General features: G+C 40.2%; 3 protein-coding genes, 1 long non-coding RNA gene and 1 other non-coding gene across 5 annotated transcripts; 2 read left to right on the forward strand and 3 right to left on the reverse strand.

Moving 5' to 3' along the window:
* Nucleotides 1-246: 246 nt before the first annotated feature.
* Nucleotides 247-17,837, reverse strand: LOC134628459 (interleukin-2 receptor subunit beta-like). The gene is made up of 10 exons (XM_063475136.1): nt 17,776-17,837; nt 16,707-16,917; nt 16,492-16,603; nt 15,676-15,766; nt 15,322-15,409; nt 15,092-15,225; nt 8,263-8,485; nt 2,691-2,775; nt 2,517-2,589; nt 247-1,156 (listed from the first exon to the last, which is right to left on the reverse strand). The coding sequence occupies exons 2-10, from the start codon at nt 16,795-16,797 to the stop codon at nt 368-370; spliced, it is 1,686 nt and encodes a 561-aa protein (XP_063331206.1). The 5' UTR covers nt 16,798-16,917; nt 17,776-17,837; the 3' UTR covers nt 247-367.
* A 13,649-nt stretch (nt 17,838-31,486) lies between these two features.
* trnav-aac (transfer RNA valine (anticodon AAC)) lies at nt 31,487-31,559 on the forward strand. Its single transcript has one exon. It is a non-coding gene; the product is annotated as a tRNA-Val (tRNA).
* Nucleotides 31,560-34,716: 3,157 nt separating this feature from the next.
* LOC134628460 (uncharacterized) lies at nt 34,717-38,076 on the reverse strand. Its single transcript, XR_010573693.1, has 6 exons — nt 37,865-38,076; nt 37,635-37,746; nt 37,436-37,526; nt 36,265-36,352; nt 36,035-36,168; nt 34,717-35,901 (listed from the first exon to the last, which is right to left on the reverse strand). It is a non-coding gene; the product is annotated as an uncharacterized LOC134628460 (long non-coding RNA).
* A 21,646-nt stretch (nt 38,077-59,722) lies between these two features.
* On the reverse strand, nt 59,723-62,930 carry rps19bp1 (ribosomal protein S19 binding protein 1). Its single transcript, XM_063475138.1, has 4 exons — nt 62,761-62,930; nt 61,290-61,463; nt 60,937-61,034; nt 59,723-60,638 (listed from the first exon to the last, which is right to left on the reverse strand). The coding sequence occupies exons 1-4, from the start codon at nt 62,813-62,815 to the stop codon at nt 60,489-60,491; spliced, it is 477 nt and encodes a 158-aa protein (XP_063331208.1). The 5' UTR covers nt 62,816-62,930; the 3' UTR covers nt 59,723-60,488.
* A 637-nt stretch (nt 62,931-63,567) lies between these two features.
* LOC134628957 (3-mercaptopyruvate sulfurtransferase-like) lies at nt 63,568-69,111 on the forward strand. The gene is made up of 2 exons (XM_063475808.1): nt 63,568-64,721; nt 67,976-69,111. The coding sequence occupies exons 1-2, from the start codon at nt 64,142-64,144 to the stop codon at nt 68,272-68,274; spliced, it is 879 nt and encodes a 292-aa protein (XP_063331878.1). The 5' UTR covers nt 63,568-64,141; the 3' UTR covers nt 68,275-69,111.
* The last annotated feature ends 2,978 nt before the right edge of the window (nt 69,112-72,089 follow it).

Raw genomic sequence — 72,089 nt, forward strand, 5'->3', positions numbered from 1 at the left:
CACTAAAAACACAATATAAACGCAAACAGTTTTATTCATATAACCACATTATTATTAATTTCGGTTTAGTTTTTCATTAGATAATGCATTTCTTTTTTAACAGTAGAAATATCTGATGTAACAATTCACTTTTAAAAGCAAGGTTATAGTGCACAGTTCTGATATATGAAAGATAATTTTGCATAACTATGAAAATAAAAGAAAATGCATTTAAAATATAAAATACATTGAATATCACCACCACCATTACTAAACAGCGTGAAAGGGATAAAGATTTATGTGATGTTACACTTTCCTGAGAACTGATTGGTTGTCATACATGTGATACATGCTATTTTGTCCTGCTAGTTGAGCCTGCTGTCTGTTCTCAGCCCTCCTCCTGTTTCACTAGCATATATCCATCACCAGAGGGCTCCACCGACCTGCCTGCTGACAACAGAGCAAACCCCTGTGTCATGTGACCTGTCTCCTCTCCACTACTGCTAACACCTGAATCCAAGCTGGGAAGCTCCGGGCTGTCAGCCTGCTGTTTCTCCACTCGCTCATAATCAGAACAAACCGGAATAAACTTGCCAAACACACCTCTGCTGCTTCCAAACAGCCTCTGAAAATCTGCCTTTTGTTCATTCCCTCCCTCCTTCTCTTCCTCACCCTCAGGTTCCTCATCATGGCTATCAGTCATATTGATGCTATCTGCCTCCATGCTCTCTTCACTGACCTCTTCACTCTGGAGCCTAAATCGATCATTGTCGAGCCTCTCAGTTTTCTCGTAGTCTGAAATCACCTGCACTGGCTCACTGTTACTGCTGCCTTTGAGAAGCAACATTAACATCTCCTTTTCTTTCTCTCTCGCTTCATCGCTTTCCTGTTCTGTGCTTTTTCCTTCACCCTGAGCACCAACAGGGCCATAAGGCGTGTCAGCCGCACAGGGCTTCAGATTCCCAGCAGTGAGTGAGGAAATAGGAGGAGGGCTACAAAGCTCAGAGTAACTTGGGTTAGTGAAGCTGGAGCTGGTGGAGTCATAGCTGCCTTTGTTCAACACCATCTCCTCATCTGGCTTGTAGGCCACAGCAGCATCCACAGGTGAGGTTAATTCTACAGTGATCATTTCCACTGGTTTCAAGAAGGAATGAAAGTATCCACTGGGGAACCCACTCTGGAGGAGAGAAAGTCACAGGGCAGAAGAAGAGATTAGACAGATTTGAAATATATAAAACATTAAATCTGCACTTTAATGGAATTAAATAGGTAAGCATCAGGTGTTTGGGGTGCTTCACTCATTATTCTGTCCCTCGGGTTATTTCTAAGGTACGTTTTTTATAAGTTTGTTATATGATGGGTCATAATCATTCTTTCTGTAATTAATTGTAGCAACGTGTCAGTAAATATGTTTATTCCTGATCTTCTCTGGGCAAAGCCTGCCATCTAGTGGGTTAACAGGGAAGCAAATGTAAGAGCTCAAGCAGTGTTTTTTCTCCCAGCGCTCGACAGGAAAGGTCCATTTCTCTGTGTCTCTGTAAATTTCTGCATCTGTTGCTCTTGAAAAGGCATAATCTGTAAGTGTGGCAAAACGATTGGTTGTTCTCACTTATTAGTACCTTGTTCAGTAAAGTAAAGAGTTTCTTGTGTGTTTAGTGAGTTTGTTACATTACTAGCATAAGCTGGCTGTTGGTGCTTTGTTTAGCCTGCTAGCATGAAACATACCAGCATGTGGTATTAGCTGGATTTCTTGACATGCTATGCGGGTGTATTGTCGATGCTGAGATTGGGTAGTGACTGTTTACATAAGGCAACAATATTGAATGTAATCTTTGTGTATTTGTATGGAGAGTCAATACACTGTATTCTGTTTCTGTTATTACAGGTTTACAAAAGAAAAATAAGGATCAGTAAAGCTCTGAAGAATGCGACACGGTCTCCTGAGTGTTCACTGAAGCCATTTAATGTTTAGCTCTCTGCATAAGCCAGATAGACATTCAGCTGAGGGCAGAAGAGTCATACGTTACTGAATTTCAATTGCTTGGATCATAAAGGTCATAAGTCTGTGGCTGGATCAGTGAGCCAGGCAGACCTGGTTACACCTCCCACAGAGTTCACACCTATCTGCAATGCTCTGTCTTTTTATGGTACATGTTGTATTGGTCTGCTTTTTAAGTTGCGCTGAGCTTATTTTTTTGCTTTTAGACTCCTTAAACTCTCCGTAGCTCCCTGCTACTTTACAGAGTTTTTTTTACAATGAATATTTTTTGACATGGAAATTAGACCTTGATGCAGTCTACCTCTGTGGCTATACAGTGAGCCTTGTTCCCAGCAGGCAACAGGTTAACAGAGAAAAATATTGTGAAGTGACTGTTGTTGTTAAATGGTGCTGCATAAAACTGTATTGGACTGAAATCAAATCATGGTATAATAGACTTCCCCATGAACTTATCCAGCATCTGAGCACCTGAAGTGTCCACAGTAATATCTAATGCATGTGTTATAATAGAGGAAATATCTGCGGTTCATATGCTTACCTGGATTTCTCGCAGGAAGGATTTTCCTGGGTCCGGTATGGGTCGACCTTTGATTTTCTTTACCATGTAAACCCTAAAAAAATCAGAAAGTCAGAAAATGACTTGAGAATATCAAAATAGAAGAAATGATAATAATATTATATGCCATAGAAAGTTGTGTCTGTGTGCACGTACCGGGTGGTTTTGTGAGTGCTTAAGAGCAGGCCTGCCAGCAACACCACCAGACAGACTATTGTTACAGGCACAACAAACGTATTACCTGAAAAATACAGGACAGAATAGGTCACAGTGGCTCAGAAACATGAGAAAACCAGTTCGTACAGCCAAGTCCATGAGACACAGACAAGTTTGCTTCTGCAGGCCGATACAGTGAATTTGAATCAAGTGTATGGAATACAAAAATACAGACATTTTCACTTATGTCCTTGATTTAATTATTATTACTAATCCTTGAGTGCAAATCCTTTGTATGTGACTGTCTGAAGTCAGAAACCTTCAAAATGCAATTTCTTCCCTTTACTGCAGCCTCCTTCAGTTGCTGTTTGCTTCTGGGTCTTTCTTCTGTTTGTCTTCACTAAGTGAAAGGTATGCCACGTTGGGCTGGGGTCATGTGACTGATTTGGTCTTTTATGAACATCTCTGTTCCTTTTGCTGCATGTTTTAGGTCATTACAGGCCCATCCTGTGAGTTCGTAATATTTGACTGAATCAGAAAAGAAAGTATTGTTGTTGCTGTAGCTGCTCTGTAAGCATTCATCAGTAAAGACCAGCTAAACATTTCCATCAGCAGTCATGCATGCCAGTGCCATGAAGCTGCTGAGTTGTTGATGTGACAACCCTCTAATTGTTGTAGGACCTCTATGTTAAGTCTCTTTTGGTTTTTAGCCCATTCAAGGCCTTGCACTGGCACCTCATATGGACTGCACATTTTATGTTCCCATGAGCAGCTACTAAATGGAAACTGAACTCTTTGATCAACTCAAAGGAAACAGGCCAGATGTGGACATTGATACTTTTGAATCTGAGAATAAATTCAACTTCAACATTATGCACTCCATACTGTATATAAATGGCACTTGTTTTGCACATGTCCAACTGACAACCTCTGTATATTTTATTCTATTGTTTATTCTATTGAAATATATATATATATATATATATATATATATATATATATATATATATATATATATAGATAGATATAGATATATATATAGATGTAGACACACACACACGTAGATATACTATACAGTGGCTTGCAAAAGTATTCGGCCCCCTTGAACTTTTCCACATTTTGTAACATTACAGCCACAAACATGAATCAGTTTTATTGGGATTCCACGTGAAAGACCAATACAAAGTGGTGTACACGTGAGAAGTGGAACGAAAATCATACATGATTCCAAACATTTTTTACAAATAAATAACTGAAAAGTGGGGTGTGCGTTAGGGCTGGGCTATATCATACCGTTCACGGTAATACCGGTGTAATGTTGGGCAACGATAAGAAAATGAAATATCGCGATAGAATATGGGTAAAACGTGCATGCGCAGTGCCTTTGTTTACATACGCACATGGCGGCGACGCAGAATGAGAAGGGTGAAAGCGGATCGTTGAATGAAACAGATGAACCAGAATTGGTTTGTAAAAATGCTGCAACTTCAGTGGTGTGGAACTGGTTTAGCTTTCATCCGTCAGATACATAACAAAGCACTATTTTTGGTAGCGCATGCTAGCGGGCCGTCGTTATTACCGTGTTTTTTGGAATATACGGCACACCTAAAATCAATCCTTTGATTTTCTGAAAGTCGACAGTGGCCCTTATAATCTCGTGTGCCTTATGTATGAATTCTGGTTGTGTTTACTGACCTCTAAACGATTTTATGTACACGGCACTTGAAAATCTGTCAAATGTTTTAGTACGACTTTGCTAAGCTACGAACCCGCACCGCTTGATGGATTGTCGGAGCATTATGGCTATCGTAGGCAGGAGCCTCGCGGAGTGATACGTACTGTGCTTCAACATAATATTACCGTATTGTGTGTGTATAACCTCTTTTTAAGTTTAGTGGATATTATACATGGTTATGCTGAGGATATGTCGGCCAATTTCCACTGGAAATGCCTTTTGGTTAAACTGTCAGCAAGGAATTTGCACTGTTACATTTTTATATAACTTTAATGCACATAAAAAACAGCTGCTTGTTTAAGTGAAAATACATTGATGATATTTTTTTTTTTTTGCACTAATAAAGTTGAGTTGTAAAGTATTTTGTCTAGTGTCAATTATATCGTCAGCTATATCGTTATCGCGGATTTTCAAATGTATATCGTGATAAATATTTTTGGTCATATCGCCCTGCTCTAGTGTGCGTAATTATTCAGCCCCCTGAGTCAATACTTTGTAGAACCACCTTTTGCTGCAATTCCAGCTGCCAGTCTTTTAGGGTATGTCTCTACCAGCTTTGCACATCTAGAGACTGAAATCCTTGCCCATTCTTCTTTGCAAAATAGCTCCAGCTCAGTCAGATTAGATGGACAGCGTTTGTGAACAGCAGTTTTCAGATCTTGCCACAGATTCTCGATTGGATTTAGATCTGGACTTTGACTGGGCCATTCTAACACATGGATATGTTTTGTTTTAAACCATTCCATTGTTGCCCTGGCTTTATGTTTAGGGTTGTTGTCCTGCTGGAAGGTGAACCTCCGCCCCAGTCTCAAGTCTTTTGCAGACTCCAAGAGGTTTTCTTCCAAGATTGCCCTGTATTTGGCTCCATCCATCTTCCCATCAACTCTGACCAGCTTCCCTGTCCCTGCTGAAGAGAAGCACCCCAGAGCATGATGCTGCCACCACCATATTTGACAGTGGGGATGGTGTGTTCAGAGTGATGTGCAGTGTTAGTTTTCCGCCACACATAGCGTTTTGCATTTTGGCCAAAAAGTTCCATTTTAGTCTCATCTGACCAGAGCACCTTCTTCCACATGTTTGCTGTGTCCCCACATGGCTTGTGGCAAACTGCAAACGGGACTTCTTATGGTTTTCTGTTAACAATGGCTTTCTTCTTGCCGCTCTTCCATAAAGGCCAACTTTGTGCAGTGCACAACTAATAGTTGCCCTATGGACAGATTCCCCCACCTGAGCTGTAGATCTCTGCAGCTCGTCCAGAGTCACCATGGGCCTCTTGGCTGCATTTCTGATCAGCGCTCTCCTTGTTCGGCCTGTGAGTTTAGGTGGACGGCCTTGTCTTGGTAGGTTTACAGTTGTGCCATACTCCTTCCATTTCTGAATGATCGCTTGAACAGTGCTCCGTGGGATGTTCAAGGCTTGGGAAATCTTTTTGTAGCCTAAGCCTGCTTTAAATTTCTCAATAACTTTATTCCTGACCTGTCTGGTGTGTTCTTTGGACTTCATGGTGTTGTTGCTCCCAATATTCTCTTAGACAACCTGAGGCCGTCACAGAGCAGCTGTATTTGTACTAGTGATGGGTCGGTCGCGAACGAAATGGCTCTTAGAGCCGGATCTTTGACGTGAACAACCCGAGCCGTTGGTTGCTTTTTTTCTTTCTCTCACCCTCTCTCTCGCACTTTTTTCCGCTTTACTCCACTTGCGAGCCTTGTGCTTTGCGCTGGGCCGAAGGGGGAGGGGCGGCAGTTACACTCTAAGTAGCACAGGAACAGAGCGGGAGGGAAAGAGAGCCAGGGACAACAACGTCACATTAGAAAGGTATAGTAATCATCCACAACTATTTTCAGTTGCGGATGATAAAGGATTCAGAAAGTTTATTCATGCAGGCCCATATGACAGAGAATATGCATGTTTTTTTTGTTTTCATATTGTAATTTATATTTAATTGTGTTGTGGTTTGTGCTGTTTTTTTATGTTGTTTCATTTTAAATTTTTTTAAAAGGAAAAAGCTGAAAATTTAAATAGTTAAAAGTTGAACTGTGACTAGTTGGTTTTTGTATTATATGATTTATTTATTATATTTTATGTGGAGTGAATAAATAAAAGTATATTTATGGTGGCCCCTAGAGACAAAGCACGTACAAACTTCAAAACACGTACAAACCCTGAAGCACGTACAAACTCCAAAACACGTAAAAACTCCAAAACACGTACAAACTTCAAAACACGTAAAAACTTCAAAACACGTACGAACTCTGAAGCACGTACAAACCCTGAAGCACGTACAAACTCCAAAACACGTAAAAACTCCAAAACATGTACAAAACACAACAGAAGTGCTCCAGAATGCGAGGCGCAGTGTTGAGTTTTTGTTACCTAGTGGCTACACAAGCCAGCAAGTACCAACGACCGGATTTGGTGTGTGGTAGTAACAGGTAAATGAAGTTTTTTTTTTTTTTTAATTATTTGACTATATATGAGTGCTTGTGTATAAATACACAAACCATACACATATGCTTTCAATTGTGTAATTTAAGTGATCTAGGTAGCTCTGTTTTGGAAGTTCAGTTAACTCTAGGAATGTGTTTTGGAGTTTGTACGTGCTTTGTCTCTAGGGGCCACCGCATATATTTATATATAAATAAAACCACTTTTTTTTTTACATTAGTAATTCCTTTTGTGCATAATTTTATATTATTGTTAATAATAAATTAATTAAAGCAACAAAACAACCTGAAGAGCCGGCTCTTTTTAGGGAGGCGAGCCGAAAGAGCCGGTTCCCTAAAAAGAGCCGAAAATCCCATCACTAATTTGTACTGACATTAGATTACACACAGGTGCACTCTATTTAGTCATTAGCACTCATCAGGCAATGTCTATGGGCAACTGACTGCACTCAGACCAAAGGGGGCTGAATAATTACGCACACCCCACTTTGCAGTTATTTATTTGTAAAAAATGTTTGGAATCATGTATGATTTTCGTTCCACTTCTCACGTGTGCACCACTTTGTATTGGTCTTTCATGTGGAATTCCAATAAAATTGATTCATGTTTGTGGCTGTAATGTGACAAAATATGGAAAAGTTCAAGGGGGCCGAATACTTTTGCAAGCCACTGTATTTAGTATACACATTCAGTAATGTGCATATACTCTTATATTGTACATATATTTATTCATATAACTCTCAGATTTACCCATTCTTATATTTTGCTTGTTCTTATGTTATTGTATTTTTGCACACCTCTATTGCTTGTGAAGTTCGCACACAAGAATTTCACTCGCATGTTCTGTACCAGCGTACCTACACATGTGATGTGACAATAAAAGTTATTTGATTTGATTTGATTTGAATATAGTCGTAACTGGTTGATGTTTTATTGATAGTATTATTGTTGTCTGCCATTTTTCTTCTTCTTTGGCAGCTAACTAGTCTCACTCTGTTTGTTGTAGACAGACCACTCCTACCTCATAACAACCGGCTACTGTTTCTTTGTTTCTGAAATATTCCACTTTTTCTGGTGACAAAGTCCTATTGAATTTGAATTGAGAGCCAGCCCTCTCTCTCATCTCTCCCTTAGTGGTTTAGTGGCAGTTACCACTTGTTCACTTTTCCCTTGTATGTTGAAGGTTATGAGTGAAATTACAGCACTGAGCATTTTTCAGAATGACTTTTCCCCCTCTATGCTGTGTATTACACACCAACACACTTTAAACTTTAAACATTTTCCTGTATACATAATTATTCCATGCTGCAGTAATCATGCTCAGCATGAATGAAATGGAAAGGTTTTGACATTGGTATGTTATGTTAAACAAAACAGTTTGAGATAAATGTACCTGATGTTGGTTTTATTTTCCCTACTTGTGACTCCCATGATGCAGTGGGGCTCCAGTCACTCCAGGCTCCCTCGGGTTGAGGTTTAACAGACCGCACACGAACTCGTGCCTCGTACCTCTCGCCTTGCATCAGCAAATCTTGCTCCAGCTCTGCCTTGCACCCCGGCTGTATCTTGCATTCCTGCTTGCACTGAATGCCAGGTTTTTTGTGCACAGCGGGATCCTGACACACAGAAAGCAGTGCGGGGTTGAGGATGAATCTTGATTGGATTTCACACAGCCACAGGGTTATCATTTAAATGTGCACTTTCAAGATCACTTTACGTTTAAACTTGTTCACACTAGGGCTGCCACAAACGATTATTTTGATAGTCGACTAGTCACCGATTATTTTTGCGATTAGTCGACTAATCAGGTCATGCATCCATTGGACGTAAAACGTACAGCTTATTGCACCAGCATGCATCTGTTTTTATATAACTATCATTAGCTTACAGCTTTAAGTGTTTAAGGTATGTGCTAACTAAAAATAAAGACAAGATGATTGTAATAGAGTGAATTGTTGCCCCCCAGTGGTAAAATACAGAAGTGCCTGTTACAGGGCTAGTTCTTGGTTGACCAACTTATAACAAAAAGGGTACGTTTTATGCACCGCTAAGAAAACAACAAGTTAGTGTGTGATGTCTTGCTGTTCAATAAAAGCACGTATCCACGTCCTTCTGTTCTGATCTTTTCAAGACCCTAATCAAGAATATCACAACTGGCGACGAGGATTCTAAAGATTTCCACTGCGTGCCAGAAGCTGTAGAAGGGCTGTGTTCACATGTAAAGGAAAAACACACAAGACGTTTTTCTTCACGGCTGCAGCGGAACAGCTTTGGTGAGCTAACATGGCGATGCATGTGGGTCGTGTTGAAGAGTATAATGAATCGAAGGAAGATTTTGAGTCATATTTGGAGCGTTTGGAGCAATGGATGTTGGCAAATGATGTTTCCGATGAGAAGAAAGTGTGCACGTTTCTCTCTGTGATCGGAGCAGATACATACAGGCTGCTAAAGAATCTTGTGTCTCCGAGGGTACCGAGTACCATGGGATATGCAGCGCTGACCGCGGCGTTAAGTGCGCATTATAAGCCGACTCCAGTGGTGATAGCTGAGCGTTTTCGTTTTCAGAAACGTAACCAGAAAGAAGGGGAGGCAGTTTCTGACTATGTTGTCGCCCTGAGGCAGTTGTCAGCCACATGTGATTTTGGACAATATTTGGATGAGGCCCTGAGGGATCGTTTTGTTAGTGGGCTGCGTTCTGATGCTGTGCAGCGCAAGCTACTATCAGAAAAAGATCTTACATTTCCACGTGCATGTGAGATTGCCATATCCATGGAACTCGCTTCGAAAAATACGATGGAGTTCTCAGGACGCCAGGACCCTCACCACGTAAATGCCTTGTCAAATGCTCCCAATTTTTCCAACAAAGGATGGAGAGGACAGAACAGGCAAGAGGGCAATAACAAGCCAAAGAACTGGAAGGGACCTAAAAAAGACACAGGAGTGAAGCAACCATGTTATCGTTGTGGTGGAAAGCATTCGGCACGTGAGTGCAAATTTAAGAGTGAAAAGTGTCATGTTTGTGCAAAAATAGGACACATTGCACGTGCTTGCAGGAATAAAAAATTCAGTCAGCAAACTCAGTATTTGGAAACTGAGGATGAATGCTCAAGTAGGAATGATGAAGCTGAACTTTTTGGAGTATATTCAATGTACTCCATCACCTCCAGTGAGAAGGGATACACAGTGGATGTTGCGCTTGGAAACAAGAACACCACCATGCTGCTGGATACAGGATCAGCAGTGTCGGTGGTATCAGACAAGTATTATCAGATGCATCTCACTCATTTCCCTATAAAACCAGCCAGTGGGCTAAAGCTCAAGTCCTACTCAGGCCAACACATTGCTGTGCGTGGATGTATTATGTTACCAGTACAGTATGGGACTCAAAACATCACCTTACCACTGATCGTTGTTCAGGGAGACAGACCAGCTCTGATTGGACGAAACTGGTTAAAGAAACTGCAGCTGAACTGGAAACAGATTTTCACAGTACACAAGGTACTGGTGCAGAAAGAAGCAAAGCCAGGAGTACTAGAAGTGATTCAGCGCCATCAGGCAGTGTTTTCGGATGACCAAGGCTGCATCAAGGGATTTAAAGCTAGAATCCACACTAAACCAAACACTACACCAATTTTCTGTAAAGCTCGCCCAGTTCCTTATGCACTAAAAGAAGCTGTGGAAAAGGAGCTGGACAGATTGGAAAAGGTGAAGGTCATTTCAAAGGTTGAGAAAAGTGAGTGGGCATCCCCTATTGTTACTGTGCCAAAAGCAGACAAAACAATTAGGATATGTGGTGACTACAAAGTCAGTGTCAACCAGTGTGTTGAAGAGGAACGATATCCACTGCCTAATACGGAAGATTTGTTTGCTACTTTAGCTGGAGGAACATCCTTCAGTAAACTTGACCTTTCTCATGCCTATCAGCAGCTACAGTTAGATGAAGAATCAGAGAAGTATCTGGTCATCAACACACACAAAGGTCTCTATAAGTACAATCGCCTCAGCTATGGTGTTTCCAGTGCTCCAGCTCTTTTCCAGTCTGTGATGGATCAAATCCTTCAGGGGATGGAGCATGTGACCTGCTTTTTGGATGACATCCTCATCACTGCTTCATCTGAAAAGGAGCATTTGAAGAGGTTGGAGGAAGTGCTCACACGTCTGGAGAAGCATGGTGTCAGAGTGAAGCTTTCCAAGTGCCATTTTCTTCAGAGCAGTGTGGAGTACCTGGGACATCGTATTGACGGGGATGGACTGCATCCTTTAGAGGAAAAGGTAGCAGCCATAGCAAATGCACCAGAACCAACAAACGTCACTGAACTGAAGTCCTTTCTTGGTCTTCTGAATTACTACAGTCGATTTTTGGAAAATCCATCCACCATTCTTCAGCCTTTGCATAACCTGCTGAGAAAAGATGCTAAATGGATTTGGAGCATGGAATGTGCAAAAGCATTCAAAGATGCAAAAAGTCTACTGCTGCAGAACAAAGTGTTGGTGCATTACAGCACAAATCTGCCATTGAAGTTAGCCTGCGATGCGTCACCTTACGGGGTGGGCGCGGTCATCTCTCATGTCATGGAAAATGGAGAGGAAAGGCCTGTGGCATTCGCGTCAAGAACATTAACTGAAGCTGAGCGAAAGTATGCCCAGATAGAAAAAGAGGCCCTTGCCATAATTTTTGGAGTAAAGAAATTCCATAAATATCTGTATGGAAGGAAATTCACCCTCATAACAGATCATAAGCCACTGCTGGCTATACTAGGGCCAAAGTCAGCTGTCCCAACACTCGCTGCACTAAGAATGCAACGCTGGGCTCTTATTCTAATGGCATACAATTATGACATTGAATATAGAAGATCAGCTGAACATGCAAATGCAGATGCGTTGTCACGTTTACCTCGGAATACACCAGACAACACTGCAGAGGAAGGGAGTATCTTCTATTTCTCACACGTGGAAGAGCTACCAATAGTATCTAAAGACATTGAGAGAGCAACCATGAAGGATCCAATCCTCAGCAAGGTATGGAGCTACACCATGAATGGGTGGCCGAGTTATATGCAAGACGAATCACTTAAGCCTTACTTTACACGCAGACACGAGCTGTCAGCAGAACAAGGATGTGTTCTTTGGGGACAACGGGTCATCATTCCACCAGTTTACCAACAGAAAGTGCTGGAAGACCTGCATCATGAACATCCAGGTATCTGTCGTATGAAAGCACTAGCCCGCAGTTACCTGTGGTGGCCAGGCTGTGATGGTGATATACAAGAACTGGTTCAAAGCTGCCCAGTCTGTCAGGCTGTGCAGAAGTCACCACCCGTTGCACCACTCCATCCGTGGAAGTGGCCTGAGAGAGTTTGGCAACGGATTCACATTGATTTTGCTGAAAAAGGCAAGCAGTACTTTTTAGTTGTCATTGACAGTCATTCAAAATGGCTGGAAGTGTTCCCTATGCCATCCATTACCTCACACAACACCATTGAGGTTTTGAGAGGGTTATTTGCTTCTTATGGACTTCCAGAAGAGCTTGTTTCAGACAATGGACCTCAACTTGTGTCAAAGGAATTCAATCAGTTTTTGGAGTTAAATGGGATCAGACACACAGCTGTTCCTGCCTATCATCCTGCATCAAACGGGGCAGCAGAGAGGTCAGTACAAATCCTGAAACGATCCCTGATGAAGAATGTGCTTGAAGCAGATGGTAAGGCCACGTTGCCACTCAGTCATCGTTTGGCAAACTTCCTTATCATGTATCGCAGTACACCGCACACTGTGACGGGTCGTACACCAGCAGAGTTGTTCCTGAAACGTCAGATCCGGACTCGCTTCAGCCTGCTGAAACCTGAACTAAGCAGACACATTGAACAGAAACAGTCTGAGCAGAAGCGACACCATGATTGCAGAACCCAGCCTGTTCGTGTTTTTTCGGAGGGAGACGCTGTGCGTATCCGAAACTTCAGGGGGGGGGAAACAAAATGGACTCATGGAACAGTTCTGAAGAAAATGGGAAGTGTTACTTACCTGATACGAGAGGGACAGAGAACACGCACAATACATGTGGACCACCTATTACCATGGAGACAGACTGTGGAGAAACCCCCAGTTATGTTTTCACCGGTTCCAGAGGGACGACCAGAAGTGATTATGGACGGTGCTGTTCCAGAGACACCACCCAGTCCACCTGGGATTTTAACATCACACCCCTCACCTCCTGAACCATCTAAACAGACAACCGATGAACCATCAGTATCCACCCCAGAAACCACCCAAAGCCCATCTGTGGAACGCAGATACCCAGAAAGACGCAGAGTTCCCCCAAAGAGACTGAATCTTTGAAAATGTAGAATTATGTTTTAGTTATTTACTGCCAGTTATTTTAGAAGTGAGCAGTTAATAATACAAGTAATGGCTATATTTGTTCATTGTTCGAAAGGGCCGCAGAATATTTCTTTTGGGGGGGGGGCAGTGAAATACATTCTTTAAAGGGTTGCTTATTTCAATTACAAATCTAAAAGGGGAGGAATGTAATAGAGTGAATTGTTGCCCCCCAGTGGTAAAATACAGAAGTGCCTGTTACAGGGCTAGTTCTTGGTTGACCAACTTATAACAAAAAGGGTACTGATAGGTTTGTAGCTTAACCCGATTCGCTGGAACGTTGAAGACAATGTAATTACACAGCAAGCAAGACACGAAGTAGGCAAAGTTCTTTATGTTTCACGTGCACGGGAGAGAACTGGACAGGCGCCGTTCCTTCGCTTGACCCCAGTTGCTCTCGTCCGCTCCCCCGTAACACTGCTCTTTTATTGTGGTTACATGAATATGCATAGGGTCATTAACATATAACAGCGTACCCAGGTATACATGTGAACAAAGAATGCCCTGTGTGTGTGTGTGTGTGTGTGTGTGTGTGTGTGTGTGTGTGTGTGTGTGTGTGTGTGTGGATAAAATGACTTCCTAACCCTGCTGGCCTGGAAGTCCAGCAGTTCATCTAAACAAAATGCACTTAGACTAAAACAGGCATAGATACGTTTATCCTACCATAAAACAATAAGACAAGGTATGACCTCTCCCATGCTCCCAGGATGTGGGTGTGAAAGCCAGAGTGCTCTGGAATGCACACAACGTATGTCTACAGACTACTAAGGATCAAACTTCTATTAATCTACAACTAATTATAAAACTCTAAGCATATATGAGTAGATATTTCTAAGCATAAATGACAATCAACAATACAAAACCTAACAGGTACGTTTTATGCACCGCTAAGAAAACAACAAGTTAGTGTGTGATGTCTTGCTGTTCAATAAAAGCACGTATCCACGTCCTTCTGTTCTGATCTTTTCAAGACCCTAATCAAGAATATCACAATGATAGTTTATTAAATTTTAATGAAATTTGCAGATTGTTTCGGTGGAGTTTAATAAACTCAGCCGTCTGCTCCTTGCTATCTAAAATGTAACAGGACACCGAAGTAAATTCTCAAGCATCTCACACTTCTGATAATCAGTTGTCTGCTTGACGTTTATTCAGCTGTGTAAAAACTATAACTTTAATCTCAGCCAAACCGATTTACTCAGGAACAAATAAAATACTAAAAAAAAGCCAAACAATAACATTTTTAAGTTATCTAAGTGACTTATATATGTTTAACCTGAGTAGCGAAAGACGGCGGTGGGTTTGAAAACGATTTGCCGGGAGTCCGGTGTTCTCACGGGCTCTACTGAGCCTTGCCCCCGGCTAGCTATCGAGCTAGTGGGTAACAGACGTCTCCGAAAACGTCGGAGCGCTTTTGAAAATATGTGGTGTCTTGATAAACTGAGCAGATATTTGAGGTTTACACAGTTACATTCTCGCCTGAAAATATGTCAAACGTTTATTTTGTGACCCAGAAAGAATAATAAGAGTAATATTAAAACTAGCTAGCTGCCGCCATTGTTGGAAACTGAGCTGGGCTGCGCTATGAATTCTGGGACAGAGCTACTTCTTCTTCTTCGGGGTTTAACGGCAGCTGGCATCCTTGTACATGCAGTGCTGCCATCTTCTGTTTCAGTCCGCTATTACACTCTTAAATCCTACTACTTATTCCTGCGTTTTTTGTAAGCTTCAAACGACGCGTCGACTATTAAATCAGTCGTCGACGATTTTGATAGTCGACGTAATCGTGACTAGTCGACTAATCGTGGCAGCCCTAGTTCACACTGTGTCACAAAATCTAAACTTACACTCCATGACTGATCCTGCTTCTTCCATTGCAGTTCACTTCTGTATGAACTGATCCTTTCATGTTCAGGGACTTGGGACAACCAGGAAACAGAGGTGAAGTAGACTTTTGGCTCTGCAGGCGGATTCACCTTTACTGCAAGATCACGAACACAGTTGTTTTAGGTCACCATGAATAGCTCACACTGTAAATCACAAAGAGCCAGTATATTATACTGTAGATTACACTCACTGTGACAGGATGGCTTGAAGGAAGTGATTACACTCTGCTTCATTTGGTTGCAGTTCAGATTAAGGGACAACACATGGAAAGACAGAAACTGGAAAAAAAAATGTTTGAAAAATATTTACTGTTAGAAAACATTTATCACAGAAGTTTCTGTGTGGCAAACTTCAAAGGGGGCTTAATAAAAGCTTGATTTTGTCAAATGACAGAAAAACTAACTATTTGGGAAGGTGCAATGACTGCCCCGAGGCTTTCTGTAGAATATTAGCTCTGATTTCTAATTAAACTACAAACTGACATATAGGATAAATGATTTTATCTCGGGGGCTCAACAATAATTAGATTTTTTCACACACTCACAGCATATTCAATTTCAAAGATCAGGGAGCACGTCTTTAGGGCTGGTCTGGAGATGTCAACAGGCTTTAGGTCACAGGAAGCGCTGTAAGAACTGAAAAAACAAAAACAGTATTAATCTCTTTTTGATGCACATGATGACAGGTGTGATTCATGTATTCTGAGTATTATATTGTTATGGCCCTGGCCATAATTTGTTTTGGTGGCTGTGTTTTTCTTTGTCTGTGTCTTTAAATCTTTGCAGGCCCTGATTGGATGAGCTGACGACTGCTGATTGGCCGCATTCAAAATCCCTCACCAGCAGTTGTCCCGGGGCAGCCACTGACAGCAGCAGCAGATCTGACCCTGGCCTCCAAAACCCATGACATTGGTGCCTGTGATTTTTTGCGGTTTTCCCAGTTTTGTATATAGTGTGTACATTAGTTTTCATTGTAAATAGCACTTTGTAAATAGCACTGGAACAGAAGGGGTGAGCTGCCTATTGTTTCCTTGCGCTGTTTTCTCCTGTTTATCACAGTTAGGGAGTTAGGTGTAGCGCTTGTCTTTTGTTTGGTTTTTGGTTTCACATAGGGTTTAGATAGCACCTCCTCCTGACTTAGCTTGTTTTGTTTGTTATTTTGGCCTTTGTTCACCCCTGAGCTTCTTTATTCCAGTGTAGCAAAATAAACCACCATTCATTAAGAAATTGGTTTTCCCTCTGTGTATGGTTTTGGGGACCAGGGCGGGGTCAATCTTTTCAAATTTATGTTGCGTTCCTGTACCCCTAGACTGGGGCGTAACAATATGTTGAGGTTTTCTCTTTGTGACTGAGGTCCTTACAGGCGGCTAGATGTAAATTGAGCATGTATCGTGCATGCAGTGTCATCAGACACGTATTTGCTGTTCCACAAACATGTGATGATTTTATTGTAGTCAGTGTAGCAAGTGAGATCTGTGAGAATTAAAACAGGAGAGATGAAATGAAAATGAGTAAATATGTCAAACAACAGATCTCAAAGTTAGTTAATTATGAATCAAGAGGATTAAAGACTAACTCTCTGGCAGGCTGGGACACTCATCACTTCTGCAGAGCAGCAGCAGAGGCAGCAGAATAAACAGGGAAAGGGTTTTCTTATTTCTCTCCATTAAGTCGACAGTTTTCTTTCTTAGAGGCCGCTGGGATGGTGACTCGTGACTGTGACTAGAAGATTTGAAGGACTGTAGTTGCTTTAGGTATTGACTGACTGCTTTCTGATTCTTCTCATCCTGCAAAGGTAAACACATAAAATAAAATGTTACCATGTTAGCAACATGATTAGAGACGACACAGTTTTATTTCTCCAAACAGTCACACATCAATCCACATGGAAAAAAAACACAGTTGGCTTCAGATAAACAGAATAAACAGAGGACGGAACAACAGACATACAAGTGTTTCAGATCCTGCCTCAGTTTGTAAAACTAAAAACAGTGATGATGTAATCCAGACTCCTACTGTGTATACTAAGGAGCACTTAAACTTACTGTGTTTTAATTTACTTTCATCCATTTTCTTCTACTTATCCAATTTAGCATCGCAGCAGTGAAAGCTAGAGTCTATCACAGCTTGCACAGGTCGAGGGGTAAGGTGCACCCTGGACAAGTCACCAATCTGTCAGAGGTCCAATAACTAAACTTTACTATATAACACAAAGTGCTGTTCAGCAACTGTTATTGTGGTTTGGAGACATCTACATAAAATGAAACTGAATTGAAATCATAATTTACATGAAGCGCTTCAAAAATTAATGTTTCCATTGGTGTTGAATTTGTGGTCTTTTCTTTCAGACATGAATCTCTACCACAGCCTCGCAAACTGTTGGCTGCTTGGTTTGTGTTCACCTTCATTTGATCTGCTCCACCATGGCAAATAAAACTGATACATAAATAACAACAACCTGATCTCCTGGATGTTTTGTTACACAAAAGCAATTTTCACTCAATCTTAAACTGAACAAAATTCAGTAAAACATTTTTTAATATTGTGCAGTTCGAACATCAAACAGTTCTCTTTTAAAACTAATAATACCTGTACATTAAAGCACACACGCTGTCCATTGAAAGACTTCAGTCAGTGACACTTACCTGCTGGCTGAGCTGCAACTGATCTGCTTCCAACTGCTGACTTAATTTCACCTGATATCCTGTCAAAGAGCATCACATGAGGGTGTTACTTTCTTTTCATATCAAATGTAACCAACTAAAGTGACAAGACAAAAAAAGGGGGGTGAAAAGTCTCACTCTTCTGACGAACATTTGAACTTCTGATTGTTTCAGTTGAAGTATTTTAACCCTTTAGTTTTATCTTATCCAATTCTTCAACTTATAAACGGTTGTATATAACAGTACTTGCAGTGCACCTGTCTGAATAACTCTGAGCTGATAACTTCAAGCATGCAGTATCAGGTGGAAACTGGCTGTTCTGGGTTGTTGCTTCAGTTTTTCATCCTTGACTTTAGTACAGCCTGTCAATTCCCCCACCCTGTTGTATTTTTGACCACACACACACACACACACACACGGGCACACATTATACTATTTCTAAGTATTAGCAGTAGCTCCGTTTGCATGTGGATTCTGTGAAAAACAAAATGAGAAAGAAACTGTTTGTGTGGATTTCTACTTTTTGTGGTTTTGTAGCCAAGTGCAAGCTGACCCACAAACACCCACATCCTCACCTAATGTGTTCACATTATACATTAAATGACTTTAAACATGTTATCTGTGCAAGAACACATTTATGTTCAAGCAAACCTTTTTTTTCATAGTGATCAATACAAACATATTAAGTTTAAACAGCATAGTACTGAAGTTGGTTTAGATTCTCATTCACATAATAAATATCACGTCACATTAGATATTCCAGCTTTGCCCCAAACATAGAGCCAGACTCATAAAGAAGATCTTCAGATCACATCTTCTATAGAACAAAAACTGTGGATCTTTCTGAAAACTCAAATGTTCCACTAATCTGACAGGTTCACATCCTGCTCAAAGCTTTTCAAGTTGATATAAAAGGTGTGAAGGGGGAAATTATGCTGATTGATCCTCTTAAAATGAGCTTTGGGAGCTTTCAGTTGTGTGCTGCAACTCACAAAAATGTTTCAAAGCAGGCAGCTGTTTATGGTTTCTGTAACAGGTGGTCCAAATGCATGAAGGCAATATCACTTCCTCCCTGATCTACTGTTAAAAATATATCAAAGTTTACATGGAAACTGGGAGGCTCTGCAGTGAGCGCTCATGGGTGCTCAAGGTGACAACGTGGCATTCAGTACTTTAACAAGATAAAAGCTCTGAAACTGTACAGAATAAAAAAAACAAGAGATAAAAAGTGGAAGTGATCCAATTAAGTCAAGATAAATTTGATGTCAAGGGAGTCTCAACATGAAGGAAGAAACTTATTGTGGTACATTATGTTGTGAGTCTGCTTATATTTGCTTTGTTATCTTGTCTGTGCACATGCAAATGTTCTGACCACATAAACCTACCTGACAGCATTAATGCACTGCTGCTCCTCAGTGTTGGTGTAGAAGCTGAACTTTTACTCTGCCAAATCTACCCAATGCCTGAAACATGTCACATAGTGTATGATGTGAAGCAGCTCTCTCTTTATTCCTCTACTGAAATCCTCTGCATTTAAACCTTTCAGACAGATTCCAGTTTTTTCATAGAACTTAAACACAAAAAGTTCATCATGGGGTTCCATGAGGTTCTGTGCTAACACTATTATGGCATCTGTTTATGGATCCACAACTTTCTTTCGGGACGTAAACAGAGAGTGAAAGTCAGTCATAAGATAAGATAAGATAAGATAACCTTTATTAGTCCCACACGTGGGAAATTTGTTTTGTCACAGCAGGAAGTGGACAGTGCAAAAGTTATGAAGCAAAATTAGAATAAAATAAGAATAAATACAGTACACAACTGTACAGAATAGAATAAAATAAAATACTATATACAGTAGAATAAAATATACAACTAGAAAGTGCATTTTCTGAAGAAACTGCAGTGTGAATGCTTGAATCTGAATGTATGGACTGAAATGAATTAATTGCTGAATTTTAAGTTAAAAATGTTGAATGAGATGAAAAATACAGAAATTTTCACCTGAAAACAAAAGTGCTGAACTGCTAAAAGTTGAAAACCACACAGAAGAAGTTGGAAAATAGCTGAAAATGTTTTAATTGTAAATTAGAAAAACAAGAGAAATGAGAAAAGACAATTTAGAGTCAGAAAACATCTGAATGAATATTAAAAGTTCATATTCTTTGAATCACTGAATAACTAAAATGTGATCCCTCCACTTGGATCCACACAGTTTAAAAAGTTTACATCTCTGAGCTTTGAAAGACATGCTGTTGGAAAGAGAAGAATGATGGCGAAGTTTTGAAGGTAAAATGATGGCTGTAGAGCAAACACTGTGGACACAGCAGCAGTTGAAAGAGAAGTGTTTAAGATGAATCTTGGCACAGTGAGAGACAGAGCTCGTTAGGCAGGCAGGTGTGAGCCTGGTTGCTATAGTGACTGCACCCAATGGCTCCATACACACTCTCACAGACATGCACCTCACTTTTGCTGCTTAAAATGAACAGAAAAGTCAGCCCGAAACAAATCGTTCCCAAATGAAAAGTACAAGTCGTATTGATGAAATTCTTTCACCGTGAGTGCCAGCAATGTCTAGTCTACCGGATTCTCAGTTTTCATGCCTGTGGAGTTTATTATATGGATGTGGTGACAGTGGAAAGACACTATGCTCTTCTGATTTTCAAACGAACCTTCTGAGCCATTTTAACATTAGAGTCTATGGAAGAGTTGGAGGGAGGAGGCTGTGCTTTGGTGACATTTATGAAAGAACCATAACACCTAGTACAATAGTAAACACATTGGATGAAAGAGGACAGCGATGGCTACGTTTTGAGGGTAAAATCAGACCGGTAGAGCAAACGCTGCGGACACAGCAGCAGTTTTAAAAAAGATTTTAAGATTAATTTTTTTGCTTCTCTCACTCTACCAGTTGAGCTGTCTCACTCTGGCCCCAACATTCCGTCCCATACACACCCATTATAAACTCTGAAACGGCTGAAAAAACATCATGAAACTTAAACTGGAACTGAAGAAAAAGTATAATAGATATTGAAAAGATAAATACAAGTTGAATAGTTGAATGTCTTGTCTTCGTTTTAAAGTTTGAATGGTGGCTCTATGTCAACGTATGTGGAAGTAGATACAGTTTGAAAATGAGTAAGTTGAATGAGGATTTGATGGGTCTCCCCATTGAAATACATGGGAAATTTTTGTTGAAAAAAGTTGAATAATTTAAAAAATATAAATGTTAAAAATGAGAAAAGTAGAAGCAGTCATGTCCAAAAAGAAGAGGAATCTAACGGTGTTTGAATGGTTTTTCTAAGTTGAACGGTTTTGAAGGAGTTTGATGCCAAAAAACGTACGGAATATATAATAATAAAGATTAGAAGAACAATACTGTGAATGCTTTTACAAGCATTCACACTAATAAGATAAAAATAGAATACAAATGCTATATACAACTGAGTAAAAATGCAGTCATCACATATCCTCTGGTGTCGGGTCGCAAATTTTGAAGCCAATATGATAACCTTATCCCACCAACGCTGTGGAGGTCCAGCTTTTCACATCCAATTAAAATCAAATCACTAATAATGATTCTCTGGAAAATTAGTAGAATTCTTAGAACAGAGTTTATTAAAAATTGTCATATGAACAGCAGAACAGTACATTTAAAAGCAGAAATAACACATAGAAAACAAGCAAACAAAAAGCGAAGCAACCCCGGGGTGTAGAGTCTTAAAGCACAAACAGAAAACAAACACAAAGACAGACAGGAAAGAAGCAGCAGGAAAAAAAAGAGAGAGCCCCAGTGCATATCAGAGTCATCTTATATAGGGACAGTGATCCCCCCCTCCTGTCGTTGGGTATCCTTTCATCCATTGTGTTTTCTTTCATCTTCCACTTATGATATACATGACCCTACACCATAACTTGCAAACCAGTCTCTCATCCATCATTGCACTGGGTCCCTTTGACAGTTTCATGGCCAAAGTGAGTCTGAAAGTCTGCAGAAAAGCAGTTAATCGGTTAATCCATTCAACAATATTGTTGGGCCTGCATGCCAGACATAAACTGCTATCCATGCGGAGCAAGGGTTTACTTGTTCGCCTTCTGGTGTTTGAGGCGAGAACTAGAATCCCTGGTACATGCCCTGCAAAAGCCAGGTTTTTTGTCTTACATAGATATTAAAAGGGCTGTACACTTCGGCTTTACAATCATTCATGCTTTTGTTTTACAGCCATTTAAGGGGCCATATTCTTTTATCTTACAGCCCCAGAAAGGGCTGCAGGCCTTTGCTTTACAGCCATCTTTTGTACAGCCATTTAAAGGGCGGCACACACCGTGAAGCAATCCAGTTAAACACCGCTGCGTGCTTCTGCTGCACAGTTAAATGCAGCTGCATGCCGAGAAGAGTCCTATGCACATCCTTTAGCAGAGCCAAGCTGAATTAACCCTTTGTTGGACTAGTCACAGTTGGCCATTGATATTAATCAACATGTGCTCATACAGCAAGTGGCACAACTTTTTCAATAATATAGTGGGAGATATATATGACCTAAATATATGGGTCATGTGATTTGAACATACAGGAAATGTTTAACACAGTGACTCCACTCTATAAACACTTCGCTGTAAGTATGCATAGTCTATATGAGTATATATGATTACACACAATTTATGAAAGCAACTATGATTACATGTCTAGTGTATACAGGTATATATATCATAATAAAATCCACAACACTGAGTCTCAGCACTGGTGTACCCCAGGGCTGTGCTGAGTCCACTTCTCTACTCTTTTTATAGATATGATTGCAGGCCTGTCCACTCCCACCACCCTCTGGAACACAAACTTGGAGTAATCAGGACCCGGGCAGAGAATGTTCCCTCTAAGCCTGAAGGGAAAAAGCAGGAACACACACATGTAAAGGAAGCGCTTAAAACATGCAGTTATCCTAGATGGGCTTTCATCAAGTCAGCAAAGATGCACAGAAAAGAAGATCAGACACCAAGTAGGGAGGATAAGAAAGACAAACGCAACAACATTGTCATCCCCTATGTAGTCAGTGTATCAGAAAAACTCAGGAGAGTCATGCCAAGCATGACATCACAGTATACTTCAGACCCAGCAACACACTCAGACAGAAACTGGTTCATCCCAAAGACAAAACTCCTAAACACAAACTTAACAATGTGGTGTATGCTGTACAGTGCAGCGAGGAATGCCCAGACCTCTACATCGGAGAGACCAAACAGCCACTTCACAAGCGCATGGCACAACATAGAAGAGCCACCTCCACAGGACAAGACTCAGCTGTCCATCTGCATCTTAAGGATAAAGGTCACTCTTTCGAGGATGCCAATGTTCACATTTTGGACAGAGAGGACAGATGATTTGAAAGAGGAGTGAAAGAGGCCATTTATGTCCACTGTGAGCGACCATCTTTGAACAGAGGCGGTGATTCATGACACCAACTGTCTGCCATCTATAATCCAGTTTTGAGATCCCTTCCCAGACGCCTTAACGCCCACTCACATCCTGGGCCATCTGACCTCAGGAATTCACACGATAGGGTGGGGCTAGGTTTCACAATGAGCTCACCCGAAACCCTGGCTGATTGTGACCCACACCTGTTTTCACACCTTGGCTCATGTGATTAGAGGCTCATTAGGGGGTCCATTGTCCCTCTTGGTGGGTCACTCCCACAGAGCTTAAATCTGGAACTCTCCACCATTTGACCCTAGAACTGAAGAAGCTTCTCGGATGAGAGGTGAAACGTCTTCAAGCAACTTAAAGAAGTCCAGACGCTTTTCTTTCCAAGCTCCTTAGACTTTGTGTCATGATGAGAGACCATGATTTTTGTTTTATGTATCTTGGTGTTCTTACTCTTTCTCATCATTTTCACAGAGGTGTGAAGCATATGTACTCTTTAGCTATGTCGTCTTCTGAATTTTATGACAAGTTTTCTGACTTTTGGACTTCCCCTAACTCAGTACAAGAAAAATGTAAGACAGATGACACTCTCTTATCGCTTTCTTTTTGCCTCTCCGAGTCAGAAGCAAGAAAACCACAAATACACACTAAAAGCTCAAACCACATCCTAACGCTATTCTCTTCACAGAAAACAAATTTCTTTCCACTGATAAAAAACAAAACAAAAAAAACATCATTCACAGGTCCGCAGCAACCGGACATGGCCTAATGTTAAAGACCTCCACCCTAACAGAGCACTTGCTCTTAGACTGCCTGTCTGTTCTGCCTGCCTATTAAACTAAAATATAATTTTAAAATAACATAAAGTGACATTAAGAACCTACCAGTCAGGGTGTGTTCAGTGTTCAGTCATTTCAATGTCTGTAAGATAATTCAGGCTTTACCTTTGCCCTGTATAACACTTCTTTATATCTATCATCTAGTGTGACTTATGAAAGAGAGTTCAAAGAAAAGAACAGAAGAAGCTACGCACTGTTTTTTTGTTTTCTGACAGCAGTAACTTAGTGATATGATCGGTCACATATTTTGAGATTTCATATGAAGAACTGTGAAACACCACAACAGCCACTATGAGTATGTGATTTTTTCAATTCCCTTTGTACTCTTTATCAAGTTACTTAGCACGTCAGCCACCAACGGCACCTTGTAGACTTGTTGAAGCGAAACTCTTTATTTGTTAAAAATGTTTCATGGTTACTATGACTGTGAAGTGAAGTGAAAGTATTATGATTTCAAAATGAGTTCTTAAACAGTTTAAACAGCCACACAAGCCTTAATTTCATCTCTTTGTTTTTGTTTTGTTTTTTTAACTTTTGAAACTTAAATATAAGTTCTGTTTTTATTAGGCTATTTTTAAAAATTGCATGGGAAATATGTTTTCTTGCTTAGAGACTGATATGAAGATTGTGATCTCTTACCTCTGTATAGTATAGAGGTTATTACTCATTGCTACTCAAAGTTTCTGTTACCTAGCAACCGTGCCTTAAGTAGCTACAGCTGTGGTGGACAGCCCATGTTTGACATGTTGGTAAATGGCCTGTATTTGTATAGCGCTTTACACATCCAGTCATCCACCCATTCACACATGTTCAACGGAAATAGAGAAAAGCTTTGTTTTATATCATTTTTTTTTACTTTAAACAGAGAAAATTGTGTTGTTTAATGCATCTGGGAGAACACCACAACCATGCGCTGAGTCCCTTTAGCCAACAATTATTCTAAGTTTGGCTGGTAAAATCATTTGCTAGTGTAGCTCTTGAAACAAGTTTCATTTCATTGTGATGGTACAAATGTAATAGGATTTACATTATTGAGATTTTACTATATATACAAAAATGTTTGAAACAAAAAATGCAGTTGTCTCAAATATTGTATTTCAGTTCAAATTCAAGGTATACATTTCTGTTTTGTATCATTTATACCTGTGTGACTGTCTAACAGAGAAATATTCATACACAGTGACCACTGTCTGAAAGCTTTAGTTATATTTAAGGACAATATCCCATATCCCTAAAATAAACTAAAAAGAAGATATCGGTGGTTCCCTTAATTTTTCCTTCTTTCTCTGTCAGTTCCTGTCCTGCAGCATAAACATCAGTGAGTGGTTCCCTGTATGCAGCTGTTATAGTTTGGGTTGGAGATACTTCTGCAAATACAGGAAGCAAACTTTTAGAAACTGTTTTAAATGTTTTCACCAGTTCCTCAACTACAGAGAACAGCTGTCTATTCTCCCCTTGTTCTCCTCTGCATCTCTTAGCAGCTGCTGGCTCCTTTTTCTCCCCCTCTTCCTCACACACTGCTGAATCAGTTCTGGTGTATCACCAGGGGTGGAGAGTCTCTGTCCCTTCACCTCTCACCTTCTCAGTCTCTCCTGAGTATGGACATTTGCAAAAGGAAATCAACCATGGCAGTTAAGAACAAAAGCAGAAGAAGTTTATCAAATATCGATTAACTTGCAGAATGAAAACACAGTTTTCTAATAGAATCACATGGACACACTATTGTACACTTATGTATTCTAATCAGAGAAAAACAAAACTAAGGGGAAACGGGGCATACGATCCTGCAAAAATGTTGGAGGACTTCTCCATTTACTGTCTGTCTCATTATTCGTGGTTTATACAGGATGAGAGCTCTTTTAACTACAAACTTCAGCACAGCATGGTTGAGTCTGTGTCCTCACCACAGTTCACGGGCCAGACCTTTGGTGAACATCTGCTCGGTTTATGCTAAAACATTTAAGTACGTTTAGCTTCACACTGACAAAGAGACCCAGCTTTGGCAGAAAACTGAACTAACTAACTAACCAAAGCTTCTATGACCCAAAATTGCACTTCTTTATCTCATATTCATTGGGGTTAAATGTGTATTTAAACATCTTTACACTGAAACAAAGGGCAGTTTCACTGGTTTAGCCTACTAGATCAAAGTGGACTGTGCATGGCCCTAAATTGAGTTTGACATCGCTGAAGTAGGTTATACCATGGCTGGGAACTAAAGCTGCACCTGATACTACACACCTAAATAAAACCAGCAAAGTATTGTGGGAGTTAGTGTCTCATTAAACATGGAAGGCATTGTTAACAACTACTGATGTGCTGCTGAATGTTTGCTAAGTAATCAAAACAAACTTAACACAACTTGTATTAATGCAATTTTACTCAGTACTGCTGTTCCCAGACATGGAAAGCGTGAATGAACAGACGTGTCCAACTGATTGAAAAGTGACAGGATATCATGTACGTATGCTGATGTATGGATGCTGATGAAGTTAGAAAGGGTTTAGAACTTGTGATTGTTATTTTTTAGTGATTAAATCAACTGAAGGCATTTTTAGGAAAACCTGATTATAATAAATTACAATAGAAGTAATTTAAACATTAAGTAATAAATGCACAAACAAGCTTTTCAGTATAACTCTGAGGCAGGATCTTCCTATTTTTACTATACAAATGCAAAAATAACAGTTTGGGGATGTACAAAGGAAGAAAATGAAACATTATTTAGTGTCAGATCCATCATGCATACACATATTAATGAAGGAACTGTTAATGTCAGTAAACCATATTGTGACATTCAGGCATTAACCTGACAGACTTTTTAGATCTTTCTGAGTTTTATTAATTAAATTCATTTTGATGACATTTCAGTATGTTGGTAACAGATCTGTGTCATGGTTCTCGGTCATTTGACCCAGCGTTTTGAGTTTCTTGTGTTTTGGTGTCTATTATGTATAATGATATACTTTAGGTTCATTTAGTAGACTTGAGTTTATTCTATGTTTTGAGTTCTTATATTCCCTGTTTAGTTCCTCGTCCATTAGGTTCACATTGTGTCTCTGTCATGTGTCCCTCTCTGTGTTTTCGTGTTTATGTGCATCCCATTCTTCTCCTCTCTCTCATGTCCCCTCACTCCCTCTCTCGTCTACCTTTCCTCCACTCCTGTGTCAAGCTCGTGTCTTGGATCATGTCTCACAGTTTCCTATTTTATTTGGACAGTCTTGCATTCCATGCTCAGTGTTTCTTGTTGTGTCTAATTTGTCTCAGCTGTGTTTCCCGTTCCCACGTCATTCCTTGTGTATTAAAACCCTCTGTTTCCCTTTGTCTGTTGTTGTGATCTCCCTCATTCCCTGCTGTTTGGTTTCTCTGTTGCCAAACTGCCTTTTGAGTTCAGTTTGTCTCTTTGAGTCTGCGTTTGGGTCCATTCCTCCCTGCTTCACACAGCTATTCATGACAATCAGTCACTGAAAGTTAAAAAAACATCACTCTGTGTGTACTGTGTTTTGTGGGAAGTTGTGGCTGAAAGTCACTCACTATGAAAACCAGTCTGGCTGCCTGTAACAACCAGTACAAGGAGCATATTTGTATGTGTCTTGTATCACAATTCTCCATGTCCACACCTTTTGATCACAAAATCGGCATAGCTCCACTTTGGTAGATACCAACAGGTTTTTAACACCAAAAGGGTTTTTTATACTGGCACAGTTAGTAAATCTGGGCGTATTTAGTTAAAGAAAATACTGAGATTTAATTCTAATTATTTATTTATTTATTGTTAGTTAATAGTTTCTTGTTATTGTTAAAAGACTTTTGTGTTTTTGTGTACAGTGAAATTCACCGACTATATACCAGTAGATGGCAGTAGCAGCAAAGATAAGTGAGTGACTGCCACAATAATTTTACCCAAGCTAATCTGCCATTTTTGGGGGGGATTAGAGATCTGATCTAGGTTATCGTATTAAGATTTGGGACACATCGTCAGTAGTGGACCTTGGATTCATTGGGTGTTTCGGCCATTATCATTAGACACCCTCATCCAAGGAGGCCCTGCCAGGGTTGATCAGGCCCCGGAGTGTGTCACTGGTTTATGTTAAATTGTTATTTCTCTTATTCTTTCTTCTCTTTAGTCTTCTACAGTTTATTTTCTCCTATCTATTCACTGTAACTGAGAAATACTACTCACCTCTTTGGCATTTATGGAGCCTCACTTCATCACAGTGATAGAAAAGGTGATAGAGAGAAGGCGATGCTGGCTGAAGACGAAGTTCTTGGTGGAGGAGGAGGTGGCGGAGGTTGAAGAAAGCGTACGTATGCATGCATACATACGTACGTGTACATGTACATAACATTATGGAATTTAATTTAATTTTTTTTAAATTTTCTATTTTATCTATTTCATTACGCGGGCATTTTGCCGTACTACAGGCAGAAATATTGCCGGGTTCCACTGTACTGTACTTGGAAAAAACAGGTAATTTCTAAATTTGATATATAAACCCTTTGTAAATCATGTTCACTATAGTCTATTTACCAATACAAGTAAAGACATTACACAGAAAAACACATGGAAACATTGGAAATCAGTTTTTGGCAGACGATCTCTTTTTGGCACAACACTGGAGGTAAAGCAGGTATGATCCTTTATATCTTGAGTCTGAATGTCCAGACACAAATTCAGTTATCCCTGAGTTGTTTAAAAGTTTAGAATTTCTCTGGTTCATTATCTTTAGTCAGTTTAGTCAGTAATCGCTCAAGATTAGTTCCCAAGTACTCCTGAATTAAAAGAAATATTCAGGATGTTCGGCGCTGTTTTCTCCCACAGGTGAACTCAGGTGAAATGAAAGTAGTGAATGCCCTCCTCCTGGAACAATGATGACTCAAAAAAGCTCCTTGGAGTAAGGAGATCAGGTTCAGAAGTGGTTATTTCTAAGAATGTATATCTGTATTTATAAATTACAAACTAAGGACGAGTAATGCTTAAGGAATGAGGAATTAAACAGTGACCAATGCCATGTTTAACAATGTGTTATTGTTATCCACTGTTCTATGTATGTTTATGAGTGCATGATCCTTTTTTTCTATCAAATAACCTAAAAAATGACTGACTGCACCTTTTAATAATACTAATTTAAAATAAATAAATAAATAAAGATAATCCAGCAGTCCATAGGAAATAATGTGTGCACTATGTCACTAAAGTTATTTTAACTGCACATTTAAAAGTAAACATAAATTAACAAAAGAGTGACATGACTTTGAAGACAGATGTAATCAGGTGGAAAGTGCAGAATAAGATAGGATAAACCTTTATTAGTTCCACATGTGGTAAAAAAAAAAATTTGGTCACAACAGAAATTACAAGTTTAAGAAAAACACAATAATAGGATAATACTATACAACAAAAATTTAATACTATATACAATAGAATAAAGTAATATACAAAATAGAATAACATGCTTTGTTATGGTAGGAAAAATAGCACTTGGCAATATTGCACAACAGGGAGACAGTTACAGTTGTGTATGGGATGTGTGTGTGTGTGTCTGTCTGCACATGTGTGGTCATCTGCAGTGACCGTGTTGTAGAGTCGGACAGCAGTTTGAAGGAAAGACCTGCGAAATCTCTCCGTCCCACATCGTGGGTGCCGCAGCCTGCCACTGAAGGAGCTGCTCAGTGCTGTCAGAGTCTCCTGCAGGGGGTGGGAGATGTTGTCCAACATGGACGACAGCTTAGCCACCATTCCTGAACGGTGGAATCGTGAATGCTGACTGGTGTCTCTATAGGGATTCAGTATTTTCTTTGATAACCATTTAGCTCTTATGGCATGAAATTGCTTATTTGCTTTTCTACATTCTGATATTTGTTTCATAATTGATTGATAGAGTGTATAAAATAAGTCGATAAATAAGATGTTAAAAAACCAAACATTATAGATTTGGAGGGAGTTTGTTTGGCACATGTTGACTGCATTCTAATCAGAACAGGAGGCGAGAGCAGAGAACAAGAGTGCAGCAGTTTGGTGAAACGAAAGGTGAAGAAGAGGTGAGCATCCAAAAGACGAACAAGAGGACAGTTTAAAAGGAGGCATTATGGCACAATAAAAGCACAAGCTGTAAGACCAGAGATTCATTCATATTTTTACTATTTTTTTCTTTAGCTCTTACTCCCACTGCTTACAATAAATAAAATATATATAACAAACAAGGAGAACTCAAATTGCATTGATTGTTTATTTCAGTATCTTTCTGTGACTTCAACCTTTAGGTAATGTATAATGTTTGACATTTTATATAAATTTTACTATAAAATATAGTAAATAATATTAAATTGGTGCTGTTATTGAGTGAAATTCAAAAGATTTCAGGTCTTTACTTAGCCCCAGTCCTAGCAACGCGCCTGTTTATGACCACATTATTAAAAGATACAAGGTTTCTCGTATCCTTTAATAATGATTCGTTTGCTGCATCACGGGACCTCTTTAGTTAGTTGAAGTTTTATTGTGATTTTACTTTAAGACATTAAACTGGCCACGTTTTGAATAACATTTCTAAAAACAGAGCTACGCTGGACATAAGCAACTGGGTTAATGTGACGCCCTGCATATTTTAAGGATTACGATAAACTTCATGATCAAAATGCATCTTTTTAAATCAGTTGTGTTGTTAAATGAGTTTTGTGTCAATGTGCACAGTGAAAAACTCACCTGATGTAGTGGTAAGGTGATTTTCACCACTGTCGACAAGGACAAATGAGTGACTGGCACAGGTATTTTCTATACAAACAAAAAATTCGCACTGAAAAGCCTGAGTGGGAATTTTTGTTTACATAGAAAGTTAAAAAAAAAATGTTTTGAGGTCTTTCCCGTGTTTTCAAATCTGTGTTGCAGTGAGTTTTTCGGATACACATCAAACACACACACAGAACAACAAAATGTGTAAAATTACATGCACTTCTCGCTCATTTTTTGAGAATTTCACCACTTTTAGTTTTCATGGAAAATAGCTTGTGTTATTCATGACATTACATCATTTAAAATAACTTTCTAAAGTCAGTAAATAGCTGCCACTTAAGTATAAATCTAAATCATACAAATCATTTTTGCATTATCCTGAAAAAAAAAAAAAAGCAAAAACAGTTGTGCTGTTTTTTCATAATAAATGGGTAGGGGTGCAGTAAAAGTAACCTAGACTCTGCACAGCTCCAAACTTCCTCTGCCAATGACATAGGTTTAAAAAATGTGCGTTGGAGCTTCATGGTATGGATTTCTATAGCCAAGCAACTCAATATGTATGTGGCCAAGAACTTTAGTGCATGTAGGGAATCTTACCACAGTTTATCAAGCATAAATATTGACAGAAAATATATTAAAGGAAATGCATTCATGAAAATCACCGTCACAGTTCAGAAAACTGAGCAGAAGAGAAAGGTTTACGCAGTTTCCGTAGTGTAGTGGTTATCACGTTCGCCTAACACGCGAAAGGTCCCCGGTTTGAAACCGGGCGGAAACATGATTACTTCAAAATGGCAGTGCGAGCAGCTTCCTTCCTCTGTTATAGAGATTGAAAATGTGACGTCGTTATGTCTGTGAAGGTTCTCAGTCATCCAGGTCATCGTAGTCAAAGGAGTTTGCAAAGAAAAGCGTCTGGACTTCTTTAAATTGCTTGAAGACGTTTCACCTCTCATCCGAGAAGCTTCTTCAGTTCTAAGGTCAAATGGCCGAGAGTCCCAGATTTAAACCCAGTGGGAGTATCCCCCCAAAGAGGGACAAAGGACCCCCTGGTGATCCTCTAATCACATGAGCCAAGGTGTGAAAGCGGGTGTGGGGCCTAATCAGCCAGGGTTTCACAGCAAAATGTGACGTCATTCAGCGGTAAAACCGCAAAGGATTCTGGGAACTCGTGGCAAGAGGTACTAGCGCACGCAGGCTTTCAATTGAAATCAGTTACACAGCGATAAAAAGAAACCCAAAAAATGGCAAGAAGCTGTTGTATTATTAACTGCAATAGCCGGTCGCATGACAGCCACGGGAAGCCGACGGGTAAAGAGATCGGTTTTTATCGGATTACGTCGTGGAAGAGGAATTGTTTAAGCCATGTTTCCAAAGTAACAAAGAGCCGACGGATGGCCTGGATATACCAAATATAACGTCCCAGAACACTCCAGCTCACATGTTAGTCTCCTCCAAGCATTTCCACAAAGGTCAGTGTTTTGTAGTAGTTAATACGTCATTTTTGATAACATAATTGGTGATATAGGTTACAAGCAAGTCTGGCGCTGAACAGAAATTGTCACGCTATGCTCGTTTGTTTATTGTGCATAAATAGTGAATTGTCCTGACAGAATATTGCGTTTCGCTTCTGTTATTACCACGGTACATTGACAAAATCATATACTTTTATTCACAGGATAAAACAGTTTTTTGTATCACTAATTGCCCAGTACAGTTACAGCATACAATATTATTGTCGGCGATCGTGGCTCAAGAGTTGGGAGTTCGCCTTGTAATCGGAAGGTTGCCGGTTCGAGCCCCGACTTGGACAGTCTCGGTCGTTGTGTCCTTGGGCAAGACACTTCACCCGTTGCCTACTGGTGGTGGTCAGAGGGACCGGTGGCGCCAGTGTCCGGCAGCCTCGCCTCTGTCAGTGCGCCCCAGGGTGGCTGTGGCTACAACGTAGCTTGCCATCACCAGTGTGTGAATGTGTGCGTGAATGGGTGGATGACTGGATATGTAAAGCGCTTTGGGGTCCTTAGGGACTAGTAAGGCGCTATATAAATACAGGCCATTTACCATATTGTCACTGCTACATTTCTGTAATGCGTACCAGAAATTATTTCCACTACTAATTAATTACCGTTGAGCTCAAAGGTCCTATTAATACGTACGATGGTCTTTTGTTCTACACGGTGCATTTCAAGGTCCTGTACCCATCCGTCGGTAAACTGTACCTGGGCTTGTTGCAGTGACCTGAAGTTACTAAAAACTTCATGAGTGTATGTACTCACTCCAAAAACTATATCATTATAAATATGAGCGTGGTGAAAGTTGGGCAGCACGCTGACATCTTTTGTCCACTCTGTGTGCTCGTAAGGGTCTGACCCTTTCACTCCTTTGATTTTTTCCTCATACCTTTTCTTTGCCTTTTCGTCGAGTCTGTCTTTGTACGGACTGGCATTGTTCTCCTTCGTTTTGTACATTCCTTTTTTGGGGAGCAAAGAAAAACCAAGAAGGTATTGGAACCGGAGAATGAACGTTTTGCGGTGCTGCAAATGCTTGCATTTGATGCGGTACTTGGATTGTTTTGTCACGAGTTCCCGGCATGCAATGCGCGAAAGTCACGTGGTCTGTTAAGAGTTCGCCTAGTAATCGGAAGGTTGCCGGTTCGAGCCCCGACTTGGACAGTCTCGGTCGTTGTGTCCTTGGGCAAGACACTTCACCCGTTGCCTACTGGTGGTGGTCAGAGGGACCGGTGGCGCCAGTGTCCGGCAGCCTCGCCTCTGTCAGTGCGCCCCAGGGCGGCTGTGGCTACAATGTAGCTTGCCATCACCAGTGTGTGACTGTGTGTGTGAATGGGTGGATGACTGGATATGTAAAGCGCTTTGGGGTCCTTAGGGACTAGTAAGGCGCTATATAAATACAGGCCATTTACCATTACTTACGCTACTGTGTCCTTCACACACATGGAGAAATCACAAACTGCCATTCATTATTTTTGTAACAATTACAATAAAGAGATATTTATGTGATGTTACATTTTCCTGACAACCGACTGACTGTGATGACTCCTCCAAAATATGCTATTTTGTCCTGCTAGTTAAGCCCACTGTCTGTTCTCAGCCCTCCTCCTGTTTCACTGGCATATATCCATCACCAGAGGGCTCCACCGACCTGCCTGTTGACATCAGAGCAAACCCCTGTGTCATGTGACCTGGCTGGAGCTGCAAAGCTGGACTCAGACGTGGCCCAGGCAAGTTCAAAGGCAGTTGTGGAAAAGAGAGCAGGGAGCATGGTAAAGCACTGGAAGGATGAGGTGGAAAAAGGAAGCGTGTAGATTCAGTGGACTTATCAACATCCTCCATGTCCTCATCCTGACTCAGCTGCTCCTCTCCCCCACTGCTAACACCTGAATCCAAGCTGGGAAGCTCCGGGCTGTCAGCCTGCTGTTTCTCCACTCGCTCATAATCAGAATAAACTTGCCAAACACACCTCTGCTGCTTCCAAACAGCCTCTGAAAATCTGCCTTTTGTTCATTCCCTCCCTCCTTCTCTTCCTCACCCTCAGGTTCCTCATCATGGCTATCAGTCATATTGATGCTATCTGCCTCCATGCTCTCTTCACTGACCTCTTCACAACTGCACATGCCTGAATCTAGACTCCGAAGCCTAAATCAATCATTTTCTTTCTTTCTCTCTTACTTCAGTGCTGTCTTTACTTATTATTACTTACTTTACTTGTTACTTACTTTACTTATTTACCCTTCATTTAATTATTATTATTAATGTCTGCATTCAAATCTTTTGCATAAGACTGCCCCAGCCAGATTTCATTCCTTTACTGCAGCATCCTTCAGTTACTGTTTGTTTGGAGGGCTTTTTCTGTTTTGTCTTCACTTAACAAGAAACATGTGTTGTGTGACTATAAAAGTTTATTCTTTTATCATCGTTTGATTCTTTTATTATGAACATACTGTGGTGGAGAACAAACCACCCTCCCCCCAAAAAGTCATGTCACAGTTAAGAACCTTGGTAGAACTTTATAATAATATCACACTTTTAAGCATTATTGAGGTAATAACAAGTGTTGTTGGAATTTATTTTTTATCTTTAAGGCTAATACTTGATGATTAGCATCACACATTTGTTTATCCTTTACTGCACACAGTGTATTATAAAACAGTCCTGGATTCACTCTGATGCTGGCAGGCATAAACAGGGGGAAGACCCTTCACAGGAATGTGGATAGAGGTTGTGATAGCTACAAGACAAACCCCTTCTTTAACTCTACAGGCCAGACTGGAGAACGACAGGTGGTTGCCATGGTAATGGGAGTGTTGCCTGCGAAAGGGTCATCTCCATATAAGGCTGATATCCAGAGAGGTGCAGAAGAAGAAACGTGCACCAGTATCAGACCGAAGGCCACCCTCAACTGATTCCACCAATCATGTTAACATTCTGTTTCTGTGACCCGCCATAAAAGTCTATACTGTTTGGGTGTGGTTTGTTCGTTGGGTCTCCTGAGTGAGCAAAGAGACACGGCAGCCGTTTTTTAACTTGAGCCTTCAAATGCTTAATAAATTTAAGACAATGCACTTTGAGCATGTTTGTCTTCTCTCTCTCAAAAATGAACCTAACAGTGTGTACTTCATGTTTTATATAGAATTACTCCTCCTCAGTATGTCATTTTAAAATACAGATATATTTATACATCTGTTACTACTACATCATGTACAGCTATCACTAATAGTAACTCACTGTTAGTATGAATTAAACACTTGCTAATACCTTACTAAAACATTAATAATTCTTAACATTGTGACATTATTATTAAGTGCAACAAAAAAATTAAATTTTATGTAGATCCCATACATCTGTGAATTTAAATGGTACAGATTGTAATGTGTGCCGTAAAGATTTACTGCAATTCCACATGTTTCGTTTTTTCTTTCTTCCAGCTGGTGACACCCATGATGCAGTGGGGCTCCAGTCACTCCAGGCTCCCTCGTGGTGCTGAAAAATAGACCGCACACGAACGCGTGCCTTGTACCTCTTGCCTTGTATCAGCAAATTTGGCTCCAGCTCTGCCTTGCACTCTTGCCCACATTGAATGCAACGTTTTTTGTGCACAGCGGGATCCTGACACACAGAAAGCAGTGCGAGGTTGAGAATAAATCTTGCTTGGATTCACACGGTTGTCATTTAAACGTGCACTTTTAAGATCACTTTACACTTAAACTTGTTCACATTGTGTCACAAAATCTAAACTTACACTCCATGACTGATCCTGCTTCTTCCACTGCACTTCACTTCTGTATGAACTGATCCTTTCATGTTTGGGGACTTGGGACAACCAGGAAACAGAGGTGAAGTTGACTTTTGGCTCCGCAGGAGGATTCACCTTTACTGCAAGATCACACGCACAGTTGTTTTAGGTCACCATGAATAGCTCACATTGTAAATATCAAAGAGCAAATATATTATACTGTAGATTCCACTCACTATGACAGGATGGCTTGAAGGAAGTAATTACACTCTGCTTCATTTGGTTGCAGCTCAGATTAAGGGACAACACATGGAAAGACAGAAACTGGAAAAAAAAAAGTTTGTCAAACTTCAAATTTGATTTAAAGTCAAAAATGGAGTCACAAATAGCCAATCAGACAAGAGAGTAGGTATAAACAGAGAGCAGCCAAAAAGAGAGAAGAGATAAAGCTTCTTTTTGACAGATAATGAGTAGATTTATCACTGCTCAGTACAAGACTAAAGCGGTGCAGTTTGAACTGTTCAACAGGCAAAAGTCTAGTAAAATAGGAATGAAAATATCAGAAGCGGAAAATGAGAAATAATAGATTCAGTTAAAAGGATTTTTCTATATTTTCAGATTTCATTGCAATTTCACTTTCTTGCCATTAAAAATAAGCTGCACAAAAGCTATAATTACCTTTAATTTCACTTCAAATGCAGAACATGGAAAAGTAAAAGAGCATGAGCAAAAAAAACATTTTTAAAGATCCCTGCTCACTGACCCCTCTCTCTCGCTTTCGTTAACTGCGGTATATGTGCTTGATATTATTATTATCGAATCTATTATTGTACGATCTACTGTACAATATAAAACAAATGGTAAATGGCCTGTATTTGTATAGCGCCTTACTAGTCCCTAAGGACCCCAAAGCACTTTACACATCCAGTCATCCACCCATTAACACACTGGTGATGGCAAGCTACATTGCAGCCACAGCCACCCTGGGGCGCACTGACAGAGGCGAGGCTGCCAGACACTGGCGCCACCGGGCCCTCTGACCAGTAGGCAACGGGTCAAGTGTCTTGCCCAAGGACACAACGACTGAGACTGTCCAAGCCGGGGCTCAAACCGGCAATCTTCGGATTACAAGGCGAGCTCCCAACTCCTGAGCCACGATCGCCCATCGTGGCTTAAGATGGGCGATCATCTTGAGCCATGATGGGCCATGAGGAGACTTTATGGCGCCATGAGGAGACTGTTGTTGTGATTTGGCGCTATGTAAATAAAATTGAACTGAATTGATAATTTGGCAAACCAGTTTTTAAATTAATCCAACATCGATCACTACTTGGACTACAAACAAATATAGGATATATGATTGTATATCTTGGGCTTGAAAACAATTAGATTTATTCACACACTCACAGTGTATGTTCCTTTAAAGATCAGGGAGCACTTCTTTAGGGTGGGTCTGGAGACATCAAAAGGCTTTAGGTGACAGGAAGCGCTGTAAGAACTGAGAAAAACAGTATTAATCTCTTTTTGGTGCACATGATGACAGGTGTGATTTATGTATTCTGAGTATTATGTATTGAGGATTTCTCTTTGTGACAGAGGTCCTTACAGGCGGCGAGATTTATATTGAGCATGTATCGTGCATGCAGCGTCATCAGACACATATTTGCTGTTCCACAAACAGGTGATATTTCTATTGTAGTCAGTGTAGCAAGTGAGATCTGTGAGAATTATAACAGGAGAGAGATGGGATGAAAATGAGTAAATATGTCAAACATCAGATCTTAAAGTTAGTTATACGATATAAATCAAGAGGGGGGAAAAAAGAAGACGACTAACTCTCTGGAAGGCTGGGACACTCCTCACTTTTGCAGACCAGTAGCAGTAGCAGCAGAATAAACAGGGAAAGGGTTTTCTTGTTTCTCTCCATTCTTCAAGTCGTCAGTTTTCTTATTTAGAGACCGCTGGGATGGTTTGTTTCCAAAGCTTAGTCACTCAAAGAGTTGAAGGATTGTACTCACTTCAGGGATTGACTGACTGCTTCTTGATTCTCCTGCACAGATAAGTATACATGAATAAAGTAAAAAATCATGTGGCTGATAAGATACAGATGTCACTCTGATTCTTCACTCTTTTTTTTGTGCAGGCAGTCACACACAAACACATATAGGAATACATATATACGAATACAACAAGAATAAGCAGTCCTATAAATAGGTGATAAAACAGAAGATGTTTCACATCCTGCCTCATTTTGTCCTCTGTGCTTCCACTTACACAGACTAAGAAAACAGTCAACGACTTCAGTCAGTGACTTACCTGCTGGTTGACCGGCGACTGATCTGCTCTCAACTGCTGATTTGATTCCACCTGATATACTGTCAAAGAGCATCATGTGACATCTTTGCGTGTCACCTGAACCACCCAAGGTCACTGCCAGAAATCGAGATGAGCTCTTGAATACACAAAACTCTTCTGACGAACATTTGAACTCCTGAAAGTTGATCTTCCTTTCTAAATGTTTAATGTTAAGCCTTTACTTTCCTCTAATCCAATTATTCAGCTGATTAATAAGGTTTTATTCAATAGTATCTACTGGGCACCTGTCTTTACAAGTCCAAGCTGATACCTTTAAACATATAGTTCAGTGGAAACTGGCTCCTCCTGGGTTTTTCCTTCAGTTTTATCTGTTTTTATTCATTCTTTTTCTTCTTTGACTTAAGTATAGACTCATTTCCTCCAGGATGTTGCATTTTTGAGTGCGCACAGCAACACATACAAAAACACAGTGTGTTATGTACTTGAATGCATTAGCAGTAGCTGTGTTTGCATGTGGTCCACAGTGACATTTAAACTGTATGAAAAACAGGATGAAAAATTAAATGTGTTTGTTCAGAGTTCATGTTTCGCATCCAACTGCAAGCTAACCTAGAAACGCAAACTTCTCCTTTTATAGTGATCAGTACAAACATGTTAAGTTTAAATGGTCAGTGCTGAAGTTTTAGGTTCTCTATGTGTTTAGATTCTTATTTGCATGATATATAAAATCACATATGGTATTCGGATCTCAAACTTATGGCCAGAGTCTTTAAATGATCTTTGGCTAAAATCTATTTCACAATTTAAAACAGTTGATTTTAACAAGAACTTGTTCTGCCAGATCTATAAATGCTGAACTGCATTTACAGTAATCTGTAGCAGATGGCTAAAACACGTCAAATAAATTATAATTTGGGTGTTGTGATTTATATATAGCCAGTCAGTCAGATTCATGTTAAGTGCCTTAAATTAAAATTTATCTCTTAGACTTTTTCAGGTAACATTGGTAATACTTTTCTACATCAGCTATTATAACAGCTGGAGTTCCACAGGGTTCTATCTTGGGGTCTTTTTTCTTTGTACATGCCCCCTCTAGGTCAAATTATTTGCCAACATAACATGATCTCTGTTTTGGACTACAGGGTGGGCCATTTATATGGATACACCGTAATAACATGGGAATGGTTGGTGATATTAAAGTCCTGTTTGTGGCACATTAGTATATGTGATGGGGCAAACTCCTCAAGATGGGTGGTGACCATGGTGGCCATTTAGAAGTCGGCCATCTTGGATACAACTTTTGTTTTTTCAATAGGAAGAGGGCCATGTGACACATCAAACTTATTGGTAATGTCACAAGAAAAACAATGGTGTGCTTGGTTTCAACGTAACTTTATTCTTTCATGAGTTATTTACAAGTTTCTCACCACTTATAAAATGTGTTCAATGTGCTGCCCATTGTGTTGGATTGTCAATGCAACCCTCTTCTCCCACTCTTCACACACTGATAGCAACACGACAGGAGAAATGCCAGCACAGGCATCCAGTATCCGTAGTTTCAGGTGCTGCACATCTCGTATCTTCACACCATAGACAATTGCCTTCAGATGACCCCAAAGATAAAAGTCTAAGGGGGTCAGATCGGGAGACCTTGGGGGCCATTCAACTGGCCCACGGCGACCAATCCACTTTCCAGGAAACTGTTCATCTAGGAATGCTCGGACCTGGCACCCATAATGTGGTGGTGAACCCAGGGCTGGACTGGGACAAAAAATCGGCCCGGGCATTTTGACTAGAGACTGGCCCACCAGGATAGAGATTGAAAATGTGACGTCATTCAGGGGTAAAACCGCAAAGGATTCTGGGAACTTGTGGCAAGAGGTACTAGCGCACGCAGGCTTTCAATTGAACTCAGTTACACAGCGATAAAAAGAAACCCAAAAAATGGCAAGAAGCTGTTGTATTATTAACTGCAATAGCCGGTCGCATGACAGCCACGGGAAGCCGACGGGTAAAGAGATCGGTTTTTTTTATCGGATTACGTCGTTGAAGAGAAATTTTTTAAGCCATGTTTCCGAAGTAAGAGCCGACGGATGGTCTGGATATACCAAATATAACGTCTCAGAACACTCCAGCTCACATGTTAGTCTGCTCCAAGCATTCCCACAAAGGTCAGTGTTTTGTAGTAGTTAATACGTCATTTTTCTTAACATAATTGGTGATATAGGTTACAAGCAAGTCTGGCGCTGAACAGAAATTGCTCCTTTATTTATTGTGCATAAACAGTGAATTGTCCTGACACAATATTGCGTTTCGCTTCTGTTATTACCATGGTAAATTGACAAAAACATATACTTTTATTCACAGGATAAAACAGTTGTTTTGTATCACTAATTGTCCAGTGCGATTACAACATACAATATTATTGTCACTGCTACATTTCTGTAATGCGTACCAGAAATTATTTCCACTACTAATTAATTACCGTTGAGCTCAAAGGTTATATTAATAAACGGTTAACGAATGTGTATTTATGACGACGATTTGTGAGACTGGTAAACTTACCTTTGTTTGTACGATGGTCTTTCGTTCTACACAGTGCATTTCAAGGTCCTGTACCCATCCGTCGGTAAACTGTACCTGGGCTTGTTGCAGTGACCTGAAGTTACTAAAAACTTCATGAGTGTATGCACTCACTCCAAGAACTGTATAATTATAAATATGAGCGCGGTGAAAGTTGGGCAGCACGCTAACGTCTTTTGTCCACTCTGTGTGCTCGTAAGGGTCTGACCCTTTCACTCCTTTGATTTTTTCCTCGTATCTTTTCTTTGCCTTTTCGTCGAGTCTGTCTTTGTACGGTCCGGCATTATTCTCCTTCGTTTTCTACATTCCTTTTTTGTACGGCAAAGAAAAACCAAGAAGGTATTGGAACTGGAGAATGAACGTTTTGCGGTGCTGCAAATGCTTGTATTTGATGCGGTACTTGGATTGTTTTGCCACGAGTTCCCGGCATGCAATGCACGAAAGTCACGTGGTCTGTCAATCGCTATAGGAAAAACCATAAAGCCTTTGCATGAAAACAACTGCTTTGATGTACACTGCCTTGTTGGTATATATGTATCAATCTAATAAACTTAAACCTACACCATCCTCCCTATTCTGGATTTTAAACAGTACATAGCGGAAACAAAAAGACTGCTTGGTCGAGTTAACCTCCTGAACTATCTACAACACATGGTAGAAACCTTAAATTAAGACCAAGAACACTAGAGGTGAGACATGATCATTAATTAATGGTAGAAACCTTAAATTAAGACCAAGAACACTAGAGGTGAGACATGATCATTAATTAATATTAAAATTAATAAATGACAGATTTAGTGATATTTTCATAAACACCTCCTTTCCTTTTTTTGTTCTCCATTTTCTTTAGTTCGTCTATAAGATGTCTAAACAAGGGGGAGGGTGCATCCGGCCTCCTCGGCTGTAATTGGTCCAGCCCAGAGTCGATCATGACCAATTGGCCAATCCAACACCTTTCATTATATATACCCTTCCTAAAAAAAAAATCCATCGGCCCATAAAAACAAAAAATCGCCAGCGGCCCACCGGGCAAATGCCCGGTATGGTGACATGCGGCGAGTGCTACGCTGTGGGCTCTTGCTGAATGAAGCTAGGACAGCCACTGATGTTTCTTCATTAGTGACAGTTTACTTGCGTCCACATTTTGGCAAATCCAACACTGAACCAGTTTCACGAAAGCAGTTTGCTAACTGTAGCATGGGAGATGGGTGGTCTCGTAGGGTGTCTTGCATTGAAATCTGCTGCAATGACCCGGTTACTGCATTCACCAGATATCAACACAATTTCGATCCGCTCCTCACGTGTTAACCTCTTTGACATGTCAATGGCTGTGAACAAAGAGAAACTTGTAAATAACTCATGAAAGAATAAAGTTACGTTGAAACCAAGCACACCATTGTTTTTCTTGTGACATTACCAATAAGTTTGATGTGTCACATGGCCCTCTTCCTACTGAAAAAACAAAAGTTGTATCCAAGATGGCCGACTTCTAAATGGCCACCATGGTCACCACCCATCTTGAGGAGTTTGCCCCCTCACATATACTAATGTGCCACAAACAGGACTTTAATATCACCAACCATTCCCATTTTATTACGGTGTATCCATATAAATGGCCCACCCTGTAGTCCAAAACAGAGATCATATTCTTTGGCTCTTAATTATTAACTGAGAAGCTGAAGAATAACCTGGGAGTTTTATAACTCCTTAAAACACAGGCTAGAAACCTTGAGATAATCTCTGACACAGATTTGAAATTTTACAGACAAATAAATGCGGCAGTTAACAGCACTTTGTTTTTGCTTAGACAAGACCTTCTGAGTCAGAAGGTCTGCTTCTCAGTTGCTCATGGTCATCCTGCTGTTGAGGCTTATTTCAGAAGGAGCTTATAATTTTGTTGTTGCACCAAAACGATGGAAGTGTGTGAATGGGTGGATGACTGAATGTGTAAAGTGCTTTGGGGTCCTTAAGGACTAGTAAAGTGCTATACAAATACAGGCCATTTACCAAATGACATCTGCAAAGCATCAACTGGGAAACATTTTCTGTCAAGCTTTTGGAAACTGATGATTTCTGGAACTGTGATTGGAGGACTGGTTGCTGGGTTATTGCTCATTTTCTGAATTATTAAAAACACTGCATTACCACGATGTCAGAGCCCAGCCATATTTATCTGAGGCCAGATGATACTGTCCATTTAGTCCAATTTCAGTATGTCTTAAAGACATAAAGGTCTGGATTGGTCAGGCGCAACTAAACTTATTGTAATGACAATTTGTACAAAATACAGACTTTCTAAGTGCAGTATAATTACTTTGAACCATGACTTTTTTTCTGATATCGATGTTTTTGCCCCTCTCCCCATTTTCGCAGAGGCGTGAGTCACCTTCCATCTTCTGACTTTTGGACTTCCCCTAACCTAACTCAGTACAAGGGCAAAAAAAACCTCTTATCTCTTTCTTTCTTTGCAAGAAAATGACTACAATCTGCAAAAATACACTCTAAAATGTCAAACCACATCCGAACTCTCTTCTCGTTACAGAAAGATAAGTTTGTTTCTATTAAGAAAAACAGTCATTTGGTATTCAGAACAATCTGTCCTTCCTTTTTCGCCTTTTAATCTTTTTTCTTCACATTAGTGTAGGATCTGAGGCCACATCTTCTAACACGTGGTAAAGAAGCTAGTACCAGCCCTGCTAACATTTTATACTAAAACTCCTTCTGGTACATATCATGAACATTAATGACAACATTTCTTAATAACCACCTTAATTACTGACTGAAACCCATATTTGATAACTGTTTACTGGAACTCTTCATATGATGAAAGATCCTAATGCAAATGGAGGAGGCCAACATTAAGATGACAAAGCAAAATTAAACTACCACATAGATAGGTTTACTGATTTTGCAATGCTAATTACTTGGCATGAAAGACCACTGACAACTAAAGTACTTGATGACAGAATTACATGATGAAAAAACAGAAGAAAAAAAAAACAATTCACATAAGAAAAACCAAGTAACCTTTGTTACTTAACCTTAATTAGTTACATTAATTTCATGCCTTTACTTTTTCTGTCATGGATTGCTGTGTGAAGGCAGGAGACGAGGAACCAATCGCAGGACTCAAAGAGGGAAACATGAAGTCAAAACAGCTTTAATGCTGACCTCTTAAGTAAAAAAACCAAAGAGGCAGGCGGGCGGGCAGAACACACAGCGGGAGAGGGTGAACCAACGTTACTTGTAACGCGTTACTGTAATCTGATTACTTTTTTCAGGTAACGAGTAAAGTAAGGGATTACTATTGCAAAAACGGTAATTAGATTACCGTTACTTTCCCGTAGGAACACTGCGTTACTGCGTTACTAAAACCGTGATTTTTTTGCGAGAATGTCTCATGATAGTGACGTAAGCGAGTGCGACGTTCGTGACAACAGCTGTGTGCAGATCAACAATGGATAATATCTCGAGTGCGGGAGAGAGTATGAGCGTGCAGCGTTTAAAGCGTGGAAGTACTGACCTTATTTTGAGTTTGATTCCATAAAAAGTGACAAAAACATTAGTGTCCGTTGTGCGTGGGAAGAAAACTTCTTTTTACAGCGAAAAAAAAACCCTAAACTTCCAAGCAAGCACCGGGAGTGCGCTACCACCTAATGGGAAACTCACAGAGAAACTCGCGGATTCTTCAACTGATCGCTGCGGCACACCTGCACCAGGGTAAATCTCCGCCTACGCCACTCCTGCTATATAGGTGAAAATAGAGCAACAGGACCGCTAGTCTTTGATTTTATTTATTTTCTGCTGTGTTTTACTTGCATCTATTTGAAAGAGTGAGTGTAAACACACACAAAAAAAATTATTTTATGTGCTGGAATGTGCAGAAAATAGGTTTAAATGTTAAACAAATTTCTTCCAGTCAGAGAATGTTGCATATAATTAAATTTTGCTTGATGCATAAAGTTAAAAGATTAAAACTAATAAAACAAGTTTTAAAAAGAGACTTTTCCATTTGATTAAATTTTGTATGATGGATTATACAGAAAAAGTAGAATTAGGCTGAAAGATCTATCGCTTTATTACCTATTCAGGTTGTAAATCGTGTTTTTAAAAAGTAACTAAGTAACTAAGTAATTAATTACTTTTGAAAATAAGTAATCAGTAAAGTAACGGGATTACTTTTGGGGGGGAAGTAATCAGTAATTAGTTACTGATTACTTTTTTCAAGTAACTTGACCAACACTGCTGGCGAGGAAGGAGGGGCTAGCAGGTCCAGCGAGCGTGTGGTGTGGGGGTTAGCCGAATAACCCGAAGCCAATCCAATAACAGACCTTTATTCGCTGTCAGCAACATTACACCTCATAAGCCAGGTCTCCACGGCTGTACTCGTCCGTGCATACATGCGCGGAGGTTGGTATCGCCGCCGCCAGCTTGTTACAACAGTATGGTTTCTTTGAGAGAAGAACATGAGCAGCATGGAATGGCTGCTGCTAACAACACACACCCACTAGGAGACTCCCAAAGCTATTACAATAGTAGGGCAACCCCCCCTAGTGGTGCTATAACCCAAAAGGGTTGTTACACAGTGTAGCATAAGAAAAAGTGAAACAACTAGCGTGGCTCTGCTTTTCAGGATCTCCAAAGCTACCCAATGAACAATTTTTAAAAATTAATTCTCACTAAAATTGAAGTACAAAAACACGACAAGTGGAGATACCAATAGTATGAATAATATTAACAGAATTTGTTGTGTGAAAGGCTAAGATTGTCTTGGTTAAGTACACACTGATGCCCAGACAACGTTTGTGAACACAGCACTAAATCTCTCCAAGCACCTAGAGTATGCTAACAAACAGCTAGCAAACAAAGTGATGTGTAAATCAAATGGCATATGTAAGGCTTGTTTTAAACCTATACTACGGTACTGTTTGTACTATTGACTATTTTTATGGTAAATGGCCTGTATTTATATAGCGCTTTACTTAGTCCCCAAAGCGCTTTACACTACATTCAGTCATTCACCCATCCACACACAGGTGATGGCAAGCTACATTGTAGCCACAGCCACCCTGGGGCGCACTGACAGAGGCAGGCTGCCGGACACTGGCGCCACTGGGCCCTCTGACCACCACCAGCAGGCAACGGGTGAAGTGCATTGCCCAAGAACACAACAACCGAGATTGTCGGAGCCGGGGCTCAAACCGGCAACCTTCCGATTACAAGACGAACTGCCAACTCTTGAGCCACGATCGCTAATAGATATTTGTACTATTGACAGACTTTGTGGTGGATGTTGTTTATACAACTAAATAGAAGATATACACTACTAGTCAAAGGTTTGGACACACCTTCTCATTTATTTTTTATTTTTTTTATTACTTTCTAAATTGTAGATACAAACTGAGACATCAAATGTATGAGGCAAGTTATAACGAAGTTTGTAGCAAAGAAAAAAAATAAAAACCTAAAATATAGATTCCTGAAAGTAGCCACCCATTGCTTTGTTGAAAGCACTGCAAACCCCTCTCTTAATAAGCCTCATGATTTAGTCAACTCACACCTGTTTCACTTTACAGGTGTCTTGTCGGGCCAGGTTGGTACCCAGCTGACAGCCCAATTTCACAACTGTTAGAATTCATATTATGGCAAGAACCAATCAACTAAGTAAAAAAAAATGACAGTCCATCATTACTGTAAGAACTGAAGGTCCTGTCTTTATTCATTCATCCATTTTGTGCCACTTATCCAGATTTGTGTTATGGTCTCTCAGTTCGTTTGTGTACTAACTCTCTCCAAGCCCAGGTTGGGTTGAATTAGAATTTAGTATTAGAATTTAGAGGACGTTCCTTTCCTCCCAGTCTTCATCAGATTATCTGCCAGTTTTGTATGGTAAACAGACTAAACCAAGTTTATTTTCTGAAACTTACCTTTTGTGTTCTAGCAGCCCCTTTCCTCCTCTTCCAGTATCTCCTTTTCCATCTCATCACATGGACCCTTCAATGATTACTTACCGCTTCACCTGCCTACCTACGCTCCAACAACTTCATCCTCAGCAAGTCACCACCCTGCAGACCCAAACCCCTTCTGGACGTCGCCTTCTAATAAATCAAGTAAGCAATCTGGATCAGTCTTTTTTTGTCTTTATGGATTTTTGGAAGTTTTGGGATTAACTCATCCTGTGTCCTGCTCCCTAGACAACTCACCTCCACGACCTGTACATTTTCCCAGAGCTTTGTGAAAGTCCTATTTGTTGAAAACAAGTCCTGGGTCTGCCTGGGTGCCTCTTCCTGTTCAGACTTATGGTGTTTAGGATATTAGAAAAAGAAGTAAACTATTCATTCAAATATAGAAAGCTGCTGGTTGCAGTGGTGACACTAATGGTATGTCCGGCTATATTATTACTTAACAACTGATATATTGTACCCTTCAATGGCAAATCCTCAGTGTTAGCAAGTGCTACATGCTGGTATATACAGATATATATGATATGACTTCTAATTGCAATATTAACTAAATAGTTGGACTAAAGTCTCAGGAGAAATCCTTACAAAGAAAATATGACTAATAAACATGTTTAAGACATTTACAGGCTCATCATTTGGAGAACTAGTTTCATGACTTTAGTCAGAGAAATAACTGCTGACTGCATGTATCAGCATAAATTCTGGTAGGTTTTGAAACAGTTACTGATTAAATGTGAACGTCAATCTGCGGTTTGTTCTGAATGGACAGATTTTAGTCATAATAATACACGTAACAGGAAAAAGAAAATATGAGGAGGGTTGGAAAATGGCTTCAGTGGCTTGCGTCACTATTTCATACTCCTACTGTAAACCAAGGCAGGAAACCGTCAGTGAAAATAGCTTCATTGTAAATTTGGCTGCATTAAAATATAGTCGGTGTGAAACACTGGAACAAGTAATTGTCACAATCATTTTTCCTGTATGAAGAATTTATTTTAATAAGTTCACATTATATATTTTGCCAGGCTCCAGCATTTTATAGAGTAAATTTGTGTAAAAGATTGTAAATTTGCTGTGGCAGGTTGGATTACTTAAAATTAGCATGTGAGTCTAATCAATTTTGGCTCTTAGAATATTTCAATCAATGAATTTCTGAATTGTTAACTGATAAGAGACTGTGGAAAATATGACATCCTACAATTAAAAAAAGTTTATATCTACTAAATTACGTAAAATAATATATGATCATCATTACTTAAAACTTTCCACTGTCTTGTCTTACTATAAAATTTCAATTAAAATACACTATTATTAGTTTTTTCTACGGAGGCTTAAATGGTTCTCAGACAGTTATTGCAGCAGGTCATTTACATCAGCGGTCCCCAACCGCTGGGCCACGAACCAGTACCGGGCTGCGAGAATTGAGGCTCGGGTGTGAATGGTTATGGTTTTCAGGGTTTTTATTGCTATTTTCTTTTTTATTGTTTTTATCGTTAACTCCGTTTCCCCGAGTCTTTTCCTGTGTGTTATGAATGAATCTTCTTTTTTGTGGTACTGGTGCTGGTTTTATTTTGTTGTATTTATCCGCGACACCTTAAAGGCCGGTCCGTGAAAATATTGTCAGACATAAACCGGTCCATGGCGCAAACAAGGTTGGGGACCGCAGGTCTAGTACACAGGCATAATCAGACACAGAATTGTTATTAGCATTATACAAAACGCACAAATGTATAAAGAAAGTAATCTCTTTAAATGTTTTTCGATGTGCAAAAAAAAAAGAGAAGACATACACTTCAGTTTTCATGTATTTATTATGGCAACAACCGTTTGGGTTTTTTTGTCTGTGTTTTAGCTTTTATTGTCTGTACGGCCACCCAAAGGGTAATAGCTGGAACAGGAGATGTGTCTTTTGGATGCTGTGGCCTTTACTGTGGCAGTGGGACCCGTGCCAACAGCATGGTGGTGTTGTGGTCAAAGTGCAGGCAAAAAAACTTGAAAACTTGACGTATATGGGCTGAGGGTCAGATCTGTACTCTTATTTCTTTAGCTTTTCTGGCGTTGAGGACCAGGTCGTTATTGCTGCGCCATGGTGACAGTTTTTCCAACTTAACATTTCATAATGACTGGTGTGAGATCCACTGGCCAGCAGCCATTTAGGAAGCTGGTCCCCCCCGGGACAGGGATGACGGTTGAGTACTTCAGACAGGAAGGGACAGTGGTCTGTGCTAAGAAAAGGTTGAATAATTAAGACGTCTGTGAGCTGGTCAGCTGGTGTTGGACGGTAGATGAGATGTAGCTTTTTTTTATGTTTGAAGCGGATGAAGCAGTAGTTCAAACCCAGAGCCGTGAAGAGCGGAGGAGTTGGAGTCAGTGATATTTCGGACCCTCATTCCAGTACAATTTGTAACAGATCTGATAATGCAGTGGTTCCCAAACTTTTTTTGCTGGGCCCCCTTTGTTTTACAAGAAAAAATGTTTTTTTTAAACTCCTTTTTTGCGTTTACGTGTGGGCGAGGAATACAGAGTTCGTCACGCAACGTCAAAGGTATGTGCCTTTTTTCACGTCACGCTGTGCGCCGCGTTATTGTTTACATGAGATGAATTGTAGAATGGCAGGTAGAGACAAAATACAGTTACTGTTAATCTGACTATCTTCAGGTTTTACACGCTTACATATACACACGCAGTTACTGTCCCTCCATTTAGAAAGGCAGAGGAGTAATTATTTTACGTGTAGTTGTTTTTTTCCTGTGTAATAATATTCAACATTACTATCAATACATTTCTCAAAAATGCCTCTCTGTGCAAAATGGGTTCAAAAACATAAACAACTGTTGGATACTGTTTGTCCGTGATTTGAACAGGGGAAACAAATCGTGGCAGGATCGGCCTGATATTATTTGTATCCCACTGTAACTTTACTGTATAAAGAGCTAACATCTCCAAAGTGTCAGGATCAGTTAGTCATTATAAGAAGTGTTTGTGAACTAAAAATCAAGAATGTGGGATACTGTTTGTCCGTGATTTGGAGAGCCCAGCGCCTGCTCCCAACGCAAGGGAAACTAATTCTGTTGCAGAGACCTACCTCGGCACTTGTGCAGGTGAAGCCAAAGAGAAGATATGCTTCACCATATTTTCTAGTCTTTGGCTTGGAATGAAGTTGGTTTGGAAACATATTTGGCGATGCTTCATCTCCTACTTTGCGTTTGTGTGGGAGCCCCATCAAAAACCTGTCCATTATCCTAGCAGCGTCCAAGCGTTCATTTTTTTTTTCTTTTCATACCAAGCCCCCCTGCAATGGCTCAGCGCCCCCCCAGGGGGCGGGCCCCACACTTTGGGAACCTCTGGCCTAACATATGAAACAGGAAAAGACCGCCATGTAATCCATTTATTTCAACAAAGTAACTGTCTTCTAATTATCACCTTTTTAAATGGTAGTGGAATACAGTTACTCATTTTGTATTTTAAATGTATAATGCTGGTACATGTATTCCATTACTCCCCAACGCTGGTAACAAGTACAGTCACAAAAATGCAGACGATTCAAGCTCACATTGACACTTAAGACCAATTCATTTCTGTGTGGAGAAATGTGCCCCTGCACCTGTGTGGGTTCTCTTCAGGTACTATGGCTTCCTCTAAAACTTCAAAGACATGCATTTTCTGTTAATTTGTGATTCTTAATTTTCCATTGGTATTAATTTTTATCTAATGTAATCTAAAAAAAAAAAAAAAAAAAAGAATTTGCTGGAGGAACCCACCCAAGGGATTAATAAAGTTTTATCTAATCTAATGTGAGCATGAATGGTTGTCTCTATTAGTTATCCCTGCAATGAACTGGCTACCTGCGTAGGGTGGACTGTCACAGTTGGGACAGGCTTGAGCACCCACTTGATCCTAAATTGGAGAAGCAGTTTATATATATAAAAAAAATAATAATCATTTTAAAAGTATCCTCATTTTGTAAAACACAAATTAATAGCATCTTTAATATCGAAATGATAACAATACTGGTAATTTTATGACACATTCAGGTGCTACCCAGAAAGGAACCTCTTCTCAAAGCGTCCTCTCTGCAGCAGGAACATCAGACATGTGTAAGGTTTTGTTGTTGTTGTTTTTTTGATTAACACATGTATTAGGTACTCTCAAATCTCTGCAGACTTTTTTTTCCCTAAAGCCATGCACCTTGTGAACATTGTAAGTCTTCAAACTGGCCCCTGGTTCAGTATTCATGTCAATGACCTTTAATAAAAAAGAAGGGATTTTGACATTCTGTGTCTCTTATATAAAAGACAACAATAATAATACACTGTGCTTGTAAGCTTAAGAGTCTTCAAAATATACAATATGTATAATATACATAACAATAACATAACTTCAGAGTTCATATTTATGCTTTCAACTTTCATACACTGAACCAAACAATGATGGGACATTGCAAATATCCCTAATCTTTTTAAAGAGCTCACTAATACAGCCCTTTTGACCATTTATTTGCTGATAACATGGCACCAAATTTTTACTGTTTAAATTAAGCTTGTAACTTACTCTTATCACTACCATACTGAAAATGCACAAGTGCTAATTCATTGTTTGGAATATAGCACACTTTTCATTCTTTCTTTTAAAATGAAGCTTATGCGCAAGTTGTTGCAATTGGTCATCTGCCAGCTTTCCTGGGTGTTACGCTGCTGCTTTCTGTTCTCTACATCACCACTGCGTTCCCACACTGCCAGTTTCAATACTGACATCATTATTCTAGTCTAATCATCTTCTTGCCTGCTTCCTTTGGGAAAGCCAGTCTCCACTTTGTATATTAAAACTGCTGTTATCCTCTTTCAGACTCATTCATGCAACCCATCTCCACCTCATACACAAATTCCTTTCAAGCCTCAGGCTACATCTTCACCACCACCAGTACCTAGACTCTGGGGGGGGGGGGGGGGGGGGGGGGGGGGGGGGGTTCCTCTGTTTCAATAAATCATGTCCAGTTCTTCAAAATGATCTCTCTTTATTGAAATATTATACTAGATTATGTCTATATTGAATGACCAATAAACCATATATACCAGCTGTTAGAGGGAGCTGTTCTGACTGGACTTTATAATGATAACGCAGTGCTTTGAAAGTGCTATTAAATCCAATGGCAAATTCAAGCCTGGTAATACTTATTTAGTGATGGAAACTTTATATGACCTCATGTGGCGATCTGCCTGAATCACTTCACTGAGATCATATTTATAACAAGCTGAACAGTGTTACTTATTAAGCTTTTATTTTAGTAACTATGCAACATACTTAGGCTTTTCAATTGAAATTTAATTTTGATCTAAGTAATAACTAAAATTACTTATCTTTTATTCCCTTATATGTCATTATGTCACATTTGATAGGGCAATGTGAGAAACTAGTATCATGTGAAAATGTTGACAAAAATACGTTTTACAGAAGTGATCCCACGATCAGTTTTCAGTTTTCAGTTTCAGTTTTCAGTTTTATTTGTCATATGCAAGTTAGCACAGGGTCAACATCGCAATGAAATGTATTTGACGAGCAGAAGACAGTCCCTCAGCAGAATGGTACAGGAGAAAAAAATAAATACAATAAAATAAAATAAAATAATAATAATAAATAGAAAAATAGTAAAGAGCAAAATATTAATAAGATGTAGTAAAAGAAAAAAAGAGATAACTAAAGAGATAACTAAAGAGTTAACTGTCTAAATATATATATATGTATATACGTATATACATATAGATATATATATATATATATATATACACTAGTGATTAAATAAAGAAAATCTTAAATAGGAATGGGGGGGCAGATGGGATATTGCACAGGAATGAGCAGCAGTACAAACTAAACAGTACAAAAGTTGTTGTTTTTTTGTTTTTTGTTTTTGTGGCAGTTGTTACAGTATTGCACTTTTTTAAAATATAAATATCAATAAAGTGGAGTGACCAGTGCAGATTATACAGAGTACTTGTGAAGCTGCAGGGTAGCTTGTGAGTGCGTCCTGTGGACTGTGCTGTGTGTGTTTAAGTGTTGTGGTTGAGGTGTCGTATGGCTTGATGGTAGAAACTGTTTTTAAGTCTTGTAGTCCAAGCAGACAGACTCCTGTAACATCTGCCAGATGGTAACAAGGAGAACAGCTGATGTGCTGGGTGGCTGTGGTCCTTGATGATGCTGTGTGCTTTACGGAGGCATCGCTGAAGATAAATGTCCTGAATGGCAGGAAGCCTCATGCCAGTGATCTGCTCTGCTGCCTTCATTACCCTCTGTAGTGATTTACGGCTGCTGGCAGAGCAGCTTCCGTACCAAACTGTAATGCAGCTCGTCAGCAAGCTCTCGATTGCACACCTGTAGAAATTTGAGGTGATGTTGGCGTTCATGCCAAACTTCCTCAGCCTCCTCAGGAAGTAAAGCCGCTGGCGAGCTTTCCTGATAGCAGTGTCTGTGTGAAGGGTCCAGGAGAAGTCCTCGGTGATGTTGACTCCAAGGAATTTGAAGCTGCTGACCCTTTCGACCTTGACACCGTTGATGTGGATGGGCTGGTGTTCCCTGACTGGTCGTTTCCGGTAGTCCACTATCATTTCTCTAGTTTTGCTGATGTTGAGAATCAGGTTATTTTCCAGACACCACTCGTACAGTGCCATCACCTCCTCTCTGTAGGCTGTCTCATTCTTGTCTGTGATGAGGCCTGTGATGGTTGTGTCATCCGCAAACTTGATGATGATGTTGGACTCGTGTTTAGCAACACAGTCGTGTGTGAACAGGGAATATAGGAGGGGGCTAAGCACACAACCCTGTGGCGTACCTGTGTTTAGGATGAGTGGTGAGGAGGTGTGCTTACCAACTCTCACCACCTGGGGCCTGTTTGTGAGGAAGTTTAGAATCCATCTGCAGATTGGTGTTCCCAGCCCAAGGTCGACGAGCTTCGTGGCAAGTTTTGAGGGGATGATGGTGTTAAATGCCGAGCTGTAGTCGATGAAGAGCATCCTTGCATATGTATTCCCTTTTTCCAGGTGAGTGAGGGTGGTGTGCGTTGCCAGGGCGATGGCATCCTCTGTGGCTCTGTTTGTCCGATAGGCGAACTGAAGAGGGTCCAGTGTATCAGGGAGGGAGGAGCAGATGTGACCTTTGACCAGCCGCTCCAGGCACTTCATGATGACGGATGTCAGTGCAACAGGACGGTAGTCATTCAGACAGGAGACCACTGATTTTTTGGGAACAGGAATGATGGTGGATGCTTTGAGGGACGTGGGGACCACTGACTGCCTCAGGGAGAGGTTGAAGATGTTGGTGAACACCTCTGCCAGCTGGTCGGCACACACTCTGAGAAGCAGGCCTGGGATGCCGTCCGGTCCTGGAGCTTTGTGAGGATTGACCTTTTTAAAAGTCCATCTCATGTATGTATAACAGCAGTAGAATAACACAAGCTGCTGTGTGACCTATAATAACAGTGATCATTGTAGCAATAACCCACTAAACTACACAGAGGAGAGACCAAAACACAAGGAAAACCTAACAGACAAGAAACTAAACAGGACTACCTAATGAACCTTAAATCATCATCATTATAATACATAACAATCACCAAAACACAAGAAAGTCAAAATGCTGGGTCAAATGATCCAGATCCATGACAGCTGCCCTGCCAAACAAAAGAGACTTTCAATTGTGGTTCTGTCAGGAAGCTCCTCTTTGGTGCTTTCTGTGACCTGTGACCACGAGAAACATTAGGAGGTGGTTAGAGTAGGCCTTAGCGGGACTACAGGGCTGTTTTGACTGACTGGGAGACACTCTATGAGCCTCACACCAAGGACATCAGTGGGCTTACTGAGAGTATCACTGACTACATAACCTGCTGCACCGACTCCATTGTTCCAGCTCTCTCTTCACATTGCACTGTTGCCTCTAATGAATGTCCTGACACCCTTCTCCCACCTATCACTTTCACTCACGAACAGGTTCAGAGGCAAATGAGGAGACTCCAATCATGCAAGTCTGCTGGACCAGACAGGGTGAGTCCCCAGGTCCTCAAGGCCTGTGCCCCCCAGCTTTGTGGAGTCTTTCAGAAACTGTTCATGTTGAGTCTGAGTCTGCAGAGGGTCCTAGTGCTGAGGAAGACATCACGCCTCGTCCCTGTACCAAAGATGCCACGTCCCAGTGGCCCCCAGGATTCCAGGCCTGTGGCACTGACCTCCCACATCATGAAGACCCTGGAAAAATCATCCTGGACCAGCTCTGACCCATAGTCAGACCACATCAGGATCACCTGGATGCATCAGCAGGGGTGATGAGATGGCAAAACCAAGTGTAACCCTGGTGAGATTTACAGCAATCAAAAGTACAGGGTTCTTTGAATGCATCGTACTTCTCGTCTGATAGTTTAATTTCCGGGCTTGCCCTGAAGGCATCACCTGCAGCTCGGTGCGCGTGAAGGTGTGGTGTAGAGGAACAAAGACGGCAAGGAAAAACTCCATGCTGCCGCGAAGCACGGTTTTCCAGTTAAAAGAGAGAAAAGAGGTTCCATTAACATTTGTGAGAGAGCTGCCGTTAGCGGTGAACCACAGACGGGTACCTACCTCGAAGGAGTCGGAGTGTTTCTTCGAACTTTTTGAACTATTCTGGTGAGTTAGCCTAGCTCACTTAGCACCACTATAGAGATTGAAAATGTGACGTCATTGAGGGGTAAAACCGCAAAGGATTGTGGGAACCCAAGGCAAGAGGTACTAGCGCACGCAGGCTTTCAATTGAAATAAGTTACACAGCGATAAAAAGAAACAAAAAATGGCAAGAAGCTGTTGCATTGTTAATTGCAATAGCCGGTCGCATGACAGTCTCGGGAAGTCGACGGGTAAAGAGATCGGTTGTTATCGGATTACGTCGTTAAGGAGAAATTGTTCAAGCCATGTTTCCGAAGTAAAAAGAGGCGACGGATGGCCTGGATTGCAGCCATTCAAAGACCAAATATAACGTCCAGAACACTCCAGCTCACAGGTTAGTCTGCTCCAAGCATTCCCACAAAGGTCAGTGTTTTGTAGGAGTTAATACGTCATTTTTCATATTTAATTAGTGACGTAGGTTACAAGCAAGTCTGGTGCTAAACAGAAATTGTCGCGCTATGCTCCTTTGTTTATTGTGCATAAATAGTGAATTGTCCTGACACAATATTGCGTTTATTACCACGGTACATTGACAAAAACATATACTTTTATTCACAGGGTAAAACAGTTGTTTTGTATCACTAATTGTCCAGTGCGATTACAGCATACAATATTATTGTCACTGCTACATTTCTGTGATGCGTACCTGAAGTCATTTCCACTACTAATTAATTACTGTTGAGCTCAAAGGTTATATTAATAAACGGTGAATGAGTGTGTATTTATGAGGACGATTTGTGAGACTGGTAAACTTATGATACGTATGATGGTCTTTCGTTCTACACGGTGCATTTCAAGGTCCTGCACCCATCTGTCAGTAAACTGTACCTGGGCTTGTTGCAGTGACCTGAAGTTAAACTTCATGAGTGTATGCACTCACTCCAAGAACCATATAATTATAAATATGATCGTGGTGAAAGTGGGCAGCACACTAACGTCTTTTGTCTACTCTGTGTGCTCGTAAGGGTCTGACCCTTTCACTCCTTTGATTTTTTTCCTCGTATCTTTTCTTTGCCTTTTCGTCGAGTCTCTCTTTGTACGGACCGCCGTTGTTCTCCTTCGTTTTGTACAATCCTTTTTTGTGTGGCAAAGAAAAACCAAGAAGGTATTGGAACCGGAGAATGAACGTTTTGCGGTGCTTCAAATGCTTGCATTTGATGCGGTACTTGGATTGTTTTGCCTTGGGTTACCGGCATGCAATGCGCGAAAGTCACGTGGTCTGTCAATCTCTATTGCAGTTCAATGCACTAAAAAAAATAACTAACCAGTCAGAATAGTAGTGAATGATGTTTAAGATGTGTTTTCATAGTATTGTGATGTTGTGACAGTTTTGTTTATTATGAGTGTTTAGTGTTTTTTCCTCTCTTGGGCCTGCTAGTTCAGCCGCGGCCAGCTAAGTGGTTATGCGCAGTTCACGTGCAATAGCTGTGCTGTAGCTGTAACTGCGGGTGATGAACAGTAATGCCAGTGTATTTACTTTTAATGTGTCACAAGATGCAAATTTATTTTAATATTTAAAAAGAACCAAGGACATTAGGAATAAGGACATTTAAGGAATGTGGACATCTAACATTCTGCATGTTTGTGTGCAGACTGGGTTTTTTTTTTTTAGGGACAATTCCACGTGTGCCGAGTGAGGAGCTGGTATCGTGGATCTAAGACACTGTTGCTGCTGTGGAGGCCTTCTGTGTGTCAGGACGCCGACAAGTTGATGCCTGCCGTACCAGGAGGGCGGTAGGAATTAAAAACAAAAGGAAGTCCACCTGAGAGATACCTTATCATTTTCTTTTGCTACTTTTTTCTTCGCCTGGAACTCAGGTTGTTTTTTGTTCTCAAACCCAAATAAACTGGTAACTAAATGAAACTGACATCATAAAAACTGACGGTTGACAACCAGTAAAAGTCTAGTGGTACCACATTTTCTTTTCTTTTTCCCTTTCTTTGGGGTGTTGAAATATTGTGTTTTCTTTCTTGTCTTACATCTGTTTTGATTGTTTCAATTATTTTGTGATGCATCTGAGATGTTTACTGCATTTGGAGGTATCCCTACATTGAGAATGAGCAAAGGGAACTGATCCAAAGGAAATGTATATAAAGCAAACTTTGTTTCACAAACCTGTGGTCGTGCGTGTTATGTGGGTTGGAAGTCTTATTGCTCTTACAGAGTTGCTACCGCCAATCTCCTTCCCAAACCTAGATTCAGATATTGTAGACATTGCACTTGGGCGAGCAGTATAGATCATCTCTTTATAGATGATCCTTACACAAGGAATTGATTGTGGACTTTAGGAAGACCAGGAAGCCCTTGACTCCTGTTTCAATCCAGGGGGTCGATGTGGACATTGTGGAGGACTGTAAATACCTTGGAGTACACATGGACAATAAACTGGACTGGGTTACAAACACCACTGCACTTTACAGGAAAGGCCAGAGTCGTCTCTATTTTCTGAGGTCCTTCAACATCTGTCAGACAATGCTCTGGATGTTCTGTGAGTCTTTTGTGGTCAGTGCTATCCTCTATGTTGTTGCATGCTAGGGCACCATGTCAACATTCTTGATATTTATTTATAATCACCTCTGTCAATCCTTGATATTTATTATTGAGTGATTTGTATATATTGTGCTATTTCTTAAATGTCTTAAATCTGTAACATATAGTATTTTTAAATAGTCTAGTCTGGTTCTGTTACTGTTATTTATACTGGAGCAACTGCAACCCACATAATTTTCTTAGGGATTAATAAAGTATGCTGATTCTGATTTCTAGAAATCTGACCTTCCAAAATGGAAGATATGGACCATAGAGACATCTCTGCAAACTGATGTAACAATGGTTGAAGTCAAGTTTTGGACTCAAATTCAAATTCAGAATAATGGAATAAAGGTAGAATAATGGACCAAGATACTGAACTGTATTTGAAAAGATACTGTCACCAGTTAAACCATAAATAAATTTGGTCTGTGATATGGAGTAAAATATTTAAAGTTTGTTTGTGAAAATACAGATTCTGTGGAGGACTGTATATCTGGGACCAGCACAGAAGCACAGATGTACTTTTTAGAGATGTTTTAAAAGAAGAAAGACTATGCTATCAGTGCACCCAGGGTTCAGGTGCAAAGCACATGCAGCTAAAGCTGTGGTGGACAAAATGTTTGACAGAAATAGAGAAAATGTTATTTTATGTCATTTGTTTGACTTTTGTTGTAGAAAGTTAAGATGTTTCGTTGGCATGCAATGTGTCTGGGAGAATAGGACGGCCGTGGGCTGAGTTCCTTTAGCCATCAGTATTGTTAACTTTAGCTAGTAAACTAGTTTGCTAACATAGCTGATAAGACTAGTGTCAATCTCACTTTGGCCATACAAATGATAGGTCCTGCATTATATTGATATTATACTTTATATACATTGAACTTGAATAAAATTTTCTTAAGATGGAAACTATATCAGAGCATTAAACAGGCTGATGTTATTTGGGGTTAGAGGGTCTAAAAGGCTAAAGATGATACAGATGATAAAGACACATGACTTCCTTATGAAATATTGTGTAATCCTGCAGATTAATTTACTCCAAAATATTGTTTTTGTCAACAAATGTGTAGCATTCATAGCATTATGTCCCATATTAATATAACGTTAAAACACAATGTTAGAAAAATGTTAATGATATAAATATGATGAAATTTAGGGTTCTAAAGTCGCTTATGCACACTAGCCAAACAGCCACTGTGAAAAATCACATTAAGAACGTACCAGTGCTTTAGTGTGCCATCATGTCCATGACTGGGTTGTTCACGTTGTACCCTAAACATTTCTTCGACTCAAGTTTGACTCCTTTTTTCTGAGAAAAGAGGATGTGGTGTTCTGATTTGCCTTGACGACATGAGTAATTAAAAAAACATGAAAACCCTTTTGGTCTATGTTGGCACTCTTTCCCTTAAACAAAAAAAGCCCATCTCGAAGAGGAAACAGTTAAGAGCTCACTAAATGAAAACGCCTTTTTTTGGTTAATTTTTAAAAAAAAATGTAAAGTGTGAAAATGTCTGTGCTCTTACCCTCCAAAACTTATTTTGCTTTTATTAGGTTAAAAGGTGAACTAATATTAATCTGAACTGAACAAGAATAAACCCATGACATGTGTCATTATTTCATTACTTTAATAAAGCAACAAGTTTGAGGACAACCATATCAAAACACGTGTTTATAGGAGGAATGATGAAAATGATGGAAGCTATTAATTCAAGGTGGTTGCAATAGAAATCCCAAATCTTTGTGTTGACTTTGATATTATTTAATAATTGATTAATTAGCAACTCTAATATCTTTAGCTCTATCGGTTGTTTCATGCAGCTTTGTTCCCAGAATTACAGCTTTTATTGAAAAAAATAATTCAATAATCTTAAAAAAAAAAAAAAAAAAGTCTAAGAAGATATCAAAGGAGATGAGAAACAGAAATGTATTGTATAAGTCAGCCATAAGCCCATAATTTCAGGAATTTGCTCTCTCAAACCACCCTGTAATGGCTCTTGCTAAGCTTTTCTGGTTATTAAGCCATGAATATGGTGTTTTTCTTGGCTGTGAATTAAAGGTGAGCTTCTTTACGTTTGCAGTTCACAAACAATGAAACAAAGGACTCGCGAGCTATGACTGACACAAGTCATATCTCAGTCATTTCCTCTCTCTTTGCAAATGATTTTTCATACTTTGTCTATGAACTTCAACCTGTGGTTGGTTCAATATGTACACATATTAGTCACACAGACACCCTTGAAAGAAAAAAAAAAAAAAAAAAGAAGATAAAAAAAGAAAAACCCAAACCAGACAGACACTACATCCAAGAACAAAATCTGGTCCAGAAATCCACTTCGATCCTCCAAACACAGCCCTGGAGCTTCTGCTGTGGGCGCAGTGTCTTTGTGTCTATTTTATTTCTTTTCCTCCACAGTCCTGCCAAAGTATTCCTTCTGAAACTGCTGGAACTCCTCCTCTGTGAACAAAGACTTTGCCTCTTTGGCCTTTTTCGCAGGCCTGTCCGGGTGATTTCTTGACTGCCTCCCTTTATTGTGGTTCACGATCTAAGTCAGACAGAAATCAAATCAGCACGTTAGGGTCAAAGCCATTTGGGTTATCAATAATGCAGAAAAATAAATAAATAAAAAAATCCTGGCATTTGGATCTTTACTGTACAGAATGTTTATTGTTTGCCGACATTAAAATTGATACCATTGCTGTGTCTGTGAGCAAGCTGCTTTTTTAATGTAAATATGACTCTTCTTTTTAAATCCTGCTTTTGGACTCCAGTGTTCCAAGAATAGTTAAAGTCACAGACAATGACAGTACTTGTAAAATGTGAGGGACTGATGACCTGGTTACCTTCAGTGTGTCAGAATCTGTTGCTTTACAGCCAGTTGCCATAAAATATTTGAGGTTCTCACTCAAATGGCTCTTCCCCTGCTTCTTCCTGAACTCCTCTACAATTCAAACCAAAGAACAAGAAATTTAGAGCAACATCAACTAGACTGTAAAAGAGAAACAGAACAATTATTCAGGTTTGAGTTCTTTTTCAGTGAAAGGCTGTACATTTTACAACTGAGTTTAAGACCAATGCTGCCACCTACTGGTCCTTACATAAAAACGCAAAACATCTGTACCAATTGTTTTTACTTTTTCACAGATGTCTTTTATTCTAAGCATGAAGAAGACTGAAATACAGCAAGCAGACTGACCCACTGCAGACTTGATCCTCTTGTCTTTAACAGTGGCTTTGCTCTTGCCAGGCCCGAGACGGCCTTGCAGTCTTTTGACCTGCTTGGTAACTCCCTGCCGCTTGGTGCTCACCAGCTCCATCACTGTGGCTGAGCTGGGGGTCTGCTGCTGCTTCTTCTTCACTTTAGTGACATCTGGCAGGAAACACATGGCAAAAAGACACACACAAAACCCAAAGTAAGCTGCAGAGAAGGAAACATGTTCTTTTAAGAGTGTGAATCGATCTTATTGTCATTCAAAAGCTATACACTAATCATAGCATATCTGAATGGAATCGCGTTGCACTGGCTCACAACATTAATAAAAATTGTAGTAACAAACAGAGCTATAAAAAAATGAAAGTAAAATGCATAAAAATATACTGTATAAAACACAGCAGTATTGTTAAATTACCAGTGTATTACACTTATAGATAGCAATGGAGTATCACAGCAGCAGGGAGATCAGTCCAAGTGTGGTCCACTCTGTGTGTGTGTGTGTGTGTGTGTGTGTGTGTGTGTGTGTGTGTGTGTGTGTGTGTGTGTATAGATGGGAGGGGTATTAAAAAATTAGAATTTAGAAGCCTGATGGCTATGAGAAAGAAACTGTTGGAGAATCTGGCTCTTCTGCTCCAAATACACACTCTTCATCTGAGACAGGAAGTGCAGACATTGCTGTGCTCCAATTACAAGAGAACTACAAAGCTAGAAACTTAGTGCTGCTGTCCACCTCCTCCACAATGTTATTGATGAGAAGCTGTGTATGTAAGACAGTGCTGTTTGTGGTACACCAGCCCCCATCAATTGTCTCCACTTGCCGCATGCTTTCATGCTGGGAGGTGATTTGTGTTGAATGCGGAACTGAAATGCACATTGTGAGTCATAAAAGGTGATAATCATTAAGACATGGAACTGTGGACTGTTTTTAGGAACTAGTATAATGGTAAAATTCTTGAAGAATGATGATACAACTGCATGGTTCAGTGAGGTATTGAAGAGGTCTGTGAGGACATGACCCAGCTGGTCAGCACATTCCCTGAGCACCAGTCCCGAGGCGCTGCTTTGGTACGTCAGTTCTTCTCAGGGTCCTCCTGACATCGGCTGTGCTGAGACCAACTACCCGCTCACCCGGATGAGGAATTGCTTTCCTCACAGGAATGTTATGTAGGTTGAGGTTAAGCATAGTACCGTTATTCAAATACGACAGTACGTCTTCTTCGGGCTCTACGTTGCTATGGTTTAATGACGACAACGTGAAAACCTCCGAAATAATATTCAAGTAATCAATTTTAGACCTTAAAGCAACATTGTAAACCCCATCTATTACGGCCTAACTATAACAATGTAAAAACACTGATCAGTCACAAGTTATGGTCAGAATTATAATAGCGAGAGCGCTAATATCCAATACTGTTAGCCAACTGGCATAGCAAGCTCAAGAGGCTAAACTGACCTTTAATGTCATTGCTCAGCAGCTCCAGTCCTCTCCTGATCAACGAAGCCGACATCCTGATTCAAGCTACAAAAGTTTTCTTCTACTTTCCACAAACTACATCCACAGAAATCTGCTTTTATAACCGGGTAACAACATGTGGTTCCATAAACATCCGGCAAGCTCGCGTGCGTCGGTTAAAAGCAGTCGGCTTGACGATGTAAAAATGAACAAAGTTCCTACCTGGATGACCTTTTGTGCTATTTCAACTACTTTAGTTTTAATTTTTTCTTCTTCTTCTTCTTCTTCTTCTTCTTCTTCTTATTATTATTATTATTATTATTATTAGTAGTAGTAGTAGTAGTAGTAGTAGTAGTAGTAGTAGTAGTAGTAGTCAGTGCGCCCCAGGGCAGCTGTGGCTACAACGTAGCTTGCCATCACCAGTGTGTGAATGTGTGTGTGAATGGGTGGATGACTGAATGTAGTGTAAAGCGCTTTGGGGTCTTTAGGGACTAAGTAAAGCGCTATACAAATACAGGCCATTTTAGTAGTAGTAGTAGTAGTATCAAAACAGAACAGGCGCACTATGAAAACTGTGGGACAAAGAGAAAGTGTAGTAAAATGATAAGTCATGCTATTTTAAAATGTAGGTCGAAGCAGTCTCCAGATTAGGTGAAGAGAATTAGCCAATGAGGTGTCCAAGTTTACTGGCCTGTTAATAACAGTCGGTTGTGCAAATATGATAAATGGCCTGTATTTGTATAGCGCTTTACTTAGTCCTTAAGGACCCCAAAGCGCTTTACACTACATTCAGTCATCCACACATTCACACACAGGTGATGGCAAGCTACATTGTATGGAATCAGAACGATGCCACCTTGAAACGAAACAGCCACAGCTGCCCTGGGGCGCACTGACAGAGGCGAGGCTGCCAGACACTGACAGTAGGCAACGGGTGAAGTGTCTTGCCCAAGGACACAACGACCGAGACTGTCGGAGCCGGGGCTCGAACCGGCAACTTTCCGATTACAAGACGAACTGCCAACTTGTTCAAATACGGAACAAGTGACTCCAATCCTCTGTTATTTTCACTTCACACGGAGATAGGTTAATAGATTACGTTTTCTGTTGGAGTTGGAAAAAATGTGCATGTCTCGCTGCAGGTTTATGAATGAGTGTCGGTTCAGACTTTGTCTAAAATGTAGGCTAATGCCATTTTTACTGTGTCCCCTTTCACTTTTATCAGTGTCAGGTGAGCCGAGGGGCGTGACGGTTTGGCATGCGCTCTCTCGCCACCATTAGTACCTTTGCTCACTCGACCGCTCCCGACTTTTGGCACGGATTTGTTAAATACCGTGAAACTTAGGTAAACTTTGTAGCCTGTCTGCATCTCCAGTTCACCATGGCTCTCCAAGCCACCGCTCTGGTCACCTCTAAGTGGCTGGCTCAGGCTGTAAAGGTCCAGGGGAAAATGCGGGTCTTGGACACTTCGTGGTATTTGCCCAAACTGCGGAAAAACGCAAAGACCGAGTTCAAGAAGAAGCATGTGCCGGGAGCAGCTTTCTTTGACATTGACCAGTGCTGCGATAAAACCTCTCCTCTGGACCATATGTTGCCGTCAGAGGACTATTTTGCGGAATACGTCGGGAAATTGGGAATAGAAAACGACACGCACGTCGTGGTCTACGATGGCAGCGAGTTCGGGGCGTTCTCGGCGCCCCGTGTGTGGTGGATGTTCCGGGTGTTCGGGCACAGTGCGGTCTCTATGCTCAATGGTGGGCTCAGGAACTGGGAGCTAGAGGGTCGACCTGTGAGTGACCGGTACGTCAGACCCACAGCGACCGAGTTCAAAGCCTCTCTGAACCGCTCGTGGATAAAAACCTATGAGGATATCCTGGATAACCTGGAGACTAAAAAGTTCCAGGTGGTGGATGCCAGGCCCACAGGCAGGTTCAAAGGGCTGGACCCTGAACCCAGAGACAGTGAGTAGTCTGCATTAGAGCCTTTATGATGGTTACATGGTTACAGTCCTGCATGCCCCACTCAGGCTTTTGAAGAGATCCATTCTTCTCAGAACTTCATTACATTTTCAGATTACTGACGCCCTTATTTCAAATAGCATCCTCAGACTACAGGCACACTGACATGAGGGGGCGTGTACTGTATTTTATTCTTATTGCCTCTTGATGACAAATGCGTTGATTATGATTAAGATAACTTCACATCTATTGTTGGGACACACTTGTGCCAGGATTTCCGGTCTGACTCATGTCCGTGTGTAACTGAAATACTTCCAAAGAACCCAACGTTACACTCTTTTCCCTTGGAAAAGATGGTGACATGCATTTTTTTATAGAATTTTTATCTTAGTTAAAGTGATGACTGAGTGACTGACAGTAACGTTCCACAGTAGCTTTTATTACGTACATTGTTGATCGTCACTTTTTCATTAAAGGGTTTATAGACAACATTGATGATCTTATCGCGCCTGTTTTTAAGATAAACAGAATGATTGAACCAATCAACTTTTTAAGAGAGTGTTTAAGAATGACCGATCAAAAACTGGTTCGAGGATTGCAGCTGGAGGCGGGTATCAATTACCAGTTTGAAATTCTCCAAATGTCTTCCTGTTGTCTGTGCAGATTTGTTTTTCTGGCAGTTGTACACTGCAAAAGAAAGACTTCAAACTCATGGCAGTGGAGGTGGATAGACACACAAACGTGTCACAATAAGTTATTATTGTTATTAGGGGAGGATATCATGGCTCATCATATTTTATGTTATTGACCCCTGACACTCTTCTCTTTACTAGTGATGGGATAATTAATGAACAAACATGGACAATAATTAGTATCTTATAAACACAATTACAGTTTGACTCTGACAGTGACGTCAGGGTGACACAGGTATGCAATGGGGGGAAAAAAACAACATAATGGTTTGCTAGTTCCTTGTACATAGAGTTTTATGGAGTTTGCTCTGTGCAAACCCAGCAGGCTGGGCTTGGATGACTGAACAACACAAACATGAAAAGAGGTCAGGCAGACAGGCCGTACTTAGCCCGCATTTTAGCTATAGTCAATGAACCATGCACACACACACACACACACACACACACATGTCTGGTTTGCTATCCTCGTGGGGACATCCCATTGACATAATGCTTTCCCTAGCCCCTTACCCTAACCCTAACCATTAAAAATGAATGCCTAACCCTAACCCTTACCCTAAACCTAACCATAACCTAATTGTAACCCTGACAGTAAAACCGCATTTTGAGTGTGAAAATTGCTTTCAACCCCGAGGGGACCTGGATTTTGGTCCCCACGGTGCAGAAAGTCCCCACCAGGATAGTAAAAGTCAGATTTTGGTCCCCACCAGGATAGTACGAACCCGTACACACACACACACACACACACACACACACACACACACACACACACACACACACACACACTGCTGTACCACAGTAGCAGACAAAGTGAATGGTTAAACATTTAGATGCAGCAATAGTCCAACCTTTGATCTGCTGATGTTTTTTAAAGACAGCACTCAGTGAATGGACAAAACAGTGATAAGATATACATGTCTTATCCATATACTTCTCACAGTACACACACTGTTAGAGGGTAAAGCTCTGATGTGTTGTTACAGGGCTCCTCTGCAGGCAGAACACTTCTGAAAGCAGTTTGAGCAGTGACCTTTCTGACTGCTCTCTAAAAAAAAAAAAAAAAAAAGAACTTCCCTTTTCATTGCATGTGTAAATCCAGCCTGGATTTAATTTTGGGGGGAACAAATAAAACTTTCACATGCTAAATCTACTCTTCTGATTGACCCACTTGGGAGTATAAGCATCAGTTTTTGTAATGTCTGTTTTCATATCAAACATTGATACAAACACACATATTTGTCTGTGGTAGTAAAAACGTAGCAAATGCGGGTTTCGCTTTCTTTTCCTCGATTCCGAGTTTTGCTTTTGAAACACTGAACCAATTTTCCATTATAACTGATATAGTCAAGACTAAAATACCGCCTGTCCCAGTGTGGTTGTGGTTTATTAACACCTGGCTATTTTTTTTTTTCACATTTAAAATGTGATCTGAAGAAAACCCTTTCTGGGGTTTCGTCCACATGGTCCTTCTGTAGCCAAAAGGTCACAGGGTTGAGTCATCAATGATCACATTATGTTCCTTTTTTTAATCTTATATTTAAGACTGTCATCTTCGGTCATGGACTTTAACAGTCCTCTGTCTCATGCCTCTCTACTGATTTATTCAGAGTTGAGTGCAGCTGAGCTGGACCAATATAACTTACGCCATGTGACCTCTTACTCTTTCTGATGCTAGCAGAGTGGAGATGGAAATGCCATACTAAGAGGCAGTCAATACAAAGGCAGATTATAATGATTTGCTAATCATGTGTACTCTATAACAAGTTATTCAGAAATGGGGATCATAGCAGTTTTACTAATGGCACTAAACATGTGTGGTAAAATTATTTGTGATGTAAAAGGTCACTCCAGGATTAGAGACTACATCAAGGAGGGGTGTAGCTAGAAAGGTCTAAAAAGTAAAGCCAACACAGAAGTGCCTTAAACCTGAATTCTTTTTAATGGCTGGCACAACTTCAATAGTAAGCTTTTACCCAATGATTGTGCAATGTCATTGGTTTCACAGTTGCTTGCCACATGTGGTTTTAAAACACCACAGGCACAATGATGAAAATACGTCACAGCGAGACTTCACTTACTAGTCAATGGGTGATGTCATAGTTACTACTTGCTACTTAAAGAAATGACAAGAAAGCTTGTCTAAGAGAGTTTGGGCTGTGTTGAAGAATAAAGGTTGTCTAACCAAATAACGACAAACTCTGTTTCTGCCTCATATACTGTATTTCCATGTATGTTTGCATGTGTTTCAATAAATTGCTGCACATATTTTCCATTTTCCCTGCAAAATATTTAGAAAAAGGAGCAGCAGCTCAAGAATTTTACTGTAGTCTACATTCAAAGTGTAGAACATAATCCAGACTGAGAAAAACAGAAGGGATCAACACAGGGTTAGCATGACTTAAAATCTTAGCCTCAGAGCCACCAAGGCTAATCAAGATCTCTAAAGGTCTTTTTTATTGCATGTTTCTGTGTAACTGCCCGTTTCTTAATTAATTAAGAGTATACATTTGCTATTTCAGATTATTTAATCATATTCTGAATGTATCTGCTCTTTCTGATTGACAGACACAGAGCCGGGCCACATCCCTGGCTCCATCAGCATTCCTTTCCACGCCTTCCTGTCACCTTCTGGCCACTTCCTGCCAAAGGAACAACTCCAGGCTCTGTTCGCCCGTGCTGGTGTGGATCTCGACCACCCGCTTTGCGTCTTATGCGGCTCTGCAGTGACCGCGTGCCACGTGGCACTGGCGGCCCACGAGTGCGGGCACCCCGGGGTGTCTGTGTACGACGGTGGGTGGTCGGAATGGTACACCCGCGCCGTGCCCGAGCACGTCATATCAGATGGCAGAGGGAAACATTTGTGATAACAGGAAGGACCTGGGACCGATGGTTTTAGGCTGGATCACTTGTGCTGTTGTTGCTGTTGAAGTTTGGTCATTTGGGATTTGTATGACTTCCTCCTGTGAAGCCACAGCCAGCAGCAGGTTAGCAAAATTTCCCAGAATGTCCAAAAAGCTTCTGTATTAATAAAACACCACTGGGGATTTTTTTTTGAAGTTGTTCATCTATTATATACTGATAGATGATTTGTGATTAAAGTCAACAATATGTGGACACTAAACTGAACTTCTTAACCCCCCCCCCGTTGGCAGCTCATGGACTCAAAGACACCTACACTTTGTAATCTTGTCTAATCTTTGGTAAAATAAATATGAACATGTTTATCGGGGCTGTAACTGATTAGAAAGGACTGAAAATGGACAAAGAGCAGAATCTACTTTGTTAGGCTCTTAGAATAATGCAGTTTAAACGATGGACTTTTGACCTGTTGACTGATTAGAGCTGATTAGTGATGTTTTTTTGTTTGCTTTTGGTTTTTTTCCCCTTCCAAAGTCAGATATCCTCCAAGTGAAGCAAGAAGTTTGTGTCTAAAGAAAAAATAAATTAATATATCATCATGATTGCTACTGTCTCATGTCATGTTACACATTGCCAATTACTGTACAGCCTTTTAAAAACCCACTTTGCTGTGACGTACTTGGTGATAGTCACATGTATTTTATTAATGGCTTTTTTCCACTGCATAGCAAAGGAGTTGCTGTACATAAGTTGAAATGTTAAAGCTGACCTGTGACAAGGAAGTGAGACTCAAATGTCCCCTCTTCCTCTTTCGCATTAAAAAAGCCTTTTGCTTTTTCTGAGCAGTATAGTTGTACATGTGTCACCGAGAGGACGGATTCATTATTTGTGCTGTTGCGGTGTGGGAGTAGTCACCCTGTCCTGGCTCTTAACTGGTGAGTGTGCTGCTCTGATAAATGATTTCTGTTATCTTGCTGTGAACATGAGCTCCTTTGGGAAAGTTGTTGGTGATAACTTCGAACAGCAGTGAAGTCCCAAGATAATCTCTTGGTTTGTTTCTCTATTTTCTCTTGGTTTGTTTTTTCTGTCATAAATAATTGAATTTTTTTGCATTTTAAGTTTAATTTTATTTTATTTCAAATCACAACCTAAATTCTAGTTAAACTAAAAACAAATAAAAATACCAATAAGAAGAAAAAGCTCGCTTGTTTTAACACTGATTATATTTTCAGGGCTTTAATGAGTCTTTGTGAAGATAATATGTATCCCTTTCCACTTTATAATTACCAACATTAAATGCCATTTGATTTTGTGTTTCTAAAGCTTCCACTTGAGGGCAGCACTACACTAGAGTTTTAAACCTTGGCATTCAGCACTGTTGTATAATAGGAGCTCAGGTGAAATAGTCTGAACATTTTTTAATCATGAGTATTTTTAATTAGTTTCTCTGAGCAGCTTTGCTGAGCACCTGCATCTACACACAGAGTTGTCTCAGGATTGTATCCACTTGAAAAATGTGTTACTTTGTATAAAAGATGGATTTAGTTCTTAAATAGTTCTTGTTAAAGTGTTGCCGTAAATCTCACCCAAACGGTCGCAGCAGATGGCTGCCTCGCCCTGAATCTGGTTCTGCCGGAGGTTTCCTCCTGTTAAAAGGGAGCTTTTCCTTCTTACTGTCGACAAGTGCTTGCTATTTGGGGGTCATGTTATTGTTGGGGCTTTCGCTCTATCATTATAGTGGCCTTACATCACAATAAAAAGTGCTGTGAGGGAACTGTTATTTTGATTTGGCGCTATATAAATAACATTAAACAGAATTGAAACTGACATTGTTAAAAAACTTGTGGAACAGTCAAACATTTACTCATCAAACAGTAAATGAAGGTTTTTCTTCAAGAACAACGTCAACATTTTTAATTTATTAAGTATCTTTTGGTTATAATTACATAATTAAATTCATATTACAATCATTTATTTGTCTATACATAACTATTAATGTACAGTTGGTGATCTTAACTTGGCTTTAATGTCCTTTATGAGTCTAATGGGCACCATAACTTAGAGAATATAAATCACGTTTTAAATAAATGTTGGAACTAGTCATTAAGACCCATCAGGAAAGTGTTTCCTCAGGTCTTTTTTCGTTAGAGTTCAAGGCCTTTTTGAAACTAGAGTCTTGAGATATTTCCATCTCTGGTTGGTCTCTTGCTGTTAGCTGTTTTTAGCATGCTATTGATGCTTAGAGAGATCTAATGTCCTGTTCGCAGCAGTGCAAAGGCAGACATCACAGACTGAAAAATAATATAAAAGATAAAGTGGTAAAAACACTTTATACACTGCTCCTTTTTTCATCTAAGAAATGCATGATTTAGAAAGTAAAAATATAACATAATCATATTTTTTTTTCCTTAAAATGTCAAGCATCATGGACAAATGACATTACATAGCAGTCAACGGTAGTTACAAAAGGTGCAATGAGCAATCAGCTAATACCCGCCACAAGATGTCACAACAGTACAAAATATTAGTATAATATTATACTATTATAATATATACTACTATAATATTAGTTATAATATAGGCAATGTGCTAAGAAGTGAAGAGTGTGCTGAGAAGATTAAAAGAATACTTTAAGAAGCTAATGAATGTAAAAAATGAGAGCTAGAGGGGGACGGAAAGTGGATAGTTAGCCAATAAGGAAGTACAGAGGATTAGTAGCAAGGAAGTGAGGCAGCTATAGAAGAGTGGAAAGGCAGTTAATCCAGTTGACATAACTGTGGCTTGCAAAAGTATTCGGCCCCCTTGAACTTTTCCACATTTTGTCACATTACAGACACAAACATGAATCAATTTTATTGGAATTCCACGTGAAAGACCAACACAAAGTGGTGTACACGTGAGAAGTGGAACGAAAATCACACATGATTCCAAACATTTTTTACAAATAAATAACTGAAAAGTGGGGTGTGCATAATTATTCAGCCCCCTTTGGTCTGAGTGCAGTCAGTTGCCCATAGACATTGCCTGATGAGTGCTAATGACTAAATAGAGTGCACCTGTGTGTAATCTAATGTCAGTACAAATACAGCTGCTCTGTGACGGCCTCAGAGGTTCTCTTTTTTTTTCTTTTTCTTTTTTTTGTCTGTCCCGTTTGGCTCTTTTGCCATCAGAATTATTGTCTAAAGGCAAAGAAAGATGCCCAACGGATTTACTTTACCAAATGGACCATCCCAGCCTTGCCGTAATGGTCTATTTGATTCACCTTTTATAGTGTATTTTATTTTATTTTCACTTGCTAAATACGGGACAGACTTGACTGGGGAAAAGAAAGGGGAGAAAGAAAGAGGGAAAGAAAAACAGCGGGGAAGAGGGACGGGGATAAAGGGCAAAAAACAAGAACCAACAAAATAAGCAGACAAAAAATAGATATATCAATCACCTGGATCACCTGTTGAGAAAGAAAAAAGAGAAAACAAGCAGAAGAAAAAAAAAGAGCAATATAATAAACAGCATCACGATGATCTATGGGAATATAACAGTAAATACTTAATATTAAACATTATTGTGCAGCACGTAAGATTGACAGCGCACAGTGTGCTTTGAGGTAGGAGCCAAAAAGGGTGTAGTTTGTGTGTGTGAGCACCCGTGTGTACACCTGTGGGCATGAGCGCGCTTGTATTTAAAAGGTTCCTTCATGTAATGATCTGCTAGAGGGTGTGGGGGGCCACAGTCCCATCCTCCAGGGCATGAAGCAGGTATGGAGGAGATCAAAACTCCAGACATCCAGAGGCCCTCAGAACACAAGAGACCAAGGAAGACC

This window comes from Pelmatolapia mariae, linkage group LG6 (genome assembly GCF_036321145.2).
Source record: "Pelmatolapia mariae isolate MD_Pm_ZW linkage group LG6, Pm_UMD_F_2, whole genome shotgun sequence".
NCBI lineage: Eukaryota > Metazoa > Chordata > Actinopteri > Cichliformes > Cichlidae > Pelmatolapia > Pelmatolapia mariae.

Bases quoted from the DNA above. Each gene is read 5' to 3' on its own strand.
- LOC134628459 (XM_063475136.1), bottom strand. From the start codon at position 16,797: ATGGAGAGAAATAAGAAAACCCTTTCCCTGTTTATTCTGCTGCCTCTG. The intron at 16,604-16,706 runs GTTAGTCTTTAA...TAATTCTCACAG, and splicing joins GTGTCCCAGCCTGCCAGAGA to ATCTCACTTGCTACACTGAC. The intron at 15,767-16,491 runs GTAAGGACCTCA...TTGTTTTTTCAG, and splicing joins CAATTTACATCTAGCCGCCT to TTCTTACAGCGCTTCCTGTG.
- rps19bp1 (XM_063475138.1), bottom strand. From the start codon at position 62,815: ATGTCGGCTTCGTTGATCAGGAGAGGACTGGAGCTGCTGAGCAATGAC. The intron at 61,464-62,760 runs GTCAGTTTAGCC...GTTTCCTGCCAG, and splicing joins GCTGAGCAATGACATTAAAG to ATGTCACTAAAGTGAAGAAG. The intron at 61,035-61,289 runs GTCAGTCTGCTT...TTTGAATTGTAG, and splicing joins GAGGATCAAGTCTGCAGTGG to AGGAGTTCAGGAAGAAGCAG.
- LOC134628957 (XM_063475808.1), top strand. From the start codon at position 64,142: ATGGCTCTCCAAGCCACCGCTCTGGTCACCTCTAAGTGGCTGGCTCAG. The intron at 64,722-67,975 runs GTGAGTAGTCTG...TCTGATTGACAG, and splicing joins GGACCCTGAACCCAGAGACA to ACACAGAGCCGGGCCACATC.